This window comes from Catharus ustulatus, chromosome 1 (assembly GCF_009819885.2).
Source record: "Catharus ustulatus isolate bCatUst1 chromosome 1, bCatUst1.pri.v2, whole genome shotgun sequence".
NCBI classification, from domain to species: domain Eukaryota; kingdom Metazoa; phylum Chordata; class Aves; order Passeriformes; family Turdidae; genus Catharus; species Catharus ustulatus.
The window spans coordinates 14,645,149-14,717,237 of record NC_046221.1 but is presented as its reverse complement, the minus strand read 5'-3'; the positions used below and the strand labels follow the sequence as shown (position 1 = coordinate 14,717,237).

Below are 72,089 nucleotides of genomic sequence, written 5' to 3'. Positions count from 1 at the left end.
TGTCCCCTGAACCTCGAGGTTTTGCTCCTGTAAAAAGAGACAATGATTCTTTCGTCTGCAGATAGTTTTGCCTGCTTGGAAACACGTTCTCTAAGTTTGTAACAACATAACAAAGTCTTGGTTTTAGGTAAATATATAACAAGAGAAACATTATGTAAATTAATCCTTTTTTGATCTTGTTTTGTGCTAAATAGCTTCAGCTATTTTAAAGCTTCATTATATTAGCAGGAAAGTATGTAGCAATTTTAATATAAATTATTATCAAGGCTGTAAGATCCTATGGTCCAAAGAGATTATAGAATTAGATATAGAACGTGAATTTAAAATAAAATGTGTCACTGTATGTCCTAGATTAAAGCTTACATGTTTTTCTAAAGTAACCTTTGCTTTTTGGCACCATTCCTAAGGAACTAGAATTTCTACTAATGACAAAGGCCTGCCATTAATAAATCAAGTGAGTAAAATCCAACAAGCAGCAGCAGTAGAAGCTGGCCTGGAAACTGGTAACTGGAAAGCTGCTTGTGTAGGGTCCTGATGTGGAGAACATTAAATATGTCATGAGAAAGTTGACAGCTTGTCCTCAGTGAAGTGCTATTTGTCTTCTTGTGGATTATTTGTCCCAGCTATTACTGAATCTTGACCAACTCCAAAAAATTCCAAGTTTTTGCCAGTTCCTCAACTACCTGTGTGAAATGGCTACAAAAGGATGAGATAAAGATATAATAAAGGATGAGGTAAAGATATGCTACAGAGAAATGTAAAATTCTCATCTGGGGATGAAATTGTGCTATGGGGATGAAACCTCTGTGCTATGCAAGTGCTTTCCAAAATGTGTCTGGACTGCCTTCATCAGCGAGTGAAAATGTAGGTACTGTAAGAAATGCCAGAAAGGCCAATTCTTAGGATTTATAGAAAGTTTTCTTCAGTCTTTTCAGAAAACACCGTGTGCCAGTTTCTAGAGGAAAAGCAGACACTGTTTAGATGCTTTCTCTATTGAACGTCTTTCTGAATAGCTTTTATCTTGGTGAAGGAGACAGTGGAGCTTTGGCACATTAAAACTTGCTAAGCTGTCATCAGGTACAGAAGATCTGAAAGACAAAGCAGCTTTTGAAGAAAGTTAAATAGACAAGCACTGCTAAATGCAGCAGAGATACAGAGATCTGTGTTCCATTTTTTAGGTCCCTGTTTAATTTACTCTACCACCTCACATGCACATATTCAAGAAATGTTACTGCTCTGGCCACTCCCAGTCTCGGGATGAAGAAACAGACGCCAGTGAAAATCACTGGAGATGCTGTGAAAAGTAGAATTATTTCAGGAGGAACTTAAATATGCTAAAACACTTTATTTGATATATAGATGACAGACTGTCAAACAAATTGCACAAGACTGGGAATACTGGCAGAATGTACAAAATATAAATAGGCATCAAGCTTAATGAGAAAATATGTTATGAAGGAACTGTAGAGCTATACAGATGAACAGGAAGAATACCCATGAATGCACAGAGTTGTGTAAGAACTAACACATCCTGCCAAGGAGCTCAGTGCCACTGTTGTTGGGAGTACTAACTTAAAACTAGCTCAGATATTTCTTCTACTTGGCAATTAGATATAGCTTATCTTGCATAGTTTTCAATTTATTATTTTTTTAAGATGCAGATATATGTCCCATGGACATTTAAAAGCAATACTGAAAAATGTAAGTTTGATGTCAAAGGGAACTGAGCCCTGGTGGAAGAATTTGGATGATACAGTCTTGAAGCAAGGGGGTTGCATGGACAAATCGAAAGGGTTTTCTTTAACATTTTATTAGAACTTAAAGGAGCCCCTTCTGTTTGGATGAAGAGGGAAGGAGGATGTTGAGTAGATGAAGATCCCAAAATGGCATGTGGATTTTCTTTTTTAAGAGCAATGTGAGAAAACAACTTTGAAATGTGCAGAAATGTACCTGAATGTGCAGAAAGTAAAGGTACGGCAAATTTTTGGAAAGAAAGATAACTAGTTCTTTTTCTCAAGTTTGGTTACAGCTAATAAAATCTTGAAATGACATAAATTAATGATGCTGAGCTTGATTTGTTAGTCATCAGCATGGAGATTATCAGGATGTGTCAGCTGATGAAATTGCTTGGAGAGAGAGCATAGAATGAGCAAAAGGCAATAGATACTGCCCTGGGGAATAATGAGAGTGGGGAAAGAGCAAAAATACTCACCAAAAGATCAACTACAAGAACAGCCTTGAAAAGAACTGGAGCAAAAAACCCCACCCAATCTTCAAGTCTAGTGGGTGTAAAACACCAGGAAGGCAAGAATGATCAATGGCATCAAAAACTGGAAGAAGCTAAAAGAAAGAAAGTATGGGGCTGAAGGGCAGGGAGATTATGCATGTCAAGGAGCAGCAGGAGGAGGCTCTTCCACATGGGGAGGCCCTCTGGGAGGTGAACAGTGACAGCAAGATGGTCAGGGGTACTGATGGGCACAACCCCACAGCAGCTGGGCAAGGCAAGCTGAACCTGGGGAAGACAGGTTGTAAGGGTGGTGCGAAACAAAATCTTTCCCAATGAATTACAGCTGCACTGATTGCCAAGAGTGGAAACAGAGCCTTGCCTACTCAATGAGGATGGGGTTATAAAAGTGTGGGCTAGCTGAGCATTAGTTGCTGTTGGCTGAGAGTCTGCTGCTGAGGGTTTGGGAGGGACTCCGCTGGCTGGGCTGTGAGGAGGAAGGGACAGACAAGGTCAGAAGATGTGTGAGGGATAGTCAGGGTTAGGTAGCTGAGTAAGGGACAGCTTGGGGTTTAGCCAGTCAAGCAGAAGTAAGAAGGAGACTTGCAGACAGAAGAAGTCATTGCTGTATGGAGTTGCCTGAGAGAAGTTTACTAAAAGAAGGAATAAGAAGTTTTTAATAAAGGACTGTTGCTGGTGCCAGTTGTGTCCATCTCGACATAATTACTACAGGCCATGCTATGGTTGTGGGTGTCATGACAGTCCAGATCACAAGGCAAGTCCAAAATAATGAGATGTAATCTGAGGTCAAGCAGAATTAGGGCTGGTGACAGCAGCCAGGTTCAGCCAAGAGCCCAGTGGCTGTCGGGCAGAGGTGCAATGGCAAGGCAGACCCAAAGTCCTGCCAGCTCAGTGGGGTCACTGGGGCCATGGCCAGGCAGGGCTGGGCACTCACAGCTCCCACACTGGGGACAAGGGACTGTCCTCTCACCCCTGGCTCTGGCACTGCTCTCTCCTCAGCTTTCTCCCAGCTGCACCATTCCAGAGCCAGCCCCTGGCAGAGTGACCAGGCTGTGCCCAGGTAATTCACTGTGTTTAATGACTTGTGCTGGACTCTGGCTCAGTTAATGGGAATTTTGTGATTGGTGTAATGAGAGTCAGGAACTATCCCCAGGCCCATGTCTGACTGTAATTCCTTCTTGCTATTGCAATGTGTAAGGTGGGAAAATAACTTATTGTTATCTAAAGGCTGGAATGAGACTCACAGCTGCATTGTGATAAAAGCAAGAAGACAATCTGTGTTTGGAAGGGCTTAAATATAAAGTGCAACACATTCAGGAGGGAAGAGTCAACAAGGTAATAGAAATGCTATTGTTCCCATTTCTTGTGCGCTTTTAAATTTTGGTATTGTTTAAATGTGAGCTTTCTTTCCAAGGCTTAGAAATTTCTTTTTAAACAACACTCACAGTATAGGCTAATAATTTATCATGGATGTTATTTCCAACATAAAATCAATTTTAAGCTCAAGATCCATCTGTTAGGATTCAATTTTTGAAGAAAAACATGAACATAGTTTTCCAGCTAAGGGAGCTATCAGACCAGTGAAGGCTTCTTGCAGTTTTGGAATGAAATCTGAAAGACCTGCAGGAAAGCCTGGGTCTGGCAGGCAGCCAAGCAGGCAGCACAAATGGTAACACACAGCTGCAGTCTGATGCTGTATTATTTATTCATGGGTGTCCGTGGAGTAGAATCATGGAGACATTCATATTTCTCAGGAGTAAGAGTGCAGCACTGGCTTTCTATAAACATGGAAATTATTTTTAGCCATTTTTAATGTTTAGAATTCTTTCCCTTGAGATGTGAAGAAAAGGAAGTTGAAGGGAATATCTACTTTGACATAGTTGAAAATGGTCATTGACTGAACCTCTGACATGGGGGAATGGTATTTCAGACTGTCTGAGAGCTACTTAAGCATTTTAAAAGAAAAAATATTAAAGGACTGATAATGTAGGAGCATATTAATTGAAGATGCATAGAAATATACTTCTGGTCTACAATACTAGATTATCACTATAAATGGAAAATGATACCAAAGGTATAAATTTCAGCAGGTAGGAAGTATTTGGTTTTATTCTCTAAGCTGTACAGAGAGGGTGTTATACACTTGCATTAATTTTTTGTCATACTACATTTTGGTTTATAGACTTGTTTTAACCTTTAAATATTTTTGATATTAATATTTTATGTGTCTAATTTCAATATGCTGTACTTACTATGAGATTGCAAAGGCAGCTTTTCAATGGTAAGCACTCTAGCTTAAAATCTTACAGTACAAAAGCTTGTAAAACTTTAAATTGAGTAATATATCTCTCACTTCCTGTAGGGAAGAAAGGATATGAGCTGAAAAGAATTTCAGCTGCAAGTCTGAAAGAAAAATTGAAAGACATGCAGCAAGTGAGGAATTCTGTGGCAGATCAACCAAGTGCGCATGGCTCAGAGGGTGAGATCCTCTGTGGGCATTCATCTGCATGTACAGTCAGCAAAAATTATGGTTTTGGTAGACAGTCCTTGGATGGATCCTTAAAGTATTTTTTATTTTTAAATTTTATTTTAACTGAAAATGCATATTATTAACATTTGTGCATGATTTGGAATATATTAGATGAAATGTGAATATTTTAAACTGATCTATGCAGATAATTATCTATAAAAGATAATCAGCCATAAGAATCTTTTGCCCTATCAAAATAGGAAGACAAGTCAGGGGATTCTAAATTCCTTATTTGATAGATGCCTCAGTCTCTTCCTTCATAATTCAGAATTTAATTAATAGAACAGAAAAAATAAGGTTAATGATCCAAATGTACTGAAGTATTTTTAACATTAATCACAATTACCTGAAAGTTCCCAATGAGTTTTGAAATATGATTTTGTGATGTTGCAGCCCAGTTCTTTGAAGCCCAGTGTTCTAAGGCAGAGGAGGCAGAGCTAATTTATGTAGACTTTGTGTTCTCTTCACTGCAGTCATGGCTGTGTTGTGTCCTTGCCATTCTACTGAAGCTGCAGAACCCCTCTGGGCTGTATCCATCTTCTCTGCTCAGCTGCAGCTGCCTTGCTTCTGCAAGCCTCTGAAAAATTGTGCTATGATTTAGGTGCTGGCTAGGACATGTTTCATATCTAAATATAACTCTTAGTTGCTCACTGCAATTGTTATGTGGCTAGTGGCATTTTAGTATATGGACTTAATAGGAAAATTTGATGATAAAATATTGTAGTTATAAGAAACCATTCTGGTATAAAACTGTTGATAGACTATAAATTCTGATAATATCTATTTGGGAATTACTGAAATAAATAATAAATCTTTAAAAGATTTTCCAAGAGCAGGAAAAGCTTGGTTCAGAAAACATTTTTGTACTCTTTTTTGCCCAATTTTTGGGTTTTATTGAACTCTAATGAAGTTGGTGGGATGTTTCAGGTAACAGGAAAGAAATACTAGCCTTGTTACACTGAAAATGTACTACAAGGGCACAGGTAGTGCCCCAGTCTGCATGGGTGTGAGCAGAGTGCTTGTTTGTGAGCTGAAGGTGGTCTCAGAAAGGTCCTGAACAAAGGAGCTGATCAAGGAGCTGCTTGGACAGATAATTTATTGTCATTCCTGAAACTCTGGAAAGTTTCCAGAAAGCTGTTATGGAGTTACTGTTGTGCAAGTGTTTTAAAACCAATGGTTGTGCTAGTGCTTTAAAAGGCATCAGTCTGATATTGGATAGAATAATTTAGCAGGGCAATATTAATAGAAAACTAAGGGAAGGAAATATATCTGATGCCACTCATTCTTGTTTTATGGAAGACAAGATGCAAACCAATCTCTTTTATTTTTTTTTTTTTGAGTAGTGTTGAAGTTACCCTATTTATTAATAGCAGTTATAATGCTGGCAGAGCTGAGATCTGCAAGTTAGTAGAGTTTTGCAGAAAGATATTTTTACTACAAAATTAGATAAGTATGGAATTAACTGTTCTGCCAAGTAATTCCAACTGAATATTTGTCAGCTTTGTGGGTGTTCCTTACCAAGGTAAAATTAAAATAGTTTATTTTCATTTAAATTTTTTATCTCAAAAGGAATTAATTGAGGAAAACCTGATGGCAAAGGTCAGACCTTACCTGCTTTGGCACTTAAGGCAGAATGTTCCACAGAAAACTGAAGTGCCCAAGTCATAGAGTGCAGTCCAGCAAAAGCTGAATATGTTAAAGAATTATCTATTTATAGAGTAACATGCCTCCCTGGTTTTCAATTGTCCAAAAGACTTCCAGGTTTCTGACTGCACAGTGATCCAGTTTCAACAAGGAATGGAGTCCAACAAAACTTTTACTCCATGGTATTCTCCAACCACTGAACTGTATCATACTTGCCCACACCCAGGGAGGGGTCAGGGCTCTGGATCCTGTATAAAGGTGCCAGTGAAAGGAAATAATTGACATAAAATTCCACTTTTAATATTTTCTCTTTGCTCACTGTAGATATTTCAAACAGAAGCAGAAAATGATTGTATTTCAGTTTGGGGATTAAATGAATTGGCACTTGGATCATTTCACTGAAACACCTGTTCTTACAGAAATGTAGATGTATTTGGAAGCTTCCAAGTTAGAGGTGGCTTTGATAACTCCAGAGTCTGTGAACTACCTTGAAATGGCTGCACTTTCTGTTCTGGTAGTAGAATTCATGCATCATGTGAAAAAATTGAACGAGGAGCTGTGGGCTGGTGGTGTCTCCTTAATCAGGTACTGGTAACAGCCTGGATGTTTTTGTCTGATGTATGAGACTAAAGTGAAGTGTCTCCTACTGCCAGGAACAACTTGTGCAACAGCTCTCAGATCTCTTAACACACACCACATCCATCCTATTGCTGTTTGGGAGATTAATGGGAAAGCTCTAGTTGTACATCAGGGGAAAGTCTGGAAATTAAAAGAATTTGTTGTTTTCTGTTCTGGGAGGAATGTTTTGATGAGCCCATTAGTGTGACACAAAGGAGCAGGGCAGACAGCCTTACTGAAATAAGTCCATTATTTCTTTTGATTCATATTTTAAAATAGCAAATGTTATTTACTTCTAACTATTGCTGCAAAGTATTTCTCTTGTTATAGAAAAGAAAAAGCAGGAGGTAACCGAAAGCTTTTGCTTACAGGAGTGGAATCAGACTGGAAAGTTCTGCAGGAAGCTGGGGCTCTTACAGCTGACCAGTGTTGGGACATGAATGGTAAATACCAAAGAACATAAAGGTTTCTGACCTTCCCAAGTCAGTTTAAGGGTTCATATAATCCAGTGCCCTCTCTCCATCTGTGTTCACAAGCAAATGTGTAGAGAACAAAATATGATTCTTCCTAGCATAATCCTCAATTTCAAGGTGAGCAATATTTGCTAGGTTCTGTAGCTAATATCCCATGATAATTCATCTTTTGTGAATTTATCTACTCACATTAAATGCATACTACCCATAGTATGTCAGAATCTTTTACAACTTATAGGTCATGGGAAGATGTACCTTACATTTATTCCTTGAGGCATTGTCTGATAAATCTTTGGGCTTCCCCTACTCACCTTCTCCACTGCCTCTCACAGTAAGTCACTATGGTATCCTTGCTGTCTTTTCCAGGCTGAAAATCCCTTTGTATTTAGTAATTCTCTGTACAGAAACTGGTATGCAACTTTTGTTTTGTCATCCTCCTTGGAGTCTTTTCTCATTTTACTTTATCTTTGCTGAGAATGCTGAAACTGAAGTGATACTCAAGATTTAGTCAAGCCAGTCCATTTTTTAAAAAATACTGTTTTCTGTTTTGGTTTTTACTTTTTCTAGTAATCCCTACTTATGCTATGTTTTATTGACTGTTACTGAGCATTAAACTGGTGGGCTGTATCTTATTTCCTGAGTAGGCACCAGGTAGTTCAGAGACAGTCGTTACCTGTATGTACTCAGTGACAGATTTGTACCCTTGAGCTTGGTTTGAATGTACGGATAAGGTTTTCTAAGGGGACAGCAGTGGCTGTTACCTCCCCTTCAGGAAAGCTTTGAGCACTGTTTGCCATAGCATTGTTGCAGACAGGGTGATGGAGTTTATGTCAGATAAGAGGACAGTGAGGCAGGTTGGAAACTGGCTGAAATACCTGAGGGGGCTGTGATTGGTGGCACAAATTTGGAAGCCACTCACCAGGGGTGTATCCAAGGGCTCGACATTGGGGCCCTCCCAGTTTAATGTCCCCTAGAACGACCTGAACCACGGGGCTCACCCACAGATGAACAAAACTGGGAGGAGTGACTGGTTCACTGCAGGGTTGGTGCTGCAGGGGGATGTGGGTAGACTGGGAATGGAAGAAACCTTGTGATATTCAGTAAAGGGAAATGCCCAGACTGCCCCATGGGGAGGAATAACTCCAGCACACACTGAGGTCCAGTGTGTGGAAAGCAGCCCTGCCAGAACGACCTTGCTGGTCCTGTTGACAGCACAATGACAGGGCAAAGGTGGCCAGTGTGTCCTGGACTGCACCGAGAGGGTGTTGCCAGCAGGTCCAAGACTCATCCAAGGCACCTCTCAGATTAGAGAACTAGTAACTGATTTCCCATGCTGTTTCTTTTAACCTTCCGTCTTTATAAGCTGTTTATTCTTTTGAAGACTTTCTTCACATCCCCTGGAAGTTTCTGCAATGGTCCTTGATGCAAAGCATTGTTAGAAGATTCTGGAAGTCCAGTTGTATGAAATGATCCCTTTGAATGCTGCTGTTGATTTCTTCAAAGTTTACATTTGTGAGATACAACATCCTTCTGCCCATGCTGATTCTTCCACAGTATGTCACACTTATCCCTGTGTCCACTTAAAATTTCTGCCAAGTAGTTGTAGAAACATCTGGGTAAATTTTTTCATTTCAAGTTCCAGAAAGCCTCTTAAAAACAGCAATGCATGTATGTTAGCAATCTTCCATTCACATGGCAATGAGAGCTGGCACTCATCCTTCAGTTCCTTAAGCCTTCTGAAATGATTAGCATTGGCTTTTGGCAGTTTGCTGCCATTCCTTCTGTTGATTTCTCTCTAGAATATTTTGTTGACACTTCATTTTGAATAATTTCTCTGGTATTTGCCCTCTGCTGGGGAATGTTAGGTTGGCTACCTCATGAAACTCTTCCATAAGAAATACATAAGCAAAGAATGACTTCACATATTCTGTCATTTCTTTATTCCAACTGTCCTTCTTAATCTTAGGGTCAGACTTCTTATTACAGTGTATTTATTATTTCTTGTGCCTTTCATGAGGAACTAAATCCTCTTTAGCATACTTCTAATGTTTAAATTTCTATTCTTTTAAATTTCCACCCTTTTCAAGGACATCTTACTTTGATCAGCTGCTTTTACTGCCTGTTTAATCCAGCCTTCTGTTTGTGTAATCTAAAATCTTTCTTGAACAGGTTCTCTGGTTCCCAAGAAAAATTTGGTGGCTCCATTCAAACATACAGTTACCTCCTTGAATTAATTTTATGTTGCTATTTAGCAATTAGGCATTACTGTAGTAGATGGTGTGACTTTTATCAGTCTTGCAATGATAATATCCTTACAATTGTCATATTTTTAGAGTTTCTGATATTATTCTCATTGTATTATTACTATTCTGATACTGTGCTATGTCAGCACCCTCATTGAAAACATTCTCAAGACTTTAAGATTATGTCCTAAAGTGTTTATTTTTCTATTTGCAATTTATCCATTTTATTGAGATAGGATTAATGAATCATTATCATTAATGAATATTGACTGGAATTATGTTGCAGCAATCTGTGTTCTGGTACTTGTATTCATAGTTGCTAATAAATATTTTCTTTCTGCTAGATAAATGCTCTGGCAGCAACTGATTTTTCAAAAAGAAAACTAGAAGTGCTTGAAAAACACTTTAAATAGTAGAACTGTGTAGCTAGAACATATTCACCATCTCTACTTCATCAGTATTTTACTTAACTAAAAGCTTCTCCTGACAAGAAAACATAGTAGATTTTTACAGAAAAAAAAAACCAAACAAAAAACCAAAACAAATGAACAAAAAAAAAACCCCACAACATCCCAAGAGCATCAATTTATCAGTTCAGATTCCTCATGTGTAGGTGCTACAGACTGTGCCAAGACTACTTTCCAAGCAGCCTGAGGTAGTTTTAAGGCAGGAGGCTCTACACACCATGGCAAAATTAGTTAATTAATAACCCACATGATTATAGAAAATTATTTTCTTTAGCTGACTTGTATTTTTGTCATTAGTTTCTATCCAGGGTTAGAAACCCTGATTATTACAACTGCCATGAAACAGTTGTGGCTTAGCTCTTTAGCTACTAGACAGGAGTTGAGGAAATGGATGGATTAAGGGTAGTGAGACTATGGGTATATTAACTGGAATTATTTTAAATTAGAAACTGCTGGGATCTTACATGTGGCTTGTGTGGGACCACAGTCTTCTGAGTCAATGCACTGCTACTGACTGTAAGAGGTCACTGCTTTGTCAACTGGCAGAATTCAGGTAAGTACCTAAGGACACTATTTAGAAAACAAGGAGGATTCACAACTGCTTCTGGTTCTCAGCATCTAAATTTTATCCTGTTTGAACTGCATCTTCTCTCTTAGCTGGATCATCCAATCCTGCTTTAAAGCAAATCCCACAATCTGTGACACTTATCTTGAATCTGCTCCTGTAGGATGGCAGCTGTTCTCTCTCATTTAAACAACTGTTCACTTGGAGATATTAAGCAGCTTCCATCTGCCTGGAAGTGTCTACTGGAAACCCAGTTCAGACAATGGTTTAAAAAAGCTCTCTAAATAGGCCACTTATATTCAAAGCCTTCAGCATCCCTGTGAAAAAGCAGCCTACCAAGCCACAAAAGCATCTTGCAACCTGACTTAAGGAAACTGCAGAACAGGGAACATGAGTGGACACAACCAGGTTAATGCACATATAATTAAATACTTGCCTAATTTGGGAGCATGGTGATGCTGTATAGAGGTCAGTGTTCCTACATGTCAGCTACCTGTGTGACATTAATTCTGCATAGCTCAGAATAGCTCTGCAGTCTAGGAAAGATGGAGAGGGAAAAAGACAGATCTGAAGGGGACTTTGATACAGTCCAAACCAGAAATTTGTGTTTGATGTATTCTACAAGGCTGACAAACCAACAGCCATGAATGCCAGAAACTAGCCTTTCTGTTCAAGCTGCTTTGTCTCATTTGCTGTGGACAAGTAATACAGAATGTGTTTAGAAGAAATTTCTGCATCTTTTCTTATGTAGACACTGAAAATCCTCATGTTGTTGGGGAAGTGACCAAAGCATCAGGAAGGGAGGCAAGTTCTCAACTGTCCCCAATAAAATCTCATCCATTATGGATGTGATGCTGTAGTCAGTGTCAAGAGGAACAGACAGCATGAGCTGTACATACAGGTCCAGCTGCCACTTGTATCCAATCTTGTGGCCAGGTTAGACTGCTCTCAGGCTCTTTTGGGTCCCTGAGGTGGGACTCTGCCATGAAGCACTGCAGGTTAAATTACTGCACCCCTCCTTCCCATCTGTGAGTTTGCTCTCATTGTCACCAACTACCTGAGAATGCTCCTGCTGCCAAATCCAGGGGCCCACAAGCAGCCAGACTGCAGCAGCTCTGCATCCCCAGGTCCATCATGAGGTGAGCTGGAGTGTGCATTCCCAGCAAGGCTGTGCAGGAGCACACACAGGACACACAAACAGGGACAACAGGCTCCTTCCTGCCCCCTTCCTGCTGACCAGAAGTGCAGGCACGCCTAGAGTGCCCACCCCTCCCTGTGCTGGGCTGGAACACTCAGGCTGGACAGGAGCTGCTCCTGGATCTCTGCTTCCCTCCCAGAGACAGGAGACAGACACACACACACCTCCCAGCCTCCTCTCACTCCCCCTGCATGGAAACCAGACTCCTACCCTGGGTGCTAAAAGGGAGGTTCAGAACAGAGCCCCACAGTGCCTCAGCACAATCAATGTACCAAGAGCAAAAAAAAGCCCCACTGAATCATACAGATTCCATGCAATTAAATAGGAAGTATATTCAAAGTGCGTTTGATAATGTATCTAACCACATTATATTCTTAAAAAGAATTCAAGTGGTTTTATTTTCCCACAAAATGCAGAGATTTTTCCTATTTGCTGTGTGTTGTGAAGGAGTACTGACCAAACAACAGCCCAGTTGCTGGAGCAGCTATTAAACTACAGAATTTTGCACACAAGCAAATGAGGTCAGGGAGCTTTGCACCAACAGCCCCTGCACAGAAGGTGCTGCACCCAACCTCTGGGCATTTTACAACAGCTTGTGTTTACTAACCAAGATAATACCAAATATGTCCTGAAAGGAGTTATTACAATTATTACCTAGCAGAGATAATAATTCAGGTTTTTTGAATAGTAACAACTTCTACAAGATAAAGAGACAAGATCAAGTATTTTAAGGTACTTTTATTTAATAAATAACTTCAGTAATAGCACTGTAAAAAGTGAACATCTGTTAAAATAAAAAGGCACTTAAAACAAGAATATGACTATGATGCAGTTTGAATGGTCAGAGGCAAATATACATGGCACATGTCAAGAATGATGGGTGATTTGTTCACATGACAAACTATGCAATCTTAGCTACAGGGTAAAGGCAAATTTACAGCTAAGACTGCTCAAAAAAAAAAAAGAGGGAAAAAGCTTGTGTTGATACAAAAATATTACAAAAAGAATCGCAACCAAATACGTTAAAAAGATTAGAAGGTGACAAAGCAGCAGGCTTGAAAGTAAAGAAACATTACAGAATAAAGACACAGCATCACGTAAGGCCCTTAGGTGATCTGAGGATGTCTTGGTAAGGTACTTCATGATACTGCCACCCAGGGCTTGAATTTACAAAGAAAAACTAAGCAACTTCTTCAGTAATGGCACGTGTTTTAAAGCTATTTTTTCCTTCTCAACATTCTTCTCAAGACCTTTCATTTTAACCATAACCTGGCAATATGCAATTTGAAAATCCAAGATAAGTATGCACACACTTTTCAGTCTTTTACACTGCTCCCTTCCAGCTTACACAACTTACCAAATACTTAATCATACGTCTAGCAAGTCAAAGACCAATTAACCACTGGCTCCATGCTACATGAGTTAATTACATCTGCAAACTCAAGCCCTGATTTCCCTGTAAAGCTAAAGAGTTTAATACTAAATGGCTAGGCAGAGCCCTCATGCTGATTGCTTTAACCCCTTCCCTCCCAGTCATGCCATGCAGCATCACACCCTGCACAAGACCTGGATTCACAGCATGGGAAAGGGAAAGGTCAGAAAGGCACCATGTGACCTGGGCTGACTAGGCTACACAGTCTCAAGTTTTTTTTGTCCAACCTCTGGCACCAATTTCTCTTATTTGCAAAAAAACAAAAACAAAAACAAAAACAAAAACAAAAAATTAAAAAAAATAAAAAATTACATATGGTACATTTTCACACAGGAAAACAAACCTATATGTAATTAATTAGTAAAATCACTGCAGTTTGCCCTAAATCTATCTTACTGTGACTACAAAAGTTGCTATACTGCGTACAGTGTTGTGAAGTTATACAAGCAGTGTTCATTTTCCCTCATATTTAGGATTGACCACAGTCGTCACTGCACTCTTGTAAATAGGATTTTCACCCTAGAAAAAGAAAAAAAAATTATATTAACATTTAAAGATATGAAAAAGATACGTGTTTGCAAGAAGCATAAAAATTAGAGTAAGAAATTACCCATTAATGCTTTGTTTGTACACACAAACAGCTTAAGTCAAACTACTTCTCCTTCTAGCAACTTGAACAAAGGCATGCACAGCTAATAAATAAAGCAAAGGGTTAGCAGGATCCTGTTCCATTTGCAGCACAAAATTCCTTGGAGGCAGCTGAACCTTGCAGGCTCATCCTGGGGCTGAGCCACCACCCAGGGCTCTGCAGCACAGGGCATTTCATAAAGAACAGAATTGTAAACAATATTGACACCAGGACTGACCACAGACCACATTCTGCTATAATAGACATTTAAATAGCTTATCTTACATTGAAACTGAATTCTAGAAATAACCTTGAAAGAATTCTAGTATTTTGCTAATCAACAGTCAGTATTTACAGTAAACATTCAGGACTTGTCATTCTCATTTTATTCCTGCAGGTCTCCCTACTGCCCACAAGGGCAAAATGTATAGATAAAACAAAGGAACTTCTGTACTGGTGCAGATGCTGTAATAAAAAATTATTTCTACTGATACAAGACAATTGCTTACACCTCTTTTGCTGAGATTTTAGACCCCCTAAATTAAGCTTATTTTAAGCTTCCTTTTTTCCCAGATTACCTTCTATCTCAGTAAATCTTACTCCATTTTTGACAACCTTGTACACCTCAGATGAACAGCTTGAGCTCAAAATTAACAGATAAATCTTCACAGGAGAAAGGACTACTGCTAGAACAGCCTGGAGCTAGAGCTCTGAGCTCTTAGCACAGCCTGAACCTCAGCCTAAATGAATGTTGTCAGCCAGCATGAAGCTCTTCTGTGCATACACAACTGATTCTTGAGAAAATTCAGCTCAGTGCAGACATCAGCAGAGGGCTGCTTTGGCCAGGGCTGTATCTGGCTTTCAGCAGCAGTGAGGGAATCATTGCCCCTTCAAAAGTTCCCCCCACAACCTGAGATGGGCTATACAACCACATTAATTCAACTGTATTAATATCAACTCTATTTACAATATTACAAGTTAAACCAATTTTTCCTACAATCAATTAAAGGATGCACAAACATCAGGTGTCTATTCTTCAGGTCATAAACCTGGAAAATCAGCAAGGAATACCACAGAATGTGCCAAAGGCAAGCAAGAGCCTCACTTGGTGTGGAATTTTCTCATCACAGTTCCTGGGAAGTTTGCTGCCTTCTCTTTGCACAGCCCAGCACAGGACCAGTAACTGGTTCATCCCAACCACAGTGGCTGCTACTGAGGGAGACCCTGCAGCTGCTGTCATGGTTCCTTTCACAGGAAAAGGGGATTTCTCCTCACAGCCAGCTTCTCTAACATGCAAAGAGCAAGGAGGCACATCCAGTCTTGCCTAGAACCAAGAGACTTGTCCAGCCAGAATCTGAATTGCCAGACAATGGAGGTCAAAATTCTCTGTTCAGATCTCCTCTGAGATCTGAGTCAATGGCCCCTGGACAGAGGTGAAGGAGGAGCTGGGTGTTCAGTGCTGGCTGTACTTCACAAATACAGCATAACAGAAGAAATCCTTTCTTCCTTCTATCAGCTCCCAGGAAAATGCTGCCTTGATTAAAAGTGTTACCACATACTGGTCTGAGAAAGGATGAGGAGTAACATTTGGTTTGGTTTCATAAAATTTTAAATAATGGAAAATCATGTGATGTTGCTAGTTCTCAGACAAATTCATCAATGGAAAATTATGACCTTCCCCAGTACTTTTAGCAAAAGGTTTGCAATAGTAACATGCAAATGAAACAGGAAAAACATCCAGAATGAGGGATTTAATCTGGTGCTGAAGTAACTCTTTATGCCTCAAAAGTTCTAGTCAATGTATGTTACTTACTTCCTTAACAAGTTTTAATGGAGAATTCCTAAAAATATAAATATAAACCAATAAAGTTGATGATGCAGAGGAAGTCTGTAAGTGTAAGAGGCTGCATCATATGCACAGTAGAAGTTATTGCACAGCTCTTTCATAGCAAGGCATTATGTAATACTTGTTATACTGTTCTGTAATTTGTTGGAGGCTAACAGCACAGATTCCCCCAAACACACACAGGGGGTATACACATATATACCTTCTAATTGTACAAGAGAGAACTTCTACCAGATAGTCCAGGAACAGGTCTAAAGGTAAGGACCAAAACATGGAAATTTGCTAGGTGTTACTCATACGACTAATTTGAACCTGAAATCAGGCTTAAAATACAATTTGCATAATAAGGTTGCAAATTTTTTACTATACTGCTTTTTGAAGAGAAGTCAGAATTGAAGTTTTCATGCTCTTGATTTAGCATAAGCCCTATAAGGATAGGGAAACCCTGTCCTGCCTTCCCTTGTACTTGCACTTCTCAGAAGCACACAGCGGGCTTTAGGTCACTGGGTAAAGCACTTGACTAGCTGTCTCCCCATGTCAGGTCAGAGACTCAGTTCCTATTACAAATAATGGAGATTCAGTCAATATTCACAACTCTTCAGCTTAACCCAACCTGACATTTGATCAGCTAAATGGCTCCTGAGGTTCCACTGCCTTAATTGCAACACAGGCACCTGATGGATCTGCAGGCTCCTTCCCAGCTCTCTTCTGGTGAAGCCCTGGCTGCTCCAGCCATGCCCCAACCACCCTGTCTTGGGCCTGGCTTGGCAGGGCTCTCCATTAAAATAAATATCCACTAATCCAACATGATGGTCCCTTTGCTTGGGGCCCCTCACAGCTGGCAGAGGGTGAACATTTTCAGACATTAGAAGCATTCCAGTTTTTTAACTGGCCACTAAAAATGGGATTCCAAACTTGCTGTCTTAAACAATATGGTTTAAACACCCCCTTTTCTTTATGGCACTACAGAGAGTGCACTGGTTCAAGCATGCTGAGTTAGGGAAAACATCGGCCACATGCTCCTAACAACTGAAAACTCCATGCACACTTAAACCAAAATTAAAATTAACAAACAGTACCTACATACAAGACTCAGTGAAATATTGAGTAAAATAAAGATGGAGATACCTTTTAAAAAGTACCTTCAGCTGAGAATAAATTGCTCTTTATATTGCAATATGTTCTTGCAACAGTATTCACTTCCAACCAGACTGGGCTGTTCAGAGGACAGCAGTTCAGTCCAGTGTTGCATAAAGATGAAACTATTACACAGGATGTTGGATTAACCTTCTTAATCCTTTTGCTCCAGGGGCTCACTGTTTCAACAGTGCCTGAGGTTACCTCCACAGTGGGTTTAAGACCTAAGTCACTGTATGACATAGCATTAAAACTCATGTACACACACTGCTCAAGAGCTGGCTGTGATTATTTCTAGCCCCTGCTGATGTCCAGCACTATTTCTCAGGAACACAGGGCTGTGTCCAGCCCTGTCCCAGGGATGGACAAAGCAAGGCCATGGCCAGGCCCATGGGGCACTGCCAACCCCATTTCCATCCACCCCTGGAGCCACAAACCAGCGTTCACTGAATACAGGAATTTACATGAAAGGGAATGAAAACATGGCATCGCTGCTCCCACACCCACAGCATGTCCATCATTCAGCAGCAAGTTACAGGCATAAAATCCAAGTCAGGAGAAGAACAAGTCCCTGTGATTTTGAGGGCTTTGAATTGTTTGTGATTTCTTTTCACTTTAACCAGTAGCTGCTAATAAGGTTAACCAAATTACAACAGACATTCTATTATGAATGTGTTTATCACTTGTGAAATTCAAGATAACTTAATTTGGAGTGTCTGAAGATGCTTAACAAGGCACAAGCTATCCCCATGCAGAAGTGGTAATGGCATTCACTACAAATAGCAGCTTTGTGTTTTAAAGTTGGGATGCAGCTTTTCAGTCCAGAAGAAATTCATCCTTAGAGTTGTTACAAGCATGACTGCACCAAAGCTTTTATGGCTGACTGGGGTAGAACCTGAGCAAACAGAACTGTTTGACCCAGCTGCCTTGAGCATTGGCCACCAGGATGCCCTGGCACCTGGACCAGCACCACCATGGACCAGCACCAGGGAAACTACCTGAGCACCTGGTCCATGACAAATTCCATGGTGCTGCAGCTCCCTCACCACAGAGCCCCAGCCTGTGTGTGGAAAATGGCTGTGGGAGAGGGGAAGGGTAACACAAACTGCAAAAGTTAATCTGTGTATACACACACCTGGAGGGAATCCACTGTGGTGTTATTTTCATGTAATGGGATTTCAGATTACTTTCCTGCCTTGACATGATAAGGCAACTCTTCATCTAAATGAGATGCTATGGCAATAGTCTAAAACCACCAGGAAATCTTATCTATAGGGAAAAGCAGGACCTTGTTTTACATCTCATGGCTCACCTACTCTGACAATTCTCACCTCCTCCTTTCTGGTGGTCCATAAGAATAAACCCACCTCCCTCTCTTGGTATTTCTATGAATACCAAAATTTATAAAGTCATGTTTAAAAAAAGCCCAAACCACACCCTTTTACACTCTTAACCTTCACACCTGAGTGAACCAAAAAGGCAGAAGTCAATCTCTCCATTTATACCAAAGGAAAGCTTTTTGCAGCAAATGTATTTTGAGGAGCAGCATCAAGGACACTACATCCTGAAGAGTCACAGGGTAGAAAACAAGAACACAGAATGGAAGTTACACACTGTATGGCTTGTTAGATGCTTGTCCTGCATGCAACAGAAAGTACACAATTAAGTGAATGGCAGAAGAACAGGTAACAGAGACTTAACCAGATAGAGAATGTGAAATGTTAGAAAGGACCAAAACCTCAATTTCCTCTCCAGAATAATTGGGTTGGGGAAGAAAAATGAAAAGGAGGTGAATGTGTTGATGTTGCAGGCAAAAGGAATGTTTTTTACAATCAATTTTGGACAAACTGGAAAGTGAAATGATGGCAAAGAGAAAAGGGAAGTATATTTCATCAGCTAGGGCTCAGAATGCTACACATCTGAACACATGGAACTGCCATCACAGTGAGAGCAAGAGCTTAAACACTCTCAGTTTCTGCTCTCTCCCCTTATTTTTCCTTTACAAAATCTTTTGAATGCAACACTGAAAAAGGGAGACAGTATAAAATTAGAGATATAGATCCTTCCCTTCCACTGGTTTCTGAAAAGGATGTTTAATGTTTCACATTCCCAACTTCTTCATTTCTCTCCCTCTAGTCTCATCTCTGCACTACTTTCTCTTAGTGCTCTGCTGGCATCCATTCCCCATCTGAGCCTCCCTTTCACTCCTTCCCCAGCAGCTGGGGGTCCCAGGGAGGGAGAACACCTTGAACACTCAAGGAAGGGCAATCAGAGTCTGCAGAAAGTATCTACTCATCACTTCTGCTTGACTGACTTCCTCTCCTGGATACTGCTGTTAATTCTGGCGTCTTTGGTGTAAAGAGAACTGAACTCAGTAATTCCAATCAAATGAGGTACTAAGGCTGAGTTTAGGAGGGAGTAAAAAATGGAGTGAAAAATGCATCTAAAGGGGACAAGAATATTTCATCTAGAATACTGAAATAATTCCTCTTGAAAGAATATTTCCTTGTCCTATTAATGTTTCTCTCTTATGGACACCCTAAAGCTGGCTAGGTTACAAGTACTATGACACTGCCAGTTTCAACAGAAATAAGGTGCATATTTAATTATAAAATTAGAGTATATGCATTTCATATCTAAATTACAGACTAGGTCTATGCTAGGTTAATAAGCCAAACCAGTTTACAAAAAAAAAATAATGCCACTCTGCATGTTCACAGAGCTATTCTAATAAAAATACTGATATTTATAGGTTGGGATATTTTAGGAGTATCTAATCTAGCTTAGCAAAAATATTGATTTTAAGCAAACTGACTGCTGATTTGAAGAAATAGAAGACAAGGCATCCCTGTGTGTCTCTCTCTACAGTCCAAAAATATTTTTCAGTCCTAGGAGCTGTTCTAGTAGGTATCCACAGCTACAAAAAAAAAATCTTAAAAAGCACTTGTAGAGTAGTTTAAGCCAGTACTAGCAATATTAGTAAGTAATCTTGCTGTCAAAACCAGTTAAAAATTTTCAAGCTGCATTCTTAAAACGCCACAATCAAAGCAGCAGTAGATACACTGAGCAAGACTCAAACTGTGATTAACTGACTGTGACAAACAGTGAGTTTGAAGTGACATGCAAAGAGGAAAAAAAGGAAAGAAAAAGAAAGGAGATACAAACTGAGACTTAGAGACCAGCTTTACGTCCATAGTTTGGATTCTTGAAATTGTTAATAGGGCTCTTGTATATTGGATTTTCTTGCTGAAGTAAAAGAAATGGTCAATATCGAATAATTCAACAGGAAAAAAAAGCAACATTCTCAACTATCACTGAAAAAAAACATGCCATATATAAAGTTAGTAATTTTTTTCCCCTCAGTACGAGATTAATCAATTTTCTTAAATAAAACCAAAAGGCTCCCCAGGACAATTTAAAAAAAATATTTTTTCTTATCAAGCGCATAAGGACGTTGACTTCTACAGAACTGTAGTGAGGGGTTCTTGTCTGTTCCTGACATTGCCCACAGGCAGGGACTCTGTACTCTATGAAAGGCTATATACCATAGGCTTGTTTTTCTTGCACATTTCTCTGTTGACAAAAAGCTGGGACGATTTCAACAAACCAGCACCAGCCATGATTTTGTGACTTTATGGCAGTTTCCCAATTAACCCTGTGTGAGTATTGACAAGATTTCCCCCATGAGTGCAAAATTTTCTTCTTTACTTTCTACAGAAGTGACTCATCTTTGTATGATGAACCTGTAAATGTTTTAATCATATATTGTAAAGCGTGGTAGAACTGCAAAGCTGAACTGTTCTGTCACCATTACATTTCCTCTCTGAAATATTATTTAAACTTGAGTTACTACTCTTTTTTCCTGCCTCAAGAAATACTTCCCTAAGAGGACTGGTTATAATCTGAAACACTTCGAAGCACATGAACAAAAATCTTCTATTTTTCCTCCGCTACTGCAGCTTTTATACATAAAAAGCTTCTTGACTCACCGTATCCCACTTGGCATTCATCTTCTCCTTTTCAAATTTAGCAAATTCTCTTCTGTCATGAATGATCATTAGTAGTTTCCAAATCAATAATAATGCAAGTCCAATGAGAACAATTCCAGCAACCACACCGGCTACAATGGGAATGATGTCAGGACCGCTGGGGCACTCTGGGGAACAAAGCAAGGGAAACATGATTGTATAAAATGGTAAAGGCAATGCATATCCAGAAGCTGTTAACATCTGACTTTGTACTGAAGCCAGTACTTTGAATATCAGATATGCCAATACTACATCTCTTTCAAATAACAGAATTTTTGGATATGTACATCCTGTAACATACCAGCTTATTTTTATCCTTCTAATTTGTGTTTGATCTTAGCAACAGAACCACATGTTCTGATGATAGAGTCTATACACTGCTAACCCCTTAAGCTATTTATTTACAGTATTAAGAGTAAAATAACTGGCAATTGTATTTAAACATGCAAGAGCTCCATGTTAAAGCTGTGGCAACTGGAGCACAAATGGTAATCAGCAAAACAGGCCCCACCTACAGAAACAGAATATTCCGAGTTGGAAGGGACCCACAAGGATCATTGAGTCCAACTCCTGGCCCTGCACAGGGCAGCCTCAAGAGTCACACCCTGTGCACAGTACAAACAATCCTTGAACTCTGTTAGTTTTGGTGCTGTGAGCAGTTCCCTGGAGAGCCTGTTCCTTCTCCTATGGGTGAAGAATCTTTTCCTAATATTCAACCTAAACCTCCCCTGGAAGAACTTCAGGCCATTCCCTTGGGTCCTGTCACTGCCACCACAGAGATCAGTGTCCGCCCTTCCTCTTCCCTCATGAGGGAGCTACAGACTGTGAGGAGATGCAAGGTGATTTAAAGTGGGTGACACAGAAATAATATTCCTCCAAATTAATATCTGACTCCACTATTAACATAAAATTCCCAATAATCACAAATCGAAGAAAAGCTTTTGCAGAGCTCAATGCACAGACTGAAGGAGTAAGAAGCAAATTAATGCAAGTCCTGTGCAATAGAACAACTGTGCATAGAACACAGTTTCCCCCACGCTGCAGACTCCCTGTCTTCATAGCTGCCTCTGCAAGAGTGAGGGAAGTGGGAAGGGACATGACAGGAATTCCTTGGGAGCCAGTAAGGAATAAGTGTGTGTTCCACAGAATACAGCTCTACTGGCCAGAGCTTGTTCCTTCAGCTCTTGTATACCACAATTTAAGGTGCCTCCTTGTGCATGATGGGCTTGATTCACCTCTGAGCTAAGACAGCAGGAGTTTATACATGAAGAAAATGTCAGGTTCCAAAAGCATAGGGCATGTATGGCTTGTCCTAGGAGACAGAGCTCCTCTACAAAAGTAATCCATATTATAGAGAATTTAAAACATTCTGAATTGAAGCAGTATTTATTTCTAAGAGCCACTAGCTACAGGATTGTGTTATGTCATGATCAAAATGCTCAATTCTGAAAATTCCTGAAGTATATAATACACCCCTAAATCTCTAAGGTGTGCATTTTCTAACGGGTTCTTAAAAAATCAGGAGACCACAAACTGCTAATGCACAGGACCATAAATTCTGCACTGTTAGATGCAATATCCAGCAATTCGAAGTAAAAATACCCTTGGTAAATAAATGGTAAATTAATGATGGAGCTATAGATTTGTTCTCACTTTTTTCTATCAGAAGACTGACCTATTAAGGATTAACTACACAAAATGATTTTGGGATCTATTATTGAAGGTACCACAGTCAAACAAAAGCAAAGGTTCTGAGCATAAAATACTTCAAGCAGTTTACAGCATAGTACACAATTTAATGTAGACTGATTCCAAATTATTAAGAAAAGGAAAAGAAAAAAAAGAATAGAACCCACAGACACCATTGTTTATAACCTGTTGTAAAACAAACAAACAAACAAATCTAAATTTACCTAAACAGGACTTGCTACAGGAGAGATAAAATAAGCCTAAGAGTACATCAAGTGCAAGCAGGAAATGTTTCAACAAATATACATATCTGATCTACATTTTGTTTTTTAAAAACAGAATCTGTTTATCAGCCCACAGGTTTGAAAGATCTAGATCTAGGGAGACATATGTTCCCCAACAGCCACTCAGACACGCACAACTGTCACTTGGGGAACAGGCACCTATTTCTGAATGCATTTAACTCACCCAAATCAACCAGAGGCACTTTGTAGCACCAATTAACAACAAAGCAGAAACAGGTGACATCGTGTTCCTACCTGGGGTCTCCACCACGTGGACGTTGACTTCACCATTAGAGTTGACAGAGTAAGTGAAGTAGAACCAGCAGTCATCAACATCCTTCTCTTTGCAGTGGGACAAGGGATCGGGCTGGTTGGGCTGGGGCAGCTTGTCCCGGCTCTCCACGCGCGTCATGTTGAAATACATACACTCCTGGGCACACGTCTCCTTCTTCTCTCCCTTGTCAAAAGCTCTGCACTGAATGCAGTCCCTGGGCAAGCACAAAACAGAAACAGTGCTTCTGAATGTGTACATGGAAGATTCCTAGCATCTAATTTAAAGAAATTTAAAGGAGAAAACATAGGGGAAAAAAGTCCAGGAAAACTAACCATTTTACCATAAAAGTTAGGAAAAAATAAAGCAAGACATGGCTTTGTACCAGTCAGAACATTTATACACTCTGAGATTAACAGAAGCCCTTTTCATAAATTCCTCTTCCCCTGAATGACCCACAGACTTCACGGAGAGAAAAAACCTTTTCAACATCTCTACCAGGGAAAATGAACACTCTCGGACAAGACACTGTAAAAAGAGGGTATTTACAGTGGAACACACACAGGTTATAAACAACAAACTCAGTGACAAGCTTTACAGTGGGGTATCACTGAATAATTCATTGAAAAAAGCAGACTGAACAGAATTCTTATACTAAAAAGATGAAGGTTTTTTCTCAGCACAAAATGAGTTGCATAGGAATCCACTTAGCCACTAATCCTAAACTTATTTCAAAGTTTTCATGCAGAAAATGCTAGGTTTCTAAAAACCTGGACTTCCAAAGAAAAGGATGCAAATTTCATTGGTCCACACAGGTACAGGTTTAGTTTTTGACTGTCAAGTTAGTACTTTCAATAGTACTTCTTTTAAGCAAAAAGCTTAGCTGAAGTTTTAACTATCAAAAGCTTTTTTTTAAAAATCCTCACATATCACAAACTCAAAACACACAGAAGCTGGGACTTGATTTTCCGGGTACGTACTTGTGCTCTGTACAGACACCGAGGCAAGTCTGACACGTTTCACAGGTGGGGCCTTGGAATTTGGGATCTGTACAGTTACAGGTGCCACATTCACAGGTTCCTCTTCCATTGCAAATCTGCCCATTAGATGCCATACATGGTGTAGTATCCAAGGAACAATCACAGGCGCTGCCAGTGAAGTTGGGGAAACACTCACACACTCTGCACTTGCAGATCCCATTTCCTGTGCAGTGGAAAGGTATTGCAATGAAATCAACTCTAACACAAAAAAATCTGTGACAGTGAGAAATAAGTGTTCACCACCTCAGGGTAGATAAAAGAAAAAGAAACCATGGTGGTGAGATAATGAAGACTCTAATGAATTAAGAGGTACAAAAGAAATTTTAGCTCCTTGAAAGACTAGTTGCAGGCATTTTTATCTTCCCACTTTCTCATACATTTGCACTTCCTTTCATAAACAAAATAACAAGACTCAGTAATATCAGATCAAGAATAGTATAACGTGATGAACATATCCCCTGGGTGAAGAGCGTTAAAGCACTGCTTCAGTTCACAATCTTGTATGCATACAGACAAATTGACTGCTCCTGTCTTCAAATCTATCACTATACAAATGTATAAAGACTCAAAAAGATGAGGGGTGCACTAACTATGTATTCAAAACACAAAAATGAAACATCTTTGGCACAAGTCATCAATGTTCAGCTGCTGTTCTTCTGACCCAACCCAACTTCACGCTCCTTACGTTCTCTGCACAAGAAACAAGATGCCTTTATACTGATCTAGATGACAAGGAAAGATCTTTGCCTACATCCCTCCTCCTCCAATAAGAATTGTTTCAGTCACCACTTTCCTGTCACTCTGTATTCTAGAACATCACCACCATTGCTCCCATCCTTTGTGGAGCAATAGTGGATTCTGACCAAATCAGACAAATGAGGTATTCTCATCACTCAGTTAGAGTTAATAGCTTCCCCATTTTATTTTTGTATCACAGACAAGACTGACACAGTAGTTATATTCCTATTGGATACTTTCACACAAAAAGCAGCAAAATAATTGAGACACTAGCTGCTGAATGGTTTTTTAAATTGCTTTTGATTTCAGGAATTAACTATCATCAAAGTCTTGCTTCAAATGCTTCAGGTGTTTTTCTGGATCTTGCAATTGTAGTCTTCACTTACCTTTCAGAACAGTGCCAAGCAGTTCACTGGTATCCTGTCAAGCACTAAAATCAAGCACTCACTATTACAAGTAAGCTGAGGGCACTCTCTCTCTATTGACACAGTGGTTACACTGAGCCAGTATAACATTATAATCTCAGGACAGTTGTCTCAGCCTTTTTACTGTAATAGCTGAGGGTAATTCTGCAATAAACAGCAGAAGCCAAAGTTCACTGCAGGACAATTTTACACCCCTCTTGAAGCTGTGATTCAAGGAAGGTGAAGTGTGCATTAACAGACTACATGTTCAGAGAGCTGTTTTATTAAAAGACAAATGTTTGCAATCACTAAATCTGTCAGTATCCTCATCTCTGTTATCAAGTGGCTTTGATCTTTTACCTAAGTACACCTACTCTGCTAGGTGGAGAAGACAGACTTGTAAACTGCTGACCAGCTTTGCCTACAGAAAGCTGAAGCACCTCTCACCTCCACAGATTAAACCGTTGGATCGATCACAGTTGAAGTTGTCACATTCACAGTATTTGCCAGAATACACTTCATTGGTGTTTTCCCTTTTCTTGCACACACATTGTCCACAAATGCATTCTCCATTGTTACTGCAGATTTCTGTGCTGTTCTCCCTTCTGCAGTAAGCATCCATATCCTCACTATTTACTTCATCTGTGCTACATTCACATAGTCTTCCAATACGTCCTTCATTACATCTGCAAGGTAAAAACATGACTGAAAATGTAACCTTAATTGAAAGTCACCAAAAATGGCCACAATAGCACAAAGAACAGAAGGAAAAGTGACTGCACTCAAGGGATGTTCCAACCTAAACTTTAAATGAGGTTTCCAGCATGGCTCTGGGGACAGTGGTACAGATGGAGCCCAGGTCGGTGAGCGCCAGGTTGAGCAGGAAGAAGAACATGGGGGTGTGCAGGTGGTGGCCACAGGCTATGGTGCTGATGAGGCCGTTGCCCAGGAGGGCAGCCAGGGAGATGCCCAGGGAAGGTGTGAAGGATTTAATTTCCAAGCTCTTGAAGCACAACCCCTCTCAGTGCCTGCCCCTGAAGGGTATGCTGCTCCATTCCTGGATCAAAGCAAACTCCACCAAGGCTCCCAGCAGCAGACAGTGCAATGGTGCTGCCCCACGTGAAACAGCTTTAGGAGGATGGCATGGGATCAACAAGAGGAACCTTGCACTGACTACTGTCATGTTTACGATAGGAAAAGCAGGTCTTGGAATTCTAGCTGGAGCTTGTGGAGTATTTAATGTACTTGAATGTTGGAGTCAGTGAGACCAGAGCCTGCCTGAATTCCTCAGGCAGAGGCCAGAGTACAGGAATTGAATTAAGGCCTGTGGACGGATTAAAGCATATCAAGCCACCCACACACAGAATGAAAGTTTAAGTAGAAGAGGGTGATGTTCCTAGTGTACTGCTTGGCTCCAGCTGAACTTCTGGTCCCAGAGGTGAATTCCCAAAGTGTAATTCCCACCTCTGTCAAAAAGCAAACTCAAAGTGCTGGTACCACAGAGTCATTCACCATCCCACAATCCCAAATTAGGATTATGAGGTAAATACCAAATGTGATGTACTTAACCTGCTTGCTTTATTGAGAACTTAGCCTGCTCTGTCCTTTTCCCAATCAATTTATTCAAAGATCTCCCATCTGATAACATTTTCCAGCCCTTTCTCTCAGAATTGCTTTCAGATCATGTTGTGGAACACCACCAGATGTTTATAAGACTTTGCTTAAAATGGACTGAGGAAACAAAACTCAACATCCTGGTTTCCAGATATCAGTTAGAAGGAGGCGTTTGGGACTCCAAGGACAGCCACGGTCCAGGGTGTTGGCAGCCTTGGTCTATGAGAAATCCTGTGAGTAGCACAGAGGTGGCTGTCCTGTGCCTGGGGCTGTGCAGGAAAATTCACATTGCCAGAGGTTTGTGTGCCCAAAGGAGACAGAGGAGTCTTGTAAAAGTGACTTTATTCCTGAACAAAGGGAGAGGCCATGCAGCATCTGCCATGCGGTCTCTAAAACGCAGCCTCCTTTTAATCCTCATTTTCCTGGCTGCATCTCCCTCTCCCTTTCCCCATGGGCTGAGGTACTTGGAAGGTTCAGACTTCCTGATCCACCTGCTGCATGTCCTCATTAATATGCACCCCTACTACAATATTAATTTTACTGCTTCCAATCCTTCCTCTTATCATTTTCTCAAGAACTGTCTTTACAAACTTTTAATTACCATTAGCACAAGCTCTTTTCCTGGGTCCTCTTTGGTTTTGGGATTATTCTCAGTGACCTCAGTTCTTTTGTAGCCGTTTCTGGATCAGGAGGCCTGGTTGCCACCTGCATCCCCTCGCTCACCTGTTGAATGAGCTGCACTCAGCAAGGGGTCATGCATGGGAAAAGATGAGAGGTGCTGCAGCACATCAGAGGAGGAACAGCATTCGTTTAACCCATGGGCTGCCAGGGAACCAGAAAAATGTGTCCCATTCTCATCCTTTCCCAGTTTGCACTGGTACATGAGGTACTTCCTTATTTCCTTTGTTCTCTGTTTCACCACTTTTCAGTTATCTCTGTGTAAACAGCAGTTTGAGTAATTTAATTTTCCACAAACTCCACCTCCTTCTGTTAAGAGGTAATCTGATCCCATCCTATGATGGAATGCCTCCTTCATTTCAGTGGATTGGGCAGCAGGAAGGTCAGGAGCTGGAGCTGTCTACTTGGTTATTATTTCAAGGACGCTTTTTAACTTAATTATGCCATTCAAACTATGGATGGCTTTTCTGTCTCCTGATAGGAATTCATTAGGGTTGCCAGGAGGGGATGCATGGTGTTGTAGGATTTGTTCTGGTGTCTGTTCATCCAGCTGACACCCATGTACCAGGCACTGGAGCAGACTGGACAAAGTTGCTTTTATGCTGTGACAGCAACTATTCCTTGTAGCTGCTGTCATATTTCAATAAAAAGGTTTCCTATGAACAGCAATTAAGCAGGAGAGTAGATGATCCTCAGAGCTTCCAAACTGAGCTCTTCAGGGATCAGCACTTCTCATTGTCAAGGGTAAGATATCAATGAGGAAATGGAAGTTGCTTTTGTTCCCATCAGTGATGGACAGACTGTTACGTGGTGTCCATCAGAGACAAGAGATCATTGGGAAACTGCTGCATTTACAAAAACAAAAGGCTGTGCTAACCCACAGGCCTGTTCTCACCCATGTGACAGTGACACCAAGTATAAAAAGTTTCTCTACACATAGATGGGAAAATCTGTTTTCTTTACTTAAAAAGGAACACCAAAAACTGATCTATATCCTGAAGTGACTCAAGACCAAATTTTTATTCCGACTCATACAATAATGCTGATCTAATGATCAGTATTTAAGCATAGGGATTATTTGCAGACATATGGCAGCATTTCAGAGTATCCTAAAAGGAGGGGACCTGCAACAGCAATTCTTGTTCTTTCACCAAAAAAAATTAGTAAACCCTAATTAAGGAAACAAAGATCATGCTTGTATTTTTCTTTTGCAAAAATAAAGAAAATGTTTATTTACCTGCACGCACCACATTCAAATGTTCCATTTCCTGCGTGGCAAGCTGGACTATTAGGTTCTCCTTCACTCTGACACTGACACTCACAGATGAACTGGAGATTAATTTCCACTTCTTCAGTGAATCCCAGTGGTTTAATTTTAATAGTTTCATTTTGTTCTTTCTTTGGACATTCATTAGCTGTTATATTAATCTCAAATGTAACCTGGGGAAAAAAAAATAATAAAAGGAGTGTCATGTTACTACAAGCAGTTTTGTCTGTACTATTAAAAAGAAATGCTGTGTTGGACACTTAAGTGCATTTTGTATTAGCAGCAGCACATATACTGAGTTACCTGATCTCCAATTGAAATGTTAGAACACTTCCTCCCATCTTCTTGTGTGCCATTCACTCCATTCTTGCAGAAAGACTTGTAACTAATTGTCACTCCTTTTGGTAGCTTAGTATTTTCCAGGATAACCTCTGAAGAAAGGGACTGAAACAACAATTACCTAACTTCAAACTGCAGAAGTGTTTTGTTGAAGAACAGACATTATACAGCTCTGCCCAGTCTAAGCATCAACTCCAGGCACACTGGAATTATTTAAGTTCCAATGTGCTGAGAAACACCAGCCCAGGGCTGGCCCAAAGTCACACTGTGGTGATCCCTCCTCATGTCTGAACTTGTTACAAGGTCAGGAAAGGCTTCCAAAGATGTTGGAGGCACTCGTTTACCCCATGTACTCCAAAAGAGAAGTGAGGCTCATTTTCACACACTGCAGCAACAAAGAAAATATTGTGTGGCCAAACCCAGCAAAATGGCCTCTTTTGCTCACAGGTGGAAAAAAGGTAAAAGTGAAGACGCTGAAGAAACTGTGTGGGTTTTGGTTGTGAATTTTATTTTTTTGCAAGGGAAAATGTGGATGGAAAGTTTTCTTTGTTATGCCATTTTAAATGTCTTTCAGAGGGTGTAATCTTTTTACTCATCTACTGCCACAGCGTCTGAATGTTTAGTATGGTTTTACAGCAATGGGGCATATTTATAGTGTACAATACCAACTAATACACATTGAGTCTGCTCAAAAAGCCTAGGAGCAAGAAAAATTAATGCATAAAATCTGAACTTACATTGTATGCATCAATGATCAGCTGAATCACATTGCTGGAATTTGAAGACAACGTTCCCACTGCTGATTTTGGTATCAGATTTTTCAGTTCCTTTTAATATTGACAAAAACAGAAGGAAAAGTACAGTCTTACTAGCAAGAAAAGTATAATTTGCAGTATAAATGGTGATTAAATGTGTTAGTGGTTTAACTAGTCAAGTACTTCAGAAAACAAGGCTGTCTTGCCAGTGATGAACACAATTTTGAGCCCTACGAGCACAAACACCCAGCCTTTTCTTCTCCTTTGCAATTTAACTCTGCTTTTGGTAACAGAATACTAAGCCCTTCTCTTGTACAAGTTGACCACAATCTCTCTTCAACCACACTTAGAATACATTAAAAATAGGCAGGCATCATTTTCCAAGAGAAAAAGAAAAAACAATTTGAATACATTTTAAAAAAGAACCCCAAAACCAAAAAAACAGGTTAAAAGAAGGGAAAATATGCATGTCCTTTACACAGTCATTTCCTATTGCACAATCACATCCAGCAGTTTAGTTAATTTTAAACATGAGGTATATAAATAGAGCACAAGAGACAAAATATGTTCTTTCATAAATGTGTCCCCTGATTCAGTGTCCACACCCCCCTCAGCTATTTTGCTGTAAAAATGTTCACAAAAATTAGAACTGCAAATGTGTTCTGCATTCACTCATACCTACAAAGAGTAACAAGGAAAAGGGGCACTTTCTCACTGTAAATTACAAACAGAGGCAGTTTTGATTTGAATAAATAAAAAAAAGCTTAATAAAGTATGTGGATAGCAAAATATTACTTCCACAATCACTTTAATTTCAAATAAGTCAATTTTAATGACTTCAGAGTAATTTCTTTACCTTATAGACTGCCTGAAACTCTTCAGTAACAGCAAAGATTGTCTGAATATTGTTCTCACTAAGTTTTTGTACCAGATGAGCAATAGAGGGATAATCCTAAAAAAGAAAATCAAACAAAATTAAATTCAAATTTGAGACATGTTGCTAGAAAATAATCAAACATACTGACATCATAAATACAAATCATCTTAAGAAACATACATTCATCTCCTAACTATCCATCTCATGTCACAGTTCTAAAGCAAAACAACCTCTGAAAACAAACAGGCATTGGTAAGATTTCATATATGCCTCATGAAGATAGGTGTTTCTTCACATGGACATTATCATGTTCTATGCCATATAAAAGGTTAAATCCTTAACCTCAATGTTCTCAGAAAATTATCTTCAGACCCTCAAAACCACTACTTTTTGCACTGTTACACAAAGAAATGATAAAATAGAACTGAATTAATTTTGGGTTTTTATTGAAAAATTTTTCACTCAAAGTTAGGAATATATTAACACACAAACTTGGTAAAGTTTAGTGTGCTTATTACCCCATGTGGTAAATGTTTCTCTGCATTTTTTGTCTGATCTCCCTTCCAGTAAACCATGATGGTAATGTTAACCATACTCTTACCATAAACTTTGCATCATAAGATTTCATTCTTAGAAAACTATTCAAGCAGGCATTGTACAGTATTTTTCACTAGCAAAATATTCTCAAAATGAACACTGGTGAAATGATAAAATAATGAAACAGTCATCATAGTTTTCTAGTGGACACACAAGCCCATCACTTGGGAGTTGGACTCTGTGAACCCTTGTGCAATCCCTTCCAATGTAGAATATTCTGTGATTCAGAGTGGCATACAGGATTATTAGTCATCGAAAAGTTTAAAATCCAGCAATACACAATCATAGCATGAAAGTTGCCATTTCTTGACATTTTCCAATTAAGACTGGATTAATTCTTGCACATTTGCTTTAGTTTAGCTAAAGTCACTTGACGTAAACAGGTAAGTTTTCTAAGACATAGTGGTCTGAAACTATACCAGGTGACCCAATGAGTCCTTTTGAGCTTAAGCATCACAAAATATTAATTTCCCTAGAAGATGATATAAAGACTTACATAATAGTGGCTCATTGTGTACACATTATTTTCCAGATGACATTTCCCATCATTTGGCAGAACAATTCCACCAAGTTTACCATCTCCTGCAAAGTGGAATCCAGCATCCGTGGAAAACACTAATAGTCTTGTAACATTCCTCCAGCCAATTTGTTCCTTGGGAAAAACACAAACAGATTTTTGCTATTTTGTACCAATTTATTTCAAAGCATTGGGGACTAACACTTGAGAGAGAAGTGCATGGAAAAGTAGATAGACTTAGGAAAAGCCACACTGCGAAAGTGTTGCCCTGGAAAACATTAATTCATGCAAACCTTGGAGACACTTGTGTTTCATTAAATGTCTGCTCCAAAACATCAAAGGCAAAAAAGATTCTTTTTGAGATAGACCCTGTTCAGTTCTCCATTGGAGTATCTGAAGTGTGACAGGGTTTAGAAATCAGGTTCTTCAGTGCCAGTTCCACTCTCATGCCATGACCAGGCAGCCCCAGGACACTGCTGCACAGCACTGCTGCAGTACTGAACTGCTCAGCATGAGACTCTGAAGAATCATCAGGCTTTGCCAACCTAGTGCAGGTTTGCACCTAGCACAGGGCTTGCCAGGGGAACTGGTCCATGAACATCCTGCTCACAAATGGCCCTATTTTTAAAAATTCTTCCTTGGAGCTGAAGGCCTAGCTAATTTAATGAAAGAGTATATGACACTTTCACATGGTCTTAAGTCACCAACCAAAAAACCCTAGAAGGCTTATGATAAACACTGCACTTTTAAATCAAAACTCCAGATAATTTCAGAAGGTCTTGATTCCATTGATCAACAGGAAAAATTAAATGGTAACATAGCAATAAACTTGGCTATTGGTTTTTTGGGAGACCATTTTGTACAGGTGCTTAGAGTCCATCAGAATGACAGAATACTTAGGCTGCCAAAAATAACTAAAAAACAAATTTTCCATCTACTTTCTGAGAAACTAGTAGAAGTCACAAAACACCAAATTTCTACAACCACAAGAAGCTTACAGACCTTTAAAATAATCTGAGAATAATTGCTTACTCAGGATCTCATATACTTTTAAGTAGAACCTGACTTCCTCTACAGCAAACTTTAAAAGCTTTGTCTCTACGTGCTGTGATCACAACCTCTGTTCAGCACCTTCACATTTCCCAGTTTCATTCTCTCACTGAATTCTTCCTCACCTACCTTGTCTTGCTCGCAGGAGGTGACATATTCATATGCCAGCCACCGTAAAACATTAAGACTGCAATCTAAGAATTTTATCTAATAGAACAGTATAAAAAAATACACTTACCCCACAAACTGCAACCTGCATTATTGCATCAAATCCACCTTCAGGAGAATCTAAGTTCCCAGAAATGTGCTGTTTACCTACAAGTTCATTGAATTTGTTTCCTTCACTGGTAAGGCTGAGCACATTTTTATAACTAAATGGACTTGTACAGTTCTGGTCCCCTGTACATGGATTTCTGAGTTTGGCTGGTGTTGTACTAATGTAAGGCATCACGGTTTTCTCCACAAAAGAGCCAAAGCCTAAGACAAGAACAATAAAATCCCTGTAAGTTGAAGAATGAAAGTCTTATTTCTATTATCACACAACAATTCAAATGCATTACAGCTGAACTGACATCAGAAACAGCTCTTATACTTGTCTATATCCCACCTTCTCCACCAATGCCAAACACTTTTATGCTGTTCAAACAGGTCATATGTATTAAAACATGTGCCATAACACTGCTAAATTGGAAAAAACACACTCTTCATATACAATCACATGAAAAACATCAGGAAGGAAACTTAGGGGTTTCATTATTGTTTTTTTTTAAATAGGCAAATTTTCTTACCAATCCGAAAGTCTGAAGTTATTTTTTCCATCTCTAACATCAGAGCTGTGCCGAGACTTTTCACATTCTCTAAATCATCTTTCATAGAATAGGAGAGGTCCATAAGATAATAAAGGTCAATAGGGTAGTCTTCAGCTCTCTTGAATGTTAATGAAAATGTCTGAGGTTCTCCTGTTTCAGAGATTAAACAACAAGCAGAAACCTTTAAAAATGCCGTAACTGCACTGCCAAGAAAAATGCCTTCCTAAGGGAAGGCTTGTAAATCCTTATGAAGGTTTTGAATTACAGGTGAGTTACTTTTTCCTCCTGTTGACTGATATGCTAGCATCAAATTATGATGAAAAAATGTCAACAAGTGTTTCTTTCAAATGTTCAACTTCATCTTTCTGAGGTACATTATTTCCCCACAGAAAAACTAGCATGCCAAAACCCAAGCTTCTGTAGTAGTCACTGGAATTTCAAATCTTCATATTTGCAATCATTCTAACAAGGTTCCTGTAAGACCTAAGGAAAAATTTTCAACATCTATTTTCATTTGAGATGACTTCAATAATTCTCAAAAGTTAAAAAACCCATTGTTTTAATAGGTATATAAAAGAAAAATCAGTTCTTGATGGAATACTGCGAGTTACTTTACATCTACCAAGCTTAGAGCACAGAAATGGCAGTGAGAGAACAGTAAATTGGTATTTGGTGTGATTGTAAGCCCAGATCCTGCATTTTACCTAAAGGAGAACACAGTCTCACTATGATGCTGAAAGGCAGTGCAGAAGGATTACACACACATACCACAGACCCCCTTCCCAGAACCTGGAACAGTATTCTTTTGCCTATTTTATATGAAATGAGGAATTAAATCAATAGGAATTCCTGCTCCCCTCAGTCATTGAGCTTAAATGGCAGCATTGCTGGTACTTAAGTTTGCTTAAAAATTAGGAAACATTTGCTAAGCATCAGCAAAATTAGTAAAGTGAGAAAAACATTAAATGGGCTAGTTGAAAATCATATCGATCACACAGCTACACAACAGTTTTCCCAAAAAAACCCCAAAAGCCCAAATAACAAAACAAGGGGGGGAAAACCATAACACAAAAAATCCAGCAGAAAAATCTGTTTAGATTTCCCTTAACTAATATTTCAAAAAGCCTGGACAGAAAGCAAGTATCGCCCTCTGCAAGTACACAGTCCCTCAGAGAATTTAGATACCAATGGAAATTTTCAAACACCCTTTGGGTAATTAGATTCTGTTTGCCCAGGTTCCTGCTATGTTCTGATGAAGAAACTTCTGTGTCAAAAGAGGAACAATAATTTGGTTTGAACCAAAAAAAAAAGTTCACATTGGAAATAAATAGGAACCATTCCAAAATTGCAAAATAATTTTCATTATTCTTCTCTCTATATCATGCTGAGCCTGCTTCACATCACCTTCCAATTATTACTGCAACTAGCACGCAGCTGACCCCAAGTTCAAGTTGCTCTTCCAGGAAAAATCAAGGCAGCTGTTTGATGTGTCTACAGTACCTAAGAACTCTCCTTGAGAACAATCTCCATTGTGCTCAAGCAAGCCACTAGCCCTGTTCCTCCCTGCCCACCTCATTTGAATGAGATGAAGTTCTCTGATTTAGGGGTTAGAGCTGGTACACAACTACTTTGTTTTTCATTGCTGTGGTTCTGCATCCACATCTTTAGCCTCTGGAAGGTATTTTATGTGGCAATCCAAAAATCGTGCTGCACAACTACAAAACCACTTTGTTCAGACATGCAGACTTCAGGCAACAGCAGTAAGCAAAAGGAAACGTTCTCATAACTTAAAAGCTTTTGCTGACTCTTCTACTTTCATCTTACAGGCACAATGTAAAAAATTAACTATAAAATACTGAAAACAAAACAATTGTACCTTTCTCATCTATCCAACAATCCATGCTGTATCAGTTTTGTCCTAAGTTGGGAGAATAGAACGAGCGATAATACCTTATCTTTCTTAAAAATCAAACAGTATTTGGAATACCTAAACACCTGGTACTGAATTGAATGGCTCTGCTGTCATTCACGTTATCTGAAAAATAGTCATTTCTGTAACAAAATGGTTACACATGCAAATCAAAAAATGCAGACATGGTGGTGACAGAAAAATCATCCCAAAACTCGAACGAAACTGTCCTTACCAACTCTTAGATGCAGTGATAATTTCTGTGGCTGGATCTGTGTAATGGCTTCTGGTTTCAGCTTCTCTGCAGCACCTTTCTTACGATTTGTTACTTCTCTATTTTCAAGCAGCTGTTTGCTGCCTCTGGGATTTTCTATATCTTCCATAGGGCAGCCTTTACTCTTCAGTGCTGCCAAGTCATCACATCGGGCAGATGTTGGCTCTCCTTCCTGCAAAAAGTCCTAGAAAACACAGGAAAAAGAGTATCAAGTTTACAGCTATGTGCAAGTTGTTATATTCTATCCACAATTGCTCTTTCTACAATGATCACATCTTTTTTTTCCCCCACAGTTCAGTAATAAAACACATGGTCCTGAAATATATTAAATGATACTACATACATTCAGTGACTACTATTTACTCCAGGAGTTTACATCTACTTTTACTTATCTGTGTATAAGATGCAAGTAAGAGGAAAAAAAATTAAGCTCAATGCCCCCTCCATCAGAAGCAGGACATACCTTTAAATTGGCTACTCTAAAAGTGACTGCAAGTAGAAAAATCTTTCATTTTAACATTGTTATCAACAATGTGAACCTGTATATTATATAGCCTGCTTTTAAAATGCTTTCCTTTTCAATTAAGACTATATAAGTGTATCTTGATACTTCACAACAAAGTAATAGCTATATGATGACAGAGCAAGGCAAAGACAACCAACTCTTATTTTGGGGAAATTTAATCTGAAAGTAGCACCCATATGCAAAACCAATCCTTTGTTCTGAACAACAAATTATAATTACTTCAAACCTTTAAAAAGCTCTAACCTCAAATATAAATAAAAATAAGGTTTCTAATTGAGAAATATGGTAATTCTGATTCTGCCCCATCCCCAAAATGTGCATATAAATAAATGTACTCTAAAGCTTGTCAGTTTTTGGTGACATAGACCTACAGGAAATCTGATAGCTCAAGACCAAATTATAAAATCAACCAGTTTACTTTAATTTAATGTTGAAAGTTTATAAGCTGGTTTAGGGAACAGTAAGTAGCCAATATATAGAAATAAAGAAGCAGGATAATTTCTCAGTTTCCAATAACAAACCAAAGAGGTGCTATAGAAAACATTTTCTTCTGTTTCTAACCTGAAGAAGATACATCAGCATACACTGGTGATATCTTATATTTTGTAGTTTCCTGAACTTCATTTTTCTTAACCTAAGAACACACTCTTTTTGTTTCATAATGAAACAAACTACCCACCCACACAAATCTGTCTCCTACTCCTCAAGTCTACCAATAACAGAAAACTAAAATTTGAAACTTTTAGAAGAAAACCACCCATCAATCTCTTTCCCTACTCCACCAACATCTGTCTGAAATTAGCTCTTACTCTAATGTCACTGAAGAATATAATTAAGCATACTCTGACAGATTCCACACTGGAGTAATTTTAAATAACTATATGACAGTCTGTAGGGTCTGTGTATGCTTAGGATTTAGAAAAAGAGAAGTAAACACATTGTGAAAAACATTTATACTCAAATCAGGAAAATCATAGCATTTGATTTTTTAAATACAAGTAAGTATCGAACTGAAGAACTAGAGGAAATTACCATTAATGAAAACAGACACTTCTATATGGGTAAACTATTCACTAAAGTTTGAAACCAAGGGGAAAAAAAAATCATAAAAAGATTTCTGCAACACTTACTGTTTTTTTACACCAGCCACAGTTTGGTCCTGCTTGTATACATTCCCCACATGACTTTGCATTTGCTTTAATGCAGTCGCTTCCACCTAGTGAGAAATGCAAATCCATCACTTCATTTATAAAAAGGTGTTTGCAACAACAGCGCTTCACTTTGGTTCACTCTGGTTTTGTAAACTAAGTTCCAACTACAAACAGGTTACTAACATGAGATATGACTGACCTACTGCCATTAGCATTTGTCTAGTGAGGATGTATTTATCCACATAAATAACTGCTAAACAGATACAGTTTTAAAGCAGCAATTAACTGCTGCAGTGTAATCAAGTGCCTTACCTTGCTGGGCAAATCCATTCCATATCAAGCAACAGAGGATGCCAGCACACGTGAGCAATTTGAAATTAGTCTGCAAGACAAAACCAGAAACCAAACTAGATGATTTACTGTAATGAGTAAAGGCAAAAAAAAAAAAAATCACAAAGCTGTGGACATGTAACTGTGTTTCAGAGGAGACAAGGCATATGGAACAAATGCAATTACACTAATTATCTTAGTTATACCAGCTGGACAGATTTGCCCTAATACAAACCATGTTTTTGGGCTACACTGTATTTAGAAGACACCAAATGGGGTAGCTTCTTAAACTATTTTGAAATGCTCTTCTGCTAGGTAAACCAGCAAGCTGTGAGAAATTTGTTGTTCACTTGGGGGGAAGAACCCAGACCAATCTTTTAACACCTTATAAAAAAATATTTATGCTCTGAACGTTATCAGAGAGAGACTTCTAAATAAAGCTACCACAGCAATACAGGACGGAAACGGAGCTTCTATACTCACATCTGTTTCAAGATAAACACCAGGGCCCTTTACAAAACATTTTCTTCAGAATCTTCAAAGGGCATTTTACAGACTAACTTTGCACTTTATACAACAAACAAGAAACTTCCTCTCAAAATATGCACCCCCATTTTCTCTTCTTTAAACAACAGAAAACTAATGGATAACACTCATATAAAAGAAAAAAACACTTCGTTCAGTACTGTAAGTGTTCAAGAAAAAAATTTAGAAAAATTTAGCTTTTCAAACTTAATAGCAGGTAGTCAGCCAAGGTCAGTCATCTTTTAGATTTTGATACTATTTTAAATTCTATTTCTTTTATTCATTATAAGAGTCCTGAGAGCTTAGATGATAATGACCAGTTTCCTTGAACACCATAAAATGTTGTTGCTAATTAAAGCCTCTCCAGTTATCTTGGAAACAAAAGTATTCTTAATAACTCTTTGCTCTAAAAATATATCTTGCAGTATAGTCAAGGAAAAGTGAATTTGGCAGAATCTCCTAAACTGACAAGGTCATTTTTCTACAAGACATACTATTTCTCCTACAAATTAGTAACAAAGTAAGCAACGCTCAAATTAATACAGCAGTTGAGCTTTGGTTTCTTCAGAGTGAAACAGTCATTACTTTGCACATCCAGCCAGACCTATCAGAGAAGGATGGCTGCTCCAAAAATCTGATGGGGAAAGTTTCAAACGGAAGCCAACCCTTTGCTAACAAATTGTATCCAACAACAGTAGATGGTTCATATTTCTCAGCTAAATCATTTTGGCTCACTTTTCAGGGAATGCTATGGTGAGAGGACAGACAGTGGAATTCAGACACAGGAGAATTAAGAGAATATGTTGTTGAACTACTTTGATAGATGTTGTGCATAAGTGCAAAAGAAATTACTGGTCAAAAGAAGAGGAAAGAATTGAACTGTGAATTATATCTTACTTAACTTTTGAACACTACTTACTGCATATATGCAACTCAAATTTTTCTCTGCACACTGCTGCAAGCGACCAGCCCTTCATTCACAAAAACTCTCTTCCAAGAACACTTTCATAAGTCCCTTTATAAGCGACCACCTAAATTCAACCTGTGCAACCACAAACCTTGATCAGAGGGTAATGGTGACCCAAGGAATGCGAGCAGGTGGAACACAGATGAAGGGACTGAACCAAGGCTTGAACAAACACTGGTTACATGGTTAGGAGCTCACCTACCAGAGCAGGAGTCTGGACAAGCAAGTCCTAACCAGGCTGCTCAACTTTCAGGTTCTTCTTTCATGTTTATATGATAAGTATGCTGTGTTCAGCAAACTTTGCTTCCCCTAAGTGCAAGGATATTTTGTTACTCGAGAAGCAGTTTTGCTTTTAGTACAGCCCAGAACCAGATGGGCTTTTCAGTAAGAAAAAAGCCAAGTTGCTGATACCAGGTGAGTACCATCTTTTCTGTCAGCCTAGACGAGAAAATTATAAACAGTTCACCTTTTTAGGTCAGAGTAAGAGTGGATGCATAGCGAGTCCACACAGACTATATAAATAAGTCAGCAAAGATGTGACACAGTGCTAAAGCTATGATTAAGACCATTTGGAAGAGAAACGTTCCAGTGGAAATGCATCCGCATGATGAATGCAGTTCTGGGCACAGAGTCCCGGTAAAGTTAACAAGGAAAACGTCCTTTCCCATATATGGCTGCGCCAATGCCTCTCCCGGAGCCACGCACGCAGCTCGCTTCCTTTACCTCCACTGCTTAACAGTTTTTCCAGCTGCTGAGCGCTGGGAAAACACAGCAGAGATCCTCTGGTTTGGATTCAGCTCTGAGTGTTGCCCCATGCAAGCAAAGCCATGCACACCCTCGCCCTGCGACCCTCCTGCCGGAGGAATGCATTCCCCTGCAGTCCCCAGTCAGCACTGGGAACTGCCCTCTTGCAGATTTTTCCACTGAGGGAATAAATCCAAACAAGTAACTCCTGAGTACACTGGATGGTCCAAGGAAGCCTTTGGAAACCCTTGGTGGAGCTATACGTAGACATCGTGTCAGTATTCAACCACAGATGATTGCAACAGAAAAAACCCCAATTTTACCAGAAATAAATTAATACTTTTTACGCAACATTTAACTACTTTCTAGTAGACTTGTTCTCTCCTTTCTAAACCCTTGAAAAATGTTCCAACATCCTTGAAAAAGTGTTTTTTTTTTTCCTTCCTGAAAAAAAAAAGGCAACTCAAAGCCAAGAGACTGAAATCTCTTTAATAACTGTATCACCACTTGGATACTTTCTAAAAGGCTGCAAATGGTGTGCTGTTGAAAAACTGTTTTTAAAATTATTTCTGCACATTTGTGAACTATACTCTGTTAAATATTTCAGGAAAACAAACATGGACATAACGTTAAATGTTTAGATTCAACGTTTTCTAAGGGGTTTTTTGCTGTCTCAACAAACAGTAATGCTTGAAGAAAATTTTTTATTTATAAGTCAGCTTTGATGGAAGTCTCTGGAGCTTTTAATTTGAAATGAGAAACTCATTAAGGGACAACAGAAAGGAGGAAGGATTATTTCTCCATAGAATTTTGAATTTGTAAATTATATATTTAGAACCTTTACATTCTGCTAATTATCACGATATTTAGAAATTAGCCAGTCCACAGTACTGAAGCCTTTTAAAGTTTATTTACTGGGAACGGCAATAACATCCCTGCGGAAAATTAACTGGGCAAATGGGATCAAGGAAGAAAGGTAACAGTTATACACACATTTACTCCTTTGAAATTAAATACTGATTGCTGTGCTGCTCTCCTCTCATCACTCTCCAGCTCAGCACTGCCACAGGCCACAGTTTATACAGATATTAAGCCAATATTAACAACAACATGTGAGGTTCCTGCAGTATTAATCCCCTCAGCTGAGCTGCTCCACATCTCACCCAGTAACGCAGTGTCCACCAAGCTGATGGCAAGCACAGGAAAACATTACATGGCATCTGCCCCCTTCATTCTGAATTGTGCCTTACTGCAAAGCTTTCCACTGAAACACCAAACCAGACCCTGCAGAGAACGTTTTAGCGTGCAGTGAGAGTTGAGCTGTTTGTGCAGATGCCACCTCTTGGAGGCATTATCCAAACAGCCAACTTACTCATACCCCTACACACCACTCTAACTGCACTTATAAACCTAGAAACAAATACACAACTCGCACTTTTGGACTCACATTTGTGCTTCCTGCAGCCTGACACCTCTCAGCACGAGTTGTATTTTCATGGGTTTAAATCTTGGCTCAGAAATGCTGCATGGAATTGATTCCTCCTAGAGCTGATGTTAGGTTTACAGCCACTTCTGTGTAGTGCAAGGACGGAAAGTCACTTAAGAGAGCTGCCCCATCCTCCTTGTTGATTATTCGCTCTTGTTAATCAACCTCCTGGTTGATTATTCTTACTGCTTTCCTTTTTGATCAATGCCAGCATTACTGTTGGCCACCAGGAGGGCTAGAGCAAGAAAAGATTTGTCTGAGACTAATCCAACAAAGAAAGCGTCTTGTTTCTTCCACCAGGGTACAAAAATCACCCATCCTGGTGTGCCAGAAGTGATAAGATGAGGATGGAGAAAGAGAACTTGGAAGGAGTGGGAAGCAAAAGCTCCTGCTGCTCAGGCACAGCAGTGGTTGTGTGCTGGACTGCGCTGGTCACTCAGCCAAGCCCCCACCCCCAGGCATGAAGGCTCTGGTTAAAAAAGGAGCAGGAAGAGACATGTTTCTAAAATAAGTAGAACTAAATAGTCTGCAGAGATGCCTGTTTCAGAACTCGATGGCTACCCTGCTAAAAAACAGTTCCTTCTTCTCTCCCTCCAGAAGGTTTTCTGGCATTAGCTGAGGGCCATACTTTTTAGTGTAAATTTTATTGACTGGCAGAGTGAATCCCATTGACATTTCTGAAAAACAAGTGAGGGGAAAAGAAGAGACTGAAGAACCAAACAACCTTTGTGACACGGGACAGCAATTACAGACACTACAAACGTCTAGCAATGACCTGCAAATACTCTTGACAGCAGAATTCCCACAACAGATGTCATTAATTCCAATCTCCATGTTGCCTGCACATGAAACAACTCTTAACATATCTGCTTGTACAACTATTCACTGTAAAGAAGCAATTCACTATAAAAGAAAGCAGTAAAATAGTATCTGCTGTTCTGAGAGAAGCATATTGCTGAGTAAGGCAGCAGTAATAAAAAGAAAAAAAAAATCACACGACGGAGTTACTTGAGTTACTTTTGATTAAAGCTTTCAAGCCTGTGGTACAGTCTTCCCCACAAATCTTAAATTGGTAGTTCTTCATTTATAACCTTCACAGCTACCTAATTTACTTAATCACTGTTACTGTGATACTGAAGTACTGTTTGAATACACAGCACAGCAAATTCCAGGACCACCATTAAGAAACTATGTGATGCATTCTCCATTAAACAAGCAGAGATTTGGGATAAACATTGCTGCTTGAATTGTCAGCAATTTTAATCAAAAAATCCAATCCTAAACTCAGCCTGCAAAACTATTTGTCCCTGGATGCAGACCAGCCCTGTGATGGTTGCCCCTCACAGAGGCCCAGCTCCTGACCCTGCATCATCAGGGATGAACTAGCAGAGCATCCCCATGAAGGGAAAGTGCATTTGATGGGAAAAGTCAAGATGGACAAGAGAAGTGCAGTCCCAAGAGCAGGACTTTGCAACACACCAATCCAAAAGGGAATGCTTAGTGTTGAATACTTCCTTCAACAGCTTATCTATCTACAGCCTAACAGCATGGCTCAAGGCCACAGAGTTCCTTCTGCCCCTGCTAACTTCAGACATGAACGCAGCAGGTTTTGAACTGCTTGCAGTAATATGGAAAGAATGGGATGTTATCCCAGACTGAAGTGCAAAATAAAAAATTCTTTAGCGCTGAAATAACTTTTACACAAAAAGTTCAGCACATCAAGACTGCTTACTCAAAATGCTTCCTGAGAAAACTTTAAGGCATAATCACTTCAACTACCATGATGCTACAGCACAAAAGAATCAACAGTATTTCACATTGGACTTCACTTCTGTCAGTTATTCCTAAGTTAATGGAATAAAACAAGTCTCCAAATACTCATGAGAATCGCAAACAAGTCTCCAAATACTCATGAGAATCGCTTCCATAAACATCATCTTAGCAGGGCATCATCTATTACAACAATATATAATAAACCAGTTAAGACTTAAGTTTCAAGTACAGTAAATTCACGAATACAAGCCGCACTGAATATAAGCCGCATCTCTGGGTGTTGGCAAACATTTCGGTTTTTGTCCATAGATAAGCCGCACACGAATATAAGCCGCTCTGTCGTTCGCAGCGAGGACCCGCGTGCAATTATTAACAGAACCGCGGGAGGGCGGGGTTTACTGGCTGAGCTAAGGCTGTGCAGGCTCGGCCCGCTAGGGGCCGCTGACAGGGCCAGATGGCCCAGCCCGGTGCTGCCGCTCGGGGCCGGCCGCCGCTGCCACTGGGCTCGGTCACCCCGGGTCGGCGCTGCCCTGCGGTGGCAGGCAGGGACGGACCTTCCCCTGCTCCTACGGCAGCGGCGGCGGGCAGGGACGGAGCTTTCCCGCGCCTGTGGCGCCGGCGGTGGGCAGGGACGGAGTTTCCCCGCTCCTGCCACGGCGGCAGCGGGCGGGGACAAAGCACCCCGTCGGCTCCCCGAGCCGCGGCAATGGCTGCGCGGGGCTCCCGTCGGCTCCCCGGGCCACAGCAATGGCTTGCGCGGGGCTCCCGTCGGCTCCCCGGGCCACAGCAATGGCGGCGCGCGCTTCCCCCCCCTCCCTGGGCCGCAGCAATGGCGGCGCGCGCTTCCCCCCCCTCCCTGGGCCGCAGCAATGGCTGCGCGGGGCTCCCGTCGGCTCCCCGAGCCGCAGCAATGGCGGCGCCGGCTTCCCCCCCCGCTCCCCGGGCCGTGGCAATGGCGGCGCGGGCTTCCCCTCCCCTCCCCGGGCCGCGGTAGGGGCGGCCCGGGTCCCCCCTCTCCTCCCCTGGCCACGGCAATGGCGGCGCCGGGCCCCCCCCCCGTCTCTCCCCTGGGCTGTGGCAGAGGAGGAAAGGGAGCTCTCCCGCCTCTCTCCCCGTCCCCCGTGCTGCCTACAGGGAGCCAGGCTCCACCAGCGGTGCAACAAAGTAGCGATTTGTAACAATCGCAAAATGCCGACTTTGCAGCTGCTCGGCTCAGCACTCTGGCAGGCACTTCTGAGGTTGTATTAGCTGCTCCTGAGTATTAGCCGCATTTCCGGTTTAGGAGCAAAATCTTAGTCAAATTGGTGCGGCTTGTATTCGTGAAATTACTGTACAAGATAGTTAAAATCCACAGAAAACTGATTTTCTGTTTAGGTTAGGGAAACCAGCTCTTCCATTCCCGTATGGGTCTGTAAGATCACCTGCCACAATTAGTGTATGTCACTGTTTGTTCAGCAGATTCCCCTGCAAGGTTGTGAGTCCAAAAAAAATGAGAGTACACATTTCTGCATGCCCAAACCATGAGAAAAGATACAATTTGAGAAGTCTGACATTGAAACTACTGTGCCCCATTCCTGTGCCCAGAAAGGTAGACAAACATGACGAGAAATGCAACTGCTAACACTGAGTTATGCTACATTATTACCCACAGTTTATTCATACAGCTCTAAAGAATTTCCCACTAAATCAAGTAGTTTAAAATTCACAAAAAAAAGGACTGAATGCAGAGGGAAAAATCCGTAGGTGTTATGCTCTAAAATAATGTTGTGTCTTTTGCTGAAATCCCAGCATGGGCACCTACATCACATGGTCTCTTCAGCAGAATAAGTGAAAATATTAATGTACAAGTATGAGCAGACAGAGGCCACAGCTCCTGAGAACAGAGCTGGAAGGTTGTTCATGGTATCATCTTGTGTCCCCAGAGTATGGGGTGTTTGCTAGTTTATACAGGACACAGCTGCTTCAAGACTGAACCACTAACTCCACAAGCACTCACATGGTTTGACCATACTATTGCTTTTACATAGAATTTACTGGTATTTGTTTCTATGTTTCACAGAAGCTCTCACCTTTCTGACAGTTCTAAATAAAGGAATGAGAAGCAACTGGGTATCTTTATGCAAAGTATTTTTTAGTTTTTAGTTAATTATGGAATGGAAACAAACCTGCCCAAGTTAGGTGCACGGCTGCAAGGAATTGTGGTGGAGAAGATTTTTCCTGAGGGAAGACATAAATTTGGTCAATAATCAGAAAAAATACAGGTAGCGGTTTCAGAACAACTGCAAATGATAAAGTTTTCTGGTATCTGACATCTCTCCACAATGAGAAAGATAAAATGCAGTAGATCCACTGGGACATGACAAAAGATGATAATACATCCCAGATATTTTCCAGTAATGTGGCATACACGTGAAGTAAGGTAACTGGCTCCAGTCCCTCCTCAGCCCCAAAGGGTTTGCATTGCCATTTCCTGGGAATGCTCTATGATCCTACAGGATATACTAGTAAGGGCTTTAATTAAACCAAAGCTGCTACACAGAACAAAGGCACAGAGACTGAAAGTGAACTGATAGTTTGTCTCTAGTCTACTGAAGGCTCATATAGTAGATAAAAAGATGTGAGGTTCCAGTTACTGTTCCCTGTAATATTTACAGATTTACAGCATATTGTCAAAGAGAAAAAACAGACTTGGGTTCATAATTTGGAGTATTTCTTTCTCACCAAATGCTCTACCCTGAATGAAACTGAAAGGAAACAGATGTATGTTCAGTCAGACACGTAAGAGACCCTGGACTGCAAAACTCCTGTGTCATGGATTCCGACTCTGACCAATCTAACAGCACGCTGGGCTGAAATCCTCTTCTACTTGCAGACCTGACCAATCCTAACTATCTGGACTTCTCTAGGGACTTAAGTTAAAAGTGAATATGAGGAACTAAATACAAGGAACCAAAGGTAGCCAGGGAGCTTAAGGAAAGCCAGAAAAACCTACAGAATGTAGACTTTTATGAAACATAGCAAACCTATTAAGGCTGGGTAAATTACACACCGTGCCTGATTTAATCGTATTTCTTTACATGTTTCACTGTATCTCTGTGTTTCCACTAGCAAAATCCACTGATAATTTCTCTTAATGACAAACTCCTGCAATCGTTTGCACACCTAAGTAATACTCATCACAAGAAAAACAAATGCCATAGCGAATAATAAAGACTACTGCTACTAAAGCCCACTCAATTTATCACAGAATACTCTGAGATGGAAGGGACACACAAAGATCACTGAAGTCCAACTCCTGGCCCTGCACAAGACACTCCCAAGAATCACACCATGATTTATCTTTTCATGAAATATTTCTGTTTCAGAACGTGCACACGTCCAAATTTCATGCAGAAGATGGTGATAGAAGGTAAAAGAATGGGAAAAAGATGCAGAGGGACACCTTGAAGGTGTAGCTATTGACAAAGAGTCCTTCATCTTTCTGGTCAGCAAACCCCAAATTCAACCTTGATCTCTTCCTTTTGTTCTCAGGCTTTTTGGAGAGCACTGTGGTGCAGGTAGGATTAACATTGGTTAGTCAGCACCACTTTTGAAGGAAGGACCTTTTTTCAAACAGTGTGTACTCTGCCATGCACAGACAGCTCGTAATTCATGACTAAATCTTCACAGTACTACCACACCACAAATCATTACTAATTTAAGAACACGACTTTGCTGCATTAACCATCCTTGTCCCTGGCTTGGTTTTTATGCACATGAAGAGACTATTTGTATAACACTTTCTTGACCCATTGAATCATAATTTGAAGTCAAGATTCCACAGTTCAGGAGTTACTTTGGAAAGCATCTCAATGCTTGAAAGATAGGTAGTATTTAGACAAAGGTCACAAGAACAACCAACCTGTGCATGATGACCACATACAGGAAACTGTTCAAGAGCCAAGTCAGGTACTCCTTCTTATGAAAATGTTCCTTTTCATTTAAATATTTTTACCAGGCAGTTATCCATAAATTGCAATTTACAGCATAAACTCTTGACAGCTGTATTTTGGAAAACTAAATTAACAAACAGGTGTATTGTGCTTTATGCTCAACACTAAATTAGGAGAGAAATAACACTCTGCATGTTCTCCATCAGAGCACTCAGAGACCTGCAGCTACACCTCATGAAAACATCAGTAATGTGCTTCACGTGTTGATTACCTATGGCCTATACCTAGTTAAAGCTGTAACATTTCCTTCTGTGACAATCCAGTGTGCAACTACAACTTGCTCTACACTTCTCAAACTGTTGTGCTTATGAAATCCTACAGAAGCTGGGGATTCATTCAAGGATACTATGAAATTCCTTGAATTTTAGGAAAAGACAGAACAATAGAACCTGTTCCTGTGCTGCTTATGCTGGCATGCAAGCACCCTGCAAAAGCAGCACCTCTCCAAGCCTAAACCACTAAAACATGCCAAGCCCACTGTGACCAATGCTGTGGTTGAAAGTGTTTGCTGCATCTACAGCACCTCTATACAAGAACAACTAGAAAGCTTCCTCTAAGGATAAATATACAACGTGGACATATGCCAATAACAAAAATCTGGTATTTTCTTCCCCTTAAAATTGTCACTGTTAAAAATACCCCTTGTCCATACTCTTTCAAACATAAGCGTCCAATAATTCATCACAACCTTACTGACTCAAAGCATGTTATGTCCAGAAATTTGTAAGAATTATCACCACACTCAATCTCTTATCAGTAGGCATTTTCCCCTAACAAACATTTCAAGATTTTCATTATTACAAGCATCTCTTCACACAACTGTGATTAAAACAGAATTTTAAAAATCTGTTGTTTCAGTACTTTTCAAAAGCTTTTAGAACCCTGAGCTGGTTTTGCCTTAACTTAATTTCTTCTCTTGTCTAAATATAACACCTTTTTTTTGGTGGGAGAAAGTGTGACCTGGATGTTTAACTTGTTTACATAGTTTTTTCCAGCCTACAAGACTTCTTGACTAAATTTAGCATTTCCATCACAGATTACAATCAGGAACGCCACATAATTATTTAAGCCATTCTAGTAGAAAACATGGGGGTCTGTGCCGTGTGGTAGTATTAAATTCCTGCACACTCTGCACCACTTACTACTCCCATAAAGACACTATTTAATTTTGTGCAACTTAAACCTCACATTTATCCACGTGGGGAAACAAAAAGTTTAGTTAAGCATATAAATATAGTTCTTACACAGCTGACTGTAACTGATGCTTCCGAGGCTGTACTGCCTCCACGACTGGCACAACATCTGGCTAAACTTACTTTTATCCAATCTTTTCTGTTAAAGGAAAAGCAGAACAGAGGTAAGTTTGTTCTTGGGTAAAAAACTAGAGAATTTCAATAAATGCAATGTCTCACTCATCTATTTCTTTAAGAAAAAACAATTGCAAATGTGTTGCTGGCTATTGCTGCAGGTACTGCAGGAAGCCAGCAGCTGGCACACCACAAAGAGCAAACTCAGCGGAAACTTGTCTGTTGTTACATGGCAGAGTTCACCCACCAGGAGCTATCATTAACACTCAGGGTACAGTTTCAGCAGCCAAAACCCCGATGAAAGCTAACTGCTGAAAGAATCAGCAGTGTTGCAGCATCCCCAAACCAGCAACCTCTGACCCTGCACTACCATTCAGGGACCTCCTTCACCTCTACCCTAAGCCAGCTTCACTGGGACCTTGAGCCATCCCTTTCCCCTCCATGTGAAAAGCCACTTTCTGTAAGCCTCAGTGAAAACCAGACCTCCACAAGGCCAGAGGAGTGGTGAGGAAACAGCTTCTAAGAAGAGGCAGGTGGCTATCAGACTGACTGCCCTCCAAAATTGCACTGGCCTCTCTGCTGCTAAACCATCTGAAATTCAGGCTGTCACATGCCAACCATCCTAAGCTGATCTTAGATTAATTGTTTATAAATGCTCTGTAACACAGCCAGACAGTTTGGGAAACTATTCTGATTTCATTTTTACAGATTATGGGAATAAATTAGTAAGCTGAAAAAATTAACACAAAGAACAAAATACTAACTGATTTTAGGTTTGTTGTTTGTTCATATTTTAGTTCAGAATTTGAATAGCAAGTACATAAAATAATATTACAGATAACATTCAAATATTATACTAAGATCAATTTTCTAAAAGGATTCACTATTCAAATACAATTTGAATTGTACTGAAACAACTCTCATCCTCAAAATTCTTTTAATGCCAGATAATTGTCCAGGAAAATGGTAATGCAGAAATAATAAACTGGTCATCCCACAGAACTACATATATCCTTATAAATCTGTATCTATGAGATTTTGAATATAACTTAATTCTATACATATTTATTTTTCACAGTGTTATATATTTTTGTGTACATAACTAATGATGATTATTAATTCAAAGGCAGTGATAACTGCTTAGGAAGAAGCACAAACTGAAACAAACAGTGGACTTCATCCAGATTTTGATGCAAATTTGAGCACTTGCAAAAAGCTTATCAATCTCAGGAAAAAATAACTTGAACCTTAAAAGACTTTTAATTAAAAAAATCAAAACCACCCAGACTCATCACAAAGTACTTCATAAAAAGCAGTCGTGGCCTGAACAATCTGCCTATTCATACACTTCTGCTGCTTTCCAGAGCAGGAGTTTAAACCTGGAACCCACAAGTTGCTTTTAAGAGCACTGCAAAAGGTAAGAAAATATTTGTCATAGTAGCCAAGTACATCTACCAGTTTGCTACTAGTGAACTCAGGAAACAGCTCAACTTCTCAAGACCCTATAATTCCCCACTTTGCACCCTTCATCTCTCTGGTGCCAACTGCGAACGATACCTTTACCTCTTAGCTGAGCCAGTGGAACAAGTTGAGCAATAACATCTTGCTGAGTGATTTCTCACCTGATCTGGCAAGTTAAGATGGCTTACTCAAGTCAGAAGAGCACTGAAGCAGGCACAAGCAGATGCTGTGAGGTTCCACAGCAGTTTATGCCAACTTATCTCTGGACTGCCACAGTGGCACACGCTCTTGCTATGAGTTGCACGTTTTCCCGTTCCTCCCCTGACTCTGAAGCATGTCCCTTGCAATGTATGTGGTCTCCCAGTTGCAACACCTGATGTAGTTAAAAATTAGTATTTTACCAAGCTATTTTTCAACTAGAACAGTTATTTCAATAACTCAATACAGTCCTATAACTTCCACAGCTGATGCAAGCAGGATGGCAAAACCACACAGCTACGGGCAGGAGAGACAGCTGAACCTACAGCTTGTATAAATTGCTGCAGAACCACTTTCCTATGAAAATTAAACACGATTTTAATTGAATTCATGGTTCAAAAGCCATTGGAATATTTTAAATAATATGAAATTCAGGTAAATTTGAAAATCACTCATCTGCTGCAGAGTTTTCAGTTAGCACTAATGAGTGAGCTCTTTTTTTTAACTCTGCAGAGACACAGCATTAAAATTGCTTCCAGCTACCACCAAATGTTAATCATATTAAATACAGATATTATTCATTTAGAAAGTGAAACTGTATTGTGAATAATGCACCAAAAAGAGGCAGGATCTGTGAAAAGTCTTTTATTACTATCCAAACCAGCTGGCAATGGTAGAAATGCTGGCAGTAATTTTACACAGTATGGTTACTTCTGAAGCTGAAGTTGAGTTTTCACTCAAACAAGATATCTGTAACATGGCTGTGCAACATTTTAGTCTAGCCTTTGAGAAGCTATTTACATAACATGTGTAGTTGAGAGGGCTAACACATACACAGAAGAAATGTTCACTACTTTTATTGATTTTATTATGCATTTTTAACATATAGCTGATATGTACAGCATATTCTTCCAAAAAAGGAAATTTGCTGTTTCCTTTTTTATGCTGAAGTCCACACCCAGGAAAAATTACACCGAAGTTCTTGTAAATTAATTTCTCACACTGATTTGTATTTGCATAGAAGTGACAAAAACAACACAAAAAAATCACTCCCCATTTTTGAACTGCACAGTAAAAGCAGAGAATGAATGTTATCTTCTAAAATGTTACACTTTCAGATGTTTTGGAAATGCACGTAAGTTACATTCACATGTAACTGAAAGTCAGATTTTTAATCTGTTTGGACACAAAATCAGCAAACAAACAATTCAAAAACTGTAAAGCCTTGTACTTTACGCAGAAGGGCTACAGGATACCTTTCAGCTATGGGACAATCTCCACCCAGCATCACAAAGTCATCACAACACCACACACTAAAAACAACCCCTTGCAAAAGGACAAAAGGAACCCTTGAGAAGCTAATTCTTGACTTTATCCTAAGCTCACTAAAACTAATTTCCTAATACACAAGAAAATAAAACATCAGTGTAATAAGAAAGAAGCCCAGCCAGAACTCACTGGCAGCACATCAACCATGCTCACCCCAGCCAACCCTGCGGATGATGATAGAAAAGATTTCTCATTCCTCCTTTTCATTAACAGAAGAGGGAGCATTTCACTTGCTGACTGGACAAGAATAAAGCCTTCGGCCACTCCTTCTCAAAGATGTGTTAGAAATATCAGAAGTCATCCTGATACAGAATTCATTCCAAGTTTATTGATAACCAAATACTAAAATGTGTCATCTTTTGACACATCTTTCGACCTGGGAGAGTGCTTTGATTTAACATCAAAAAGATTATGGTCTTTCATATTTATCTCCACATCAGAAACAGGCCTCCCTTTTAGTTGTATTCAGCTTTATACAAAACCCCTTTACCCAAGATCTGGAAAAGCAGACAGCTGAGGATCTAGGCAGAGCTGGATGATGCCAATTTAATACTTAAGCAGTTGAATTTGTGGAGGATGCTGGCCAAGTCACTGGAATGCCAGGTCCTTGGAATCACCTTCATGTCCCCAGGATGCTCCTGGATGCTCTGGTTACCCCACTGCTCACTGGGAGAGCATCCTCTGCTTTGTGGAAGAGTATTCCCAGCGTGTCTTGCCAGCCTACAAGGATCCAGAGCAGAAGAGGACAGACCAGATGGCCTTGTAGAGCAGCTTCCTGCAGAAGGGGAGATGGGACTTTTGTGCCACTGCCCAGGATTAGCACCTTAAGACACACTAGACTACAATTCTACTAAAGAAAATTAAGAAACACCAGAATGACAGCTTATCCCCCTTTTCCCCTTGCAGAATGGACATATCCTTGTCTCAATATTTACTTTAAAGGGCAAGATTATGCCCAACTACACATCCCAGTCTCAGGTTTGTTTTCCAGAGACCAAGTATGCACTGATATCCAGGATACCACCTTTGACTCATCACCATTTCATAAGTTAAATACTGACTCCTTCTAAATTAATATAATACAATTTTTCTTCTTTTAAATAACCATAAATCAGTCATCTTTGAACAAGGGAAAGTTCAGTGTTTCAGTTCAGCCCAATATATAATTAATGTTTTTCATTCTACCACAAAGGATGAGAAAAGAAGACAGACTTCTTTTTTCATTCAGCTTCCATATAAAAAAATGGAAGTTTTTTATTTGCACATCTATAAAGTTAAAAAAAATTGTTAATAGCTATAACAAAATTAACTACATGCAAGTACTTCTTTGTAGTATAAATACTACAGAGAAATTTATAGTTTAAAACAATAAGAATTCGCACAAACAACAGACCTTCTTCCTGCTTCCTGCACTAGAATGTACCAAGAGCAGAAGTTAAAACTAAGTGAGTTAAAACCAGTACTAAGTTAAGTATATGTAAGTGATCTCATACAAAACAAAGCAGAAATAAGAGAACTACAAACATGATGCCAATCATTTGGGGGAGGAAATACTGGCATTAGATATTGTATATGTTTCAGTTTACGAGCGTTTTAAAGAGGAATCTGCACTTAAACATGGTCTTACATATAAGAATTTTTGAGAAAGCAACTTTTATAATCTAATGATTTACTGACAAAATGTAAGAACTGCATTAATTTAACAAAGATTTGCAAAACATTTTTCTGTAATAGAAAGGAATGAAAGCGATGGTGAGAAAAGATCTTAGCTCTTACGAGCAATAACAAAATTAATATTCCAGCCTCAGCTTTGTTACTCAAAACTTTCCCCTCTAATAAAACCACAAGAATACTAATGGTATTTTGTTGCTGCTGTTGGAAAAGCAAAAAAAGTACATGAAACTGCTTTTAAGACAGAAAGCATGTTTCATAACCCATTTTGCAGTTGACTGCAAAGAGAAATGAGAAAGATATAACAAAAAAATCACTAATATATTAAAGAGCCTCTGCTCAGTGACACCTCAAAGATGATTACAAGTGGGAATTCTAAAAAAAGAAAACAATTATAGTCTCATCAGACTAATTCCCCTACCATGTGCTTGGTTATATGCAAATATTGTTATAGATTGGCAACTTTACCATCTCTCTGAACATTTCCAGTCCACTAATGGGAGAATACAATAGCCCAAGAAGTCCACTAGCCACTCTGATTAGTTTATGAATAGAGAAGAGAAGGTGGTTAATACAAAGATATAGGATGTTTAATAACAACATTCTGCTAAAGAAAGCACCTTTTGTACTGAAAAAGGTAATAATTTTATTTAGTGGTGTTTAACGAGGTGCCTAATGCCTCATTTTTTGTTCACAGAAGTTAGAATCTTCATTTTCTGTGTAACATTTCCAACAGAAACTGTTCAGCAAGCCTACATGTGTCTTAAATGGGGCTAGAAACATACACAGCTAAAGCACACCATTTCTTACAGTGAAGCTGTATATACTTTTTACTGGTACTTACACTAATAATCTTCATGGTGGGAGAGAAAAAAATTCAGAGAAAAAGTCTTCTCAAATTTATTCTGACTTACAGTTTTAGGAGTTTAGGTTACTGGACCACACCTATGCAGGACCAATTAGAAAAAAAAGATAAAAAAGATAGAATTTGTCTTCCCATTTGTGGGTAAACAAAAATGACTTTTTAGGCTACTCCAGAAACGCCATAACCACAACAACTGACAGACACTGGTCAATATTGTGGTCCCCTTTGGTTACCGCATGACAAGAAACATCATCCTTTTTAGAAAGTTGGCAACACAATACACCACAGAGCTGAGCAAGGAGGAACTACACAGAAAAAAAGCAGAAATATCTGCCACCATAAATGACAATATTCAGTAGCATTAGAACAATCCAAGAGATTTAAGTTTTCTGACACAAAAGGAGCATTAAATCAGACATAGATATGGCCAGTATCTGTTCAGGAGACAAAGACACAGAATTTGGTCATCTATTCATTTGTTCACAAATCTGTGATACTCCCTGCCTCTGGAAAAGCAAACATCCTCTTCAGAAAAAAACAGCTAACTCTCCCCTACAGCAGAAACTTATTGTCATGTATAGCTTTGATATGTGCTTGTCTAAAAAAACGCCCCTGCACACCTACACCCAAGCAGAAAACCTTGAGTATCAAACCAGCAACATTAGACCTGGCAGTGAGAATGCTGCTATTACAACGTGACTTCAAAGCAAGGAGAGTGAGGTGAGTGAAACAATTTGTAGAATCAGCAATACAAAGACAGATGGGAGATGAGAAGCAGGAAAACACAGACTGAACACCGAGTTTGCTGCTGCTGCTGGGAGACCAGAAATTTTCATCCAGGCACAGAATATAGCAGCTGACTTAAAAATCTAATCATAGGGGAATAGTACACATACTGGCAAGTACTTTTTAATGACACTTCCAAAATAAATCTAACTACATATTGCTTTAATTACATTTTTAAGATTAATTTAATTTATGTAATTGCTTTATGAGCTCTACCAATAGAAGCAGCTTAAAAGGCAAAGAAAAAAACCAACCAAACAAAAAAACCCAAAAATCTCCCAACAAGGATTCCCTCTCAGAGGCCTGACAGCAGCTCCTAAGAATCAAAAGGATGCCAAGGGGATTGGCCATTCTAAAAAAAAAAAAGTTGGAAAAAATAAATCACTTGACGTTCTAGAAAAGCAAAGTAGGCAGAATAGGCTCAGCTACTGCAAAGTATGGATTCTGTCTTTTCTGGATCTAATCAATGTCTTTTCCAAGTGCCATGTGAAGTAGAATGAGCAATCTTAAAGCTAGTGATTAATACTGATTTAACTTTATTTGTGCAATGTCTCACTGATTACAATAGTCTTACACAGAAGGGGTACAAAACAACATTTGGAAAGGAATGAGGAGGAAGAGCCAATGGACAGGAAGCTCTGTCCAGCCTTCCTCCACAAAACCCACCCCAGACAAAATGTGAGAAGAACTACCAGAGAAAGTGGCACAGTTCACACATCCGCCCCCTGTGCGGCAGTGACAGGTGACACAAACAAAGGCTGCACAGGCCACACGAGCAGGTCCACACTGAAGAAACCCAGACCCCCGGACCATGCGCAGGAGAGGAACAACAGGGACTCTGCATGGCTGTCCACCAGAAGGAAGGGGAGCCCCATGCAGAACTAGAGCCTTTGCTTACTAAAAGGGTCCCATCAAGAGAAGGCACTTCACAGCCTGTTGAGCAATCACAGCCGCAGTACCTTGTTTCAGTACCAAGAGCTACAGCCAACCACGAAGCCCGTAGAAGACTGACGAGAAGCTGGGAGAACCACAAGCTAAGTGAGCATCACATCACTCAACTAAATAAGACTGAGTGGAAAGGTAGGCATGACAACTATTTACAAACAACTGACGGGCATTCATACCAGCAGCAGCAAGGGAATTATATTCAGGGCAAAAGAGACCACAGCACGTGCCCACCCCATGTGTGCGTGGCTCTCCTCAAGTTCACCTTTCTGCTACCCAAGTTATCTACTTCCTGCTGCTACAGCAAACAAACTTTTTTCAAATCTGAACTAGAGCAGAGCTACCCAATGAGAGGTATAGAGAAGATGTTTTAGAAAGAGGAATGTAATCACGAATCAGGAAGAAAGAACAGCAGGAAAAGTTCTCAGACAGTTTTTTTAAGCTTTGGGAATTGCTTCCCAAAGGAAGTGGTGTAAAGCTAACCACTTGAGTAATTTAAAACACTCGAGACAAAACACTAAAATTCTGCACTCCCATCAGAAAATCATGCATATTCTTAAAGAAACAAGTATCCCTCCAAATCAGTTCTTCACAAGGGTGGTCATTACTGGCACAGATTAGACACCTGAACACAGAGAGCAGAATGAGCTCCCTGGTTGCACCACAGAGAACACCAGATTTAACTGCTGACATTTCATGTTGAAATAAATATGGTTCATTTATCATGTGGCTGGCAAACAGATACAGCACTTACCAGCTCCGACTTTGATTAAGGTAAGATTGTGCATGCCTGTCAGCTTTTCATCTTTCAGCTGAAACACCTTTGAAAAGGACAAAAGTTGAAGGTGTTCACATCTTAAACATGTCTTGTCTTGCTAACCTATTGCCAACGGCTCAGTGTTTTTGCAACCCTTATAAATAGAGCCTTAGGCAAGCTTGCAAAATGCTACTTAATCATTTCCCAGAGGCAAGTAATATTTTTTGTGACAGGAGAATGAATCATCGGTTTTGTCACTGGGATGGATGCAGACAATGAATGTCTTTGCTACTCTTAGTCTTGTTTAACTTAGTATAATATCTTTCTAGTAGTATAAGACTACTTTAAAAAAACCCATAAAAACAACCAAGAACAACAAAATCCCCTCACTACTACCAAGCTGCCTCATTCCTCAAAACTAATTTTTCTCATGCTACCACCATCACCTACCGAATGATGTGTATGCCAGGAGTACAAGTTATTTAAATCTGTTTCCACATACATACTGCTTCATTCCAACACCTTAGCACACAAGCAGCACTAGCCGTGAGTGGTTCCACTAATCTAAACGGAGACAATCCTCACTCCTAAAGGTTTGTGTATCTTGGCATGAACAGGACTGTAGCAGCAATGGCAAATCTACCAGAAAAATCAACATTTTCACCCAACAGCTATGTGCACATGTGCTGGCAGGAATAGATTGTTGCATTCTATCAAGGGCAAATGAAGAAGCAAACATGACCACCAATAAACTTTTTTTCCTAAAAAGTAACAAAGACTACCTAATGAGTTTAGCAGGCAGTCAGATACTTATTCCATAACATAAAGACATCTGACACAGGCCTGAACAGTGAGTCAGAATGAATTTCACATCGCTTCATGTTTCCTTCCAACCACCACTAAACCAAGGCAATCTAGAAGACAAAGCACTGCTCTATGGCTGTAAGATTTTTCAGAAATCCCCACGGGGGACATGGCATAGAGGCCTCACATTCCCACTTCCATGCTATCACAAGTTTATAGTAAAGAGGCTCGGAGCCAGTTTGGACGGATCGAGTGGCCAAACGCTGCACTGCGACCATCCCGTCATTCAAACTGCACATACTCCGCTCTCAGGGCTTTCTGCAGATACCCAGGTCAAAGCCCTGGCTACTCAAGTTCCTGCACTGCCTCACTCCTTTCGTTCCCACTCCCGCAAGTCCAGCGCCCGCTTCCCGCGGAAGGCACCGTCCCCCTCTGGCCGCCCGCCCCCGCCCGAAACTTTCCCAGCCGAGTGCTGACCCTTTCCCGAGCACCCCCGGCGGGAGGGGGCGGCCGGGACAGCGCACGGCACCGGCACGGGCTCCGTCCCCACCGGAGAGGAGGGGTCGGGGCACTGCCCGGGTAGGGCCGGCCCCGAGCGGACAAAGGCCCGGCCGGCCCCGGCGGCACGGGAGGCCCGAGGCCGCCGTCCTGCCGCCACAGGAAGCCGCAGGCCGGGCCCGGCACCTTCCCGCCCACAGCGCCGGGCGGGCACGGCGGGAGGCGGCGCCCCCTCCTCCGCCCGGGAGGGCGCCGAGGGACCCGCACACGGGGCGGCGGCGGCTCCCGGCATGGGAAGCGGCGCTTGCGGTCCCGCACCGCCCGCCGGAGCCCGCCCGAGGCGCTGAGCCCCGGGGCGGCCACAGGCACCGCTCATCTCCCTCCCGGCCGGCTGCGACCCCCGCCCGTCCTCCCGTTACCTTGGCCATGGCTTCGGGCAGCGGGCGGCTCCGGCCCGCCCGGCTCGCTGCGGCTCCCTCTGCCCCGGCGTCCTGGGCTGGGCTGGGCGCGGCGGGACGCCCGAGCTCGCTCCTCGCTGGCTGCCCGCCGCCTGCTCCAAGTGCAGCGGAGCCCGGCCCGCGGGGGAGGGGAGGGGAGGTCCAGCACTCCGCTTTACCTACCCGCCCCGGAAACACATTCCTCCCCGCTGCCGTCAAGCGGGCTGGGGAGGCGTCTGCGGAGCGGCGGGCAGGGACGGGAGAGCCGTGCTTGAGGCGGGGCTGGGTTCCCGTTTTCCTCCGCTTCCATGTGTGCCGCCCGCCAGCGCCTTATTTGGCGGGGTTTGGCGGCGGAGCGGCCGCTGGGCCCAGCGCTGCAGCCCCCGGGCCGGGCCGGGCATGGGGCGGGGGCTGCCCCGCGCCCCCCTCGCTCCCGCCGCTGTCCAAAGGCGGGATTCGGCCCCAGCCCTTTTCCAGAGCTCTTCTCCTGCTCCCCTCCCTGCCTGGCGAGACAGCGGGGATCTGGGCAAGGGGGGATTGCCCGTCCCTGTGGCTGGCCACTATTTCCAAAAGCCGTGGAAGTCACGAAGCGATTGATGGATGTGTCTCTAAGCGATGAGTGGGCTTGTCTGGTGCTAACACACGCTCCGAGCTGAAGAGTGGCTTTCCCAAATCCCTCGGCCGGAGCCTGCTGGTGTTCGGAGCATGCCCTTGGTATTTTAAAGTGCCCCTTAAAGTAGGTACTTGGGAAATTGCTGATTAAAAAAATTAAAGACAGTGCCATTTGGCACCTTTTTGAAAGTAAGATGTTGGAAACACAAGCTATGAACTCACAGCTCAGAGCTCTAAGCACTGTGCCTTTATGTGTGGCTACTGGAGCTTGTGTCAGTTCTTGTTTTTTCTATGGTTAATTTAACCAGCAGTGCTGAAACTTGTTTATAATTTTATTCACTTTCCCTCTGCTTGCAGTCTAGCTGCATTTTGAAATAAGGAAGGAATGATGTTTCTACTTTACTCAAGTGTGGCCTGTGATTCAACCCCGTGTTCCACTTGGGCAGTGCAGTGGTTTAGGGTGCAGTCTCATAACAGCTGTTTTAGCAAAAGCTTTTAATGCTGGCACAGCTGTAATTGCAATACTATTTTAGTGGAGTTGGAAAATGAGATTGAAATGGCAGACTGTTGCTCCAAGCAGCTCCATCCAAAGCAAGCACTGGACAAATGAAATGGTAGATAAGTAACTTTGACATTCAGAGATAAGGACAGGAGGGACTATATGTTTCAACAGGTAAATCAATATATAGTGTTAATACTGCCAGGAAAGAAGAGAGCCACCAGAAAGCCAAAGTTTTAAAAAGAGTAAAAATTAATGCCATGCATAGTAAAAGCAAGTGCTGGAGGGACAGTGGTCTGCCAAAAGTGTGGGAAATTTAGGTATTGGAAGATAAAAATTCCTTTTATCCAAGGAATTCTCTACTTCTTTATTGCAGGGCAAAAAAAAGCACATCTGGTGCTAATTACGACAAGGTTGTGGATTTTGATCCTTGTATAGGCCATTCACTTAAAAGATGGACTCGATCATCCTTGTGGGGTTCCTTCTAACTCAGAATATTGTGATTCTGTGATTTTGCCAGAACATGCAAATAATGAGCAGCCTTCCACTATTGTGTATGCAAAGAAGTGGTGGCAAAAATGTGCTACTGAGATCAATGGGGCTCTGAGGAGTGAAAAAAACTGCTCAACAGACTGGTTCAAGTGCTGCCCAATGCTCTGCTCAGGTCTTACTGTGTCAAGTAGCCAGTGTCTGGCTGTGCAGAGCAATAGGAAATTCACAGGAAAAAAATCTCACAAATGACTGAAAGAGAATCACTGAATTATTTGGCTGCTTTCTGGACTCCTTTGGAGAGCACAGATGGGTATGAAAATAATTTGTTATTTTCCAACACTTCTGAAGTACTAAAGATGTCAGAAAAAAAAAAGTGCTGGAGGTGTCTGAGCCAGTAGACACAACTGCAAATGATGTCAAAATGTTTAATGTAGCGACTCTATACTGCAGTGTACATGACATCTGGGAGGGTGAGTGAACAGTTTTGCACAGGAGGGCTCAAGAAAAAATGGGTTTTCATGGATTGAGTGGGAAGCTGGAAAGTGTTTGGTTCACTGTTAACTTACCTTGCAGATACAGATTTTATTATAACTTCTACACAAACATGAATCCCAAACCAGGCTTAGGTGTGTCCAGTGTTGCCTTTATGAAACAGCCAGCTCTGTAAATTAGTGGTGCCCAGCTGCAGCTCCAGGGTTGGGGCTGAGTATCCCTGTGCCAGGCAGCTCTACTGCAATCCCTCCCTCTCTGGGAACCTCTGGGGTGAGGGGTCACTTGGGTGCCTCGGGAGCCACTGCCTCCAGAGAAGCAGGAGCTGGTTGGTAGGAGCAGCTACAGCAGCTCCTAACCAGTTATCAGGGTATTCCTTGGTTGCAGTTTCCCGTTGGCCACATGTTGCTGCCAAGCTGCTGAACTCTGCCTTACTAAAGCCACACAGCCAGGGAGCCATCACCCTGCTCTCCAGCATCTACTCCACTCCTACAGCTTGCAAACGGTTTAGAGGGAGATATTTGTCAACTGGGCCTCAGTGATAACAAGCACAGAAGTACCGTGGTCTGCACATTAATACCCAAATGCGAATACCTCCCATCACGGCACCCATTAAGGCAACTTCATAATCTCACCAGCCACTAACACTTCCACCTTTGCTTCTTCATACTGTACTAGATATCTGGCTCACCTCTGCCCCAGGGAGTGATCATTTATCTGTACTGCTCCACTTTCCCAGCAAACTTTGTTACTGACAGCAGAGTACTTTCCCCTTCCACCTCTCTCCTTTTCCTTTCCTGCCTCTTCAAAATGCTCCTACGCTAGTCAAGGTATTGTTTTCCTTCCAAACTAAAGAAAACCAAATTACAAAACCTGAGGTAAAAAATCATGGTCTAATCACAAAAGATAGACAAAGGATGGGAGAGAAAACAGAAAGTCAAAGTAATTTTCCCAAGGATAGCAATGGAGACAGGAAAAGAAAGCAGGTCTCCTGGGAATGCAGCAGACTGCAGCCACCTGGGCTGAGCTGGCTGTGGGAGCACCCAGTTTTCCTGGCCTGACCTTGGAGCTGAGCAGCAGCAGCTGCAGCCGCTGTTTTATTCCAGCAGCAGCTGTGCAGTCGCCAAGGGGGCACAGTGAGCACTGAGACCTCGCTGGCAGCTGGTCAGCACTGGGCTCTGGCTTCACTGCGGAGGATGGAGGAGATGTTAGGGCTTGGACACAAGACTCATAGAGAAAGTATTATTAGAAGGGTCACTTAGTACAGGAAGTGATGGTGCTAAATGGTTGTGGTCATTGCTTTTGATAACAGCCTCCATTTGGCTCCTCATGAGGAAAGAGCAACACTTCTCTGGAAGCAGGCAGGGAGCAAGTCCGGCAGCCTGTCAGCCATGTACAGCCTGCCCGTGATACAGAATGTGTGTTTACACTGGAGCCAGCTTCTCCTAACCCCGCACAAGGAGTGAAGTGAGTCACGAATGTTCAGCCAGGAGATTGCCATAGATTGTATCCTGCGGGCAAAGGTTTGCTCTGAGAGTTTGTCTGCCTGCTGTTCACAGGAGCAATGTGCAGCATTTGGGTGCAATAAAGCTGCTCTATTAACACCTGGTTTATGATCAGTGCTTAGATCTCTGCTTTGTTCAATCGACAGTCCTGTGTTTAACATGAGACTGAAAAGGTCAGAGTCCGCCAAGCCCTTCCTTCAGCTCACCAGCATTTAAAAAGCAACTGGTGGCTGTCAGGGAAGAAGAAAGGTGAGGTCGCCAGAGCTCATGGCCCTTCTGGTGGGACTGTGCCCTTGCTGGCACAGAGCAGGCTGTTGGAGTAGAGGGGCTGGGGACTGCTTTTGTTACAGCTGCCCTGTGCTTTCTGATCCTTCCTCTGACTCATTTTCTTCACTTCCTTCTGCTCAAGAGCTGCTCTCCCCTCTGTGTGTATGTTTGGGTAGGCTGAGCTGTTGCTGGTACAATCTCTGCTGCCATTAGCACACACATTCCTTCTTGTTTGTCATGTGGATTTACATCTTCCAAAGCACTTTTGTGGGACTCCTATGCCATTGTGAAGACAGTTTGTTTTATGCAGAAATTCTGTAAGATATGTTGATCCTCAATAAGCAAGGCAGAAATCCTTTTTCATCCTTAGACATGAACCACAGGTTGCTCCTGTGTTCCAAAGTTAATAAGTGAGCAGGAGTTAACTGAAGAGACTAAAGTCTTTGGGATTTATGTTCAAGCACTCATACTCGTGGTGACACAGGGCAGAGAACTTCTGCACCAGCTCCTTATGTTGCTTGAAATGAAACATGTTTTCTAGAGAACTAGATTTAAATACTTCAGGCTTGAAGATATTCTAGTGTTCAATTACCCAAGAAAAGATGCCTATGGGAGATATTAAAAATATTCCCAAAGGATGATAATTCTGAATGCATTGTAAGTTTCTGAGATTCAGCAGTTAGTTAATTCTGACCATGTGCTGCTTTTATACTGTAGGACTCTGAGATCACATGCCTATATATTCTGTTCCTTCCTTCTCAGGGGATTCCCACTGCTTAGACAAGCAGCTCATGCTCATTCAGGGAAAAAATGAATTCCACTGTCCCCAAAGAAATGAGCAAGGACAATTGCAAGAGTTTTCCTTGAGGAATTCTTCTGCTTCAGTTTTGCCTAGAGGGACATCCTGCAACATTTTAAGCTCAATGCAGTAGTTATTAGTGCGTAAAATTGCTGAAATTTAGACTTGCAGAGGAGAAGGATAGAAATGAGAAAGGAGGATTCTGGTATCATCAGTTGCAGAAAAAGTAGGAGATGGTAGCTTCTACCAGTACTGAGTCTGTCATGAGAGCAGGAGTAAGGACAGATTTCATGTCCATTGATATATAGGGGAAAGAGGAGCTATGTGGAAAACAGAATATTGTACGCAAGACTAGTAGGCAAGAAAAAAGACAAAAATAGTCTGAAGGAAATAAATAGTAATGGTACCACTGGGAAAATAGATTTGGGCAAATAGAATCACTGTTATAAAAGGTAGCTGGCTGTTCTAGTAGAAAACAGTGGCAAAAAAGGCAGAACAGAATATTGTGCTAATACTATTTCTGTTAAGTACAAGAGTCCTATATTGAGATTGTTTTGAAATCCCCAATTTATCCTCCACATTACTACATACCTGAAGTTATTTTCATGATTGTGTTTCTCCAAATAATTTCACTGACTTTTTTTAAAGTTTTTTTTTTAAGGCTCATATCTAAAATGCTTTGGCAGTAATGATGTTTGAATGAAGATGCCAGAGATTTATAGCCAGATCAATGACCCCCATATGATGTCATCTTTCTAGAACAAGTGTAATCAATATTCTTTTTCTTAAGAGGTTATGTATGGATGTTAATAGTGGTTTTGCTTGAATATTGATTTATCCCACTACCTTGTCATCTAAGCAGAGTCTAGTACAAAGCAATTCTGACCTTCTGTTGTCTATTCACCCAGATTTTCTTGCCTTCTTTATGATTCTGACAGCAGTTGCAGTTATTTTGCAGCAGTAAGCTGTGTAACTTGCAGCACTCATCAAGCAAAGAATTGAGTTTCTCAGTCTACAGGTGTAGGCTCTTAAATGAAATTCATCAGCAGGTAGGGAGCATTGTAATTTGCTGGTATTCTGGCCACAGCTGATATATTTAAAAACACAAAATTCTGATTTTAACTGGGTGTAATGAACCAACGAGGAATGAAAGTGAAAAGATAGTTCTTGATGAACTTGTATACAACAGAGAGATTCATAAGCAATTTTGAGAAAAGCTCAAGATGAACAAGGTTGAACATTGTAAGGATATGAATTGATCACTCTAATCCAGGTTAAAATGTATTTTAAGGTTACTATGATTCTAACGCACATGTAGGCCATCCTGGTTGTGCCATTGCTCAGGTGGTAGAAAGGCATTTGGCTTTCAGCCTTTTGCCTGACGGCTTACTTGGGATCTGTGGTATTTTCTGTAACCACATACTTGAGTATGTGGCATTGGCTTTCTGCTGTAGCTGAGGTTTAGCTAAAATTAAACTGTCTTCAGACTAGAAAACATAAATCTTAATTCTCTTTGCTTGTGTGGTATCTGTATCACAAAAAGTCTTCTACCATATATGACCAGTCCTCCATCTTACCCTATCCTTTCTTTTTATTCCCCTCATTTTCATCTGTGGTCCTTCAGATTTCCTCACCTGATTTGAACAGTCCTCCTTTTCTGGTCTGCAGTGTGGGCTCTGGGCTGTTCCTTTTGCCAGTGGCATGTACACCCTTATGCTTACACATTTCCACTGCTCTGATCTGTCCCCCATTCCCACTCAGAAGAATTCCAAGAGCTGTTGAGTCACACAATGTCCTCTGAAAGTGAGCCTGTAGGTTCCAAGAAAACTCCACCAAGCTCCAAATCCTCCACGTTGGAGTCTGTATGCTATAAACAAAGCTTTGGAAAATGTCAGATTCTAGTTTCTGTCAAACATACATGTCCAGTCTCAGTCCAGCCTGATTTACAAAGCTGTCATAAGAAAGGCCAGGGATGCCTCTGATTGCTTTAAGACCTTTGCCCTGAGGATGGGCTGTTGCAGGAATTATTCTGACTTCAGTTTTTGTATCTTAGTTTTACACTATTGAAAATGGCAGGTCTGTTTTTACTTTTCAAAGGAAAACACACAACTTCAGGAAAATTCGTTTCTTAGATGCCTTCAGCCTGATGAATGAATGTAGCAAAGCTGTATAATAGGTAAAATGGGTTATAAACAGAAATTTGACCTTGACTGAAGGCAGTAATACTTTCATACTAGTTTTGTAGTTTATGGGGACATTGCTGAAGTCATATTAATAAATTTCCTATAATTGAGATTTATGAAAAGCTGTAAAATGAAAAGAAGATGCTATTCAATTTAAATAATTCTCTTAGGTGACATAGCTGTCAGATGACATATATATCCTAAATTAAAATTGGTCTGTGCTGTGTCATTTCATTGTCTAAGCAGATCTGACAGAGTAAGGTTTAAAATCCATTATTAAGAGTATGTATTAAATTAACTTTGAAACATATCCAATTTGGTAGTTTATCTTTTGACAGCATGTCTTAAAAAAAAAAAAAAAAAAGTTGGGGGCATTTTTGTCCACACGTCCCTCCTTTTAGTTTTTTCTTTATGAAAACATCATAAAAGGCTAACACCTCATTTTAAATTAATTTACTTTTTTTTATTATTTTCCAAATATCAAAGCAGAAATCTTATTCTGGTGTAAATATCTATTTGTGTGCTATAAAACTATACTGCAAGGTGTCCTCAAGAACAAATCTGCTGTATCAGGCCAGTGGATTCTCTCTTGGTAAAGAAAAGAGCTGCTTTTCACCTCTGCTGGTTTCCACAGCTCCACTGGCCCCATCACTATTGACAGCTTGACAAAGAGCCCCAGCCCATGACCCACCCTGCAGGCAACCAGCACCAAACCTTCCCTGAGATCTGTCTCAGCCAGAGGCAGCTCCTTAGATTCTAGGCTGATACCCACCAGTGGACAGAGTGATTCATGCTGCCTGAAGATTACTGCCTGGAAAGTCTTACATCTCTTTCCCTTGACTGTAACAGCCAGTTTGTACTTGGCACTTAACTTCCCATGGCCAAAGTGAAGTGTGGAGAGCCCTCCCTCCCTTTTGTTCCAGTTATAGATAATGGACCTGAGGGCTGGGAGAAATGTGTGCATGCCCAGTGCAAGCAGCCGCAGGAAGTTGTGAACTCTCTGCTGAGTAGATTAGAGGCTGTAACAACGTCCTGAAGTTTTATAAACTTCTTACTCAGTTCTAGTTCAGCAGAACGCTCTGTGAAACATTTCCACTTAGTCACCGGCTATTCAGCACAGTTGATTGATCAGAAACATTCTTCTAATGTAAATCAGCCTTATCATGTTTAAACACAAATATAACTTCTACTAGCCAGGATGTTATGCATACTGGGAGTGGGAGGGATGCAAACAGCTGGAAGCATTCCCTGTTTGCTAAATCCACATTGCTATAGTGCTGCTTTGCACAGTTGCAGTATTGCTGTGCAGAAGGAGCAGTTCATGAAGAGTTTAAAATTGTTTGGCCTTAAGAGCACATGATTTGCTTTTCATTTCATGCTTTGATTTCAGTCCTCTGCTAAAAATAAGACGGAAATGTTAAGTATACCGGCATTTTATTTATTCCACTAGTTTCACTGCCATCTTATAGGAGAGAATACCTTCCCACCAAATACTTGTTACACATTTCAGAGATTTCTTTCGTGCTGCTGGGAGATGCATTTTCTGTCTTTGAAAGTACCATAAAAGTACAGTGAACTGACTCAAGCTGACTCATGGCTGTGGCAGATGATGCTTACAGCTCAGCTGATTCTGGATAGCATTGCAGGTTATTTATACAACATGTTTAAGGCTTTCAAGTGACTTGTTTGTTCTTCTTTATTTAAAATTTAATTTTATACCAGGCAGGCCTTCAGTATTTATGTAACAATTTTATCTGCTGCACCTCATCCTTTTACTGGAGGTAAACTGAATACGAGTGGTCTAATTTTTATTTGGAGACTTTTTTATTTTCTGTTGGGAAAGGATGGGACTGAAGTGAAAATGAAGGTTGTCATTCTTATTGTCTGGACATTTTTACTTTAGTCATACTCTCGGCCTGACTTCTAAGTGCAAACAGGAACTTGAGTCACTTGTGGGAAAAGGTGTAGGTTTGATTGCAGCACTTCACCTGCAGTGGAAGGTTTGTCCTTTGCTCTTATTCAGTTGTTGAAGTAAGACTAAATGACACAGCACTGATAAATCCATGTCCTGACCTACTTGTATCACCTTACTTTCTTTATCTACTGGACTTACTGTCTTAAGAGCACTGTAGTATTTCTGGAAATAAGCGTTTTTGCCTGGGATGCAGAAAAGTGAACTAATTTAAAAGATATCTTTATTTTTCACTAGGTAATTTTTATAATTTTTTCTTCTCACAGCAGTCATTGAATCACCTAGTAAAAGCAATACTCAGTTATGAGATAATTTATGTCTAAAAGAAAATTCCAGGATGGTTGTATTAAATGTGTCGCTGTGTGGCAGAGGCGATCTCCTCCACCAACTACCCAGTATGCAGTTAATTTCATATAGGAATTCATTGACTGTTTTCTCACATGGCACTCTCATTTGGTATTTAGGGTTTCATATCCTTAAGCTTATATCCAGTGATAGATAGAGTGTCCCCTCAATAACACAGAGTGCTTTCCTGACTGAGCAAGGAATATGAATTCTGGTGCTGGCACCTTTAACTTTAGATGTCACCCCTGTCATCTTCCTTTCTTTCCAGTACTGGTAAATAAAAGATAAAAATTTATGGGATTGCATTTCTTGAAATGAGGAAAAAGAGGTGAATTAATTATTGTGTAAGTGGAATCTGAATCTTGATCTATTTATGTCCATTCATATATATGCATACACATAGATGCATATACATATTGTGTATGTGTGTGATTTATAAAGGTTTTTCTCTTCTGCACTTAAAAAATCTTTTTCTAAACTGCATCAGAGTGTTAATACTGATTCAGAACATTCAAATAACTCAACTAGATGATGTAGCTATTTACTGATTTCTTAAAACTTTATAGGCTAAATTAGAAGGGCTAAAATCAGGACAAAAGTAGTTCTGCTTTTGATTTCTTTAGCAGTGTTATTACAATATTGTCTGAGAAGAGTAACAAGTTTCATATCAGCATTTAAGTTCCCATGTTTCATACCCCTACTGGTGTACCTATTTGTTCTAGAAATAAGTAAAATTTGTTGCTCTTTATTTTGGATAGGTAATTTCTCTAACTTATACTGCTGTATAACCCTGAGATGCCCCCGCTCATGATTTTTCTAGGGAAAACATGAACCTTGGTGAGCATGTGAGTTCATGAGAAACTAGTGAGCCTCTTCTGCTGAGTGCTTGTATCTTTATGGTTTCCTTGCTGTTTAAATGAGCTATGTTAATGTTTCAATTTTATATCAAAATTTATTGTGCAACTAAACTGCTCTACCCTTCTTCTGTGGGGTGTTTGGGCAGCAGCATGCAGACTGCAGTACTTACACTTGCTGCACCCTGTTTCTGACAGCATGAAGGATGGTGTGCTGCTGGCATGGCTCAGCAGCCCTGGGCTTATGCCATTTGCTTCATATTAGCCCCCTGGTTTGAGTTATCTCAGCAAGGAAATGTCCCACGCTAACTGCCAAAGCTTTTTGTTTCACAACCCTTTTTCTACTGGTGCCCCAAGTTCCCACCCCAGGTCAGTCTCACTACAAACCCTTATCCCAGGCTGCTGCTGTCAGCCTTGGTGCTGCTCTAAACATTGTGCCTGTCCTTGAATGTTTTTCCAGATGCTCAGCTGCTGCAGTACTCTTGACTACTGGTGCTGCTGGCCAACTCCAGTTCAAAATACATTCTTCTGTTAAAAATATTCCTCAGGCAATCAAAAATATTCATGTCTCATCTCTTTCTGCATTTGCTAGAGATCCACTAATGGGGCCAAACACTGTGGGGCACATAGATACACCTGTTTCTAGTGATGTGATGGAAAACTTTTCATGTTTCCACATTAACTGGGCTGAAAAAATGAGCCAGTAGTATAAAAATTTAATTTGGCTGTGCAAAATTGAGGTACTACTTTCTAATATACTACCACCCACTTGAAATTATTATTCAAACATGCAAATTGGGTAACCCAAAAGAAAAACCTGGCCACCTGTTCCCTGTGGCCTGCTTATTCTGTTGTTCCACCATCCTTTGAAAATTATTTTATTGAAAGCATTTTCACAAGCTGGCTGGCTGTTTTCCTGGAAAATAGCTTCTGAATAAATAATAGAATGTGGTGGAAACTCCATGGAAACTGTGGGGTTGTCAGCTCTGTTTCCAGCTGTTGTCCTCATCCACACCTCTATTGTAACCAGTGGATCTATTAAAGTGTAAATCTTGTGGTTTCCTCCCTGACAGACTTCCAAGTGTTTTCCTTCTCATTTCTACTGTGTGGACAATTTTTGTTAGGTCTTTTAGAAGTCCATGAACTTTATCCAGAAGGGATGACCATCAGTAATTACCGATTTGGTTGTAATAGTTTGGTTAAACCTGGTAATCTAGAGTCCATTGGCCTCATAGAGACACTTAAATTGCACTACTAAAAATGAAAATTAGTCAAATTCAAGCATGGTTTTGATTTTTGCAAGATATCCTGTGCAGCTCTTTTTGCAAATGATGGGCTCATTTTATTCTGAGCTCCAAAATCTAGAGTTCCCTGTCACATTTGGTATCTTAGACAGAGTATGTCTTTAATATAATACCTATATAAAGGGAAAAAAAAGGGGAAATGGGAGTACTTTAGAACAATTCTATTTCACATGACAAACCTTATTTTTTTCTACTAGCTTACATACATTATTCTGTATATTTCGTTTTGAGTTTCTATTTTCATAACAGAACTAGTTTCTTATTTTTTATTTTCCTCAGTTCTATAGACAGTGAGAGAAAAGAACACCCTGAAGGTCCTGGCAGAGGCTTTTGAAGATAGAAAATGTACAATAGGTGTGGTGTGCTTTTCCTCTGGGTAATGATTCTGCAAGGCAGGGCAGCGTTGCTTCATGTGGGATTGTCTCGTTTTGGGACAGTTAAAAGAGTGGTTACATTATGATTTATTTTCCCACTAAATATTGCCAAAATATTTTTAAAATGGGATTTCATTAAAACAGGTCAGACTTTGTAACACACAAATAATTAGGGAAAAAAGGCAGCAATTTTTTTAAGAGAATGAAAAGTACTTGAGTTCAGTGTACAAAGACACTAATCTTCCATTATAGAGAGAGAGTAGGGAAAAGGCATGGCTGGCATGGACTGTTCTCCTGTCTCTAGTTTTCTTGAGCAAAAGAAAGGAAAGATGTTTCTCCCATAGTTTTCTAATAAAACTATAAAAGAAAATTGCAATAGTGCCAACAGACCTGAAACTCTACTGTTCTTCTTCATTGCAGCATTAAATTGAGTCCAGTAATGGAGAGATGTACCTCAGGGCTGAGCATCAACTGAGTTTACTGCAATTTATTAAAAAGAAGGCTTTCCATTGGCATCTATACATATAAAAAAAATTAAAAAGGCAGCATTTTTTCCCCCCAACTTAATATGAAAGCATTTTTGTGAACCTGAAGTGGGTGGACCTGCCTGTTCTCCCAGCTCAGAGCTGATCACAGGGCTGTAAAGTTCTGCTGCCTCCGGTTCTGTCCGGCCCACACCCGCTGGGCTTCCTCAGAAACTCCCACTCTGCTGAAGGTCTGCCAAGGAAGAGATATTCCAGACAGACCATTTCATATTCAACAATGAAGGTGTTTTTGGACAAAGCTGGGTTGCAGAAGTGGTCTTATAAATAGCTCTGTCCTATCTTTGGCTATGGCACCAAGCATGGAGATAGAAGATACTATCTTCTAGTGTGTCCTTGGGCTAGTTTTAGCTGAAATAATAATTTTAATGGAGCTTGTAAGCAGAGTTTCACTTTTCTGACCCTTCATAAAGTTTGTGATGCAGGTATCAGCTTGCTGGAACTTGCTAGCATCCTTTCCCTGGCAGGAGTAGGAGCAGGAACTGTGACCCTGGGCCAGATGGCTCTGGAGCAGCACTTTCAGGGAATTGACAGTGCCTGCTTGGTCTGGTTCTTCCCAAGGCTATTCATCATTGCTGGAGACACAAAACAGATCAAATGGCTGTGCTATGATCATTGTTACTTTTTTAGTGTTCAAGTCTTATTGAAGCCTCTTCTGCTACTGAGCAATAAAATATTCCCTTTTCCTGTAGACTTGTTCCCAGATACATTTTCTGCTGCTTTCCACAACATCAGCTGATTTTGGAGCCTTTGTGTCTGTGAGGGTGTTTGACAAATTTCTCCCCTCTGCACATTTTTATTGGCAATTAATTTTCTGAATAAATTTCTGTCTTTTGGCTGAGTTTTGTTTTTAATCTATATAAAAAAATTAAACAATCTAAATATGCAGAATTTGGTTGGCAAACCTCTACAAGTATTCAAAGGACACTGACATCAAGGAAGGAGAGGAATTTGTTAGGAGTATCCAAGACCTTATACTAGACTCAAGAATAACTAAAACCAGAGCAAAAATGTCTTTTTGGACAAGTACAAGGAAAAAATCTCCAAGGTTTCCTGCTTTGTGGACAAGACTCCAGAAATAAAACCCTTTTGTCTCATCATTTATAAAGTTCTCCGGAATTCTGTGGATAGAAG

At 40.5% G+C, this 72,089-nt stretch overlaps 1 protein-coding gene across 2 annotated transcripts; it reads right to left on the bottom strand.

Annotated features, from left to right (window-relative positions):
- Window positions 1-12,706: 12,706 nt before the first annotated feature.
- On the bottom strand, window positions 12,707-58,801 carry ITGB1 (integrin subunit beta 1). Of its 2 annotated transcripts, none has more exons than XM_033070682.2 (16): window positions 58,701-58,801; window positions 38,156-38,225; window positions 37,823-37,908; window positions 36,128-36,350; window positions 33,963-34,133; window positions 33,413-33,651; window positions 32,104-32,259; window positions 30,990-31,085; window positions 30,116-30,205; window positions 29,343-29,483; window positions 29,010-29,212; window positions 25,928-26,166; window positions 24,279-24,501; window positions 23,283-23,515; window positions 21,016-21,182; window positions 12,707-13,934 (listed from the first exon to the last, which is right to left on the bottom strand). In XM_033070682.2, exons 1-16 carry the CDS (start codon window positions 58,707-58,709, stop codon window positions 13,869-13,871), a joined length of 2,412 nt encoding a protein of 803 aa, XP_032926573.1. In that variant the 5' UTR covers window positions 58,710-58,801; the 3' UTR covers window positions 12,707-13,868. The 2 variants fall into 2 exon arrangements, with proteins under 2 accessions (XP_032926573.1, XP_032926582.1); XM_033070691.2 differs by lacking the exon at window positions 58,701-58,801 and adding an exon at window positions 56,977-57,001.
- Window positions 58,802-72,089: the final 13,288 nt, after the last annotated feature.

What these genes read in the sequence shown, in the direction of transcription:
- ITGB1 (XM_033070682.2), bottom strand. An exon ending in AACTTCAGACTTTCGGATTG is followed by an intron (nt 33,652 to 33,962) that starts GTAAGAAAATTT and finishes TTCTTGTCTTAG; the next exon opens with GCTTTGGCTCTTTTGTGGAG. An exon ending in AGTTTCAGGCAGTCTATAAG is followed by an intron (nt 30,206 to 30,989) that starts GTAAAGAAATTA and finishes CAATATTAAAAG; the next exon opens with GAACTGAAAAATCTGATACC.